This window comes from Pseudophryne corroboree, chromosome 4 (assembly GCF_028390025.1).
Source record: "Pseudophryne corroboree isolate aPseCor3 chromosome 4, aPseCor3.hap2, whole genome shotgun sequence".
Classification (NCBI taxonomy): Eukaryota; Metazoa; Chordata; class Amphibia; order Anura; family Myobatrachidae; genus Pseudophryne; species Pseudophryne corroboree.
In genome coordinates this window covers 907,627,663-907,699,751 of record NC_086447.1, presented here as the reverse complement: position 1 = coordinate 907,699,751, position 72,089 = coordinate 907,627,663, and the positions used below count along the sequence as shown (strand labels likewise).

At 46.8% G+C, this 72,089-nt stretch overlaps 1 protein-coding gene across 1 annotated transcript; it reads left to right on the top strand.

Moving 5' to 3' along the window:
- Positions 1 to 21,530: 21,530 nt before the first annotated feature.
- Positions 21,531 to 65,092, top strand: LOC134911881 (calpain-14-like). Its single transcript, XM_063919847.1, has 22 exons — positions 21,531 to 21,586; positions 34,642 to 35,075; positions 36,675 to 36,744; positions 38,609 to 38,727; positions 40,479 to 40,615; positions 42,289 to 42,463; positions 43,582 to 43,647; positions 43,759 to 43,844; positions 45,504 to 45,578; positions 47,073 to 47,233; positions 47,724 to 47,887; positions 48,400 to 48,411; positions 49,480 to 49,685; positions 51,212 to 51,248; positions 53,799 to 53,849; positions 54,929 to 54,986; positions 55,927 to 55,991; positions 57,836 to 57,904; positions 59,138 to 59,216; positions 59,630 to 59,746; positions 61,553 to 61,608; positions 62,916 to 65,092. Exons 2-22 carry the CDS (start codon positions 34,842 to 34,844, stop codon positions 62,940 to 62,942), a joined length of 2,064 nt encoding a protein of 687 aa, XP_063775917.1. The 5' UTR covers positions 21,531 to 21,586; positions 34,642 to 34,841; the 3' UTR covers positions 62,943 to 65,092.
- The last annotated feature ends 6,997 nt before the right edge of the window (positions 65,093 to 72,089 follow it).

Below are 72,089 nucleotides of genomic sequence, written 5' to 3'. Positions count from 1 at the left end.
TGTCCCCGTGGAGGAAGATTCCCCTTGGTGGCCCACGTCGAGCAACCGTGAGGAGATGCCACTTCCCCAGAGGATCCGCCGATGGAGGTCAGGAGGTAAGAAGAGGAACCCGGAGCTGAAGGTGGAAGGATGTGGGGTCACGGTCTGTCCGGGCTGGACCCTCGAACACAACCTCGCCGAAGGGACCTCGGAATTCCCTGACCCGTGGACGATGGACATCGTGGAGACCTTTGTAGGGACTACAAAGAAAAAAGGGGGGGGAAATGTGGAGATGTGCCCTGTGTCCCAGGGCACATCACTACAACAGTGTGCAGGGGATCTGTGTCCCCTGCAGAGCGTGAGGGTGGACAGCGCTGGGGCAGCTTGTCTGTCCCCAGCGCTGGGTGTGCGGCGGCGGGTGTCTGGTGCAGGGATCGGATGTTTCCCTGCACCAGGCTGTCGGCGGCGCCGTTCTGGCCGGCAATCAGAAGCGCCGCCCGTGGCTTTTCGAATCCGGCGCCATCCGCGAGCCAATCGCGGCTCGCGGGGCGCCGGCCAATCAGAAGCGGGCGCGGCGAGCCAATCGGCGCTCGCCGCGTCACAGGCCCCGCCCCCGATGTCTGACGTCAGACGCCGGGCGGGAGCCGAAGAGGATCAGAAGCGCGCGGAAGAGCGCGGGAGAAAAAGCGGCCGGGACCCAGAGGAGGAAGTCGGCGCGGGAGAGAAGACGACGGCCGCGGAAAGAAGAGCTCCGGTGGCCGCAAAAGAGGCCGGAAGACTCCAGGCCCGGGAAAGAAGATGTCCAGCGGTGGCTGGACGCGGCGAGGCGACGGCGGCGCCGCTGGCCAGGACGGGCCAGCGGCCGAAGATTGAAAAAGAGCGCCGGAGAGGTCACCAGGGGTTGAAAGTAAGAGAGCTGACGAAGCTCCCCCCTGGTGCCTCTCCCAGCGGGTCAGGTAGGCCCTTCTCAGGTGCCCCTGTACCCGCTCCTCCCTAGACCACCGGGTGTTCGGGCATTAGGCCCGTGGGCACAATCAGGCCCTTCCGGCCTGTGGGCACGTAGTTGGGCCCTCCCGGCCCGTGGGCACATTGTCGGGCTCGTGGCCCTGTTAGCCGGGCGCTAGGCCCGTGGCCACATTTAGTCGCCCCCGGCCCGTGGCGCAAGATAGGCGGGCATTAGGCCCGAGCGGCAATCCAGGCAATAGGCCTGTGGGGACATTAGAGGGCATTAGGCCCTAGTGTATTTTGGCCAATTAGGGTAACATAAGTTGACCCTGGGCACCAGGCCCAGGTCACCCAACGAGGGACGAGTTAGGCGGGCACTAGGCCCGTGGGTAAGGTCGGGCCTCGGGTCCGTGCGCAAATAGGGGGCGCTAGGCCCAATAAATAAGCGGTTCCCCCAAAGTGAATAAAGGTGGCACTAGGCCCAGGCCACCCTGAGGTGTTAGGTAGGCAGGTCCGCTTGACCTGAGCCCCTGAGAAGAGAGTACGGGAGGTGGGTGAGCTGTGCGGCCCCCACTACCGGGTGTTCTGAGTCGGGTACCTAAAGGGACAGCACCGTGGTAGTTGCTTGCACTGTGTATCGTGATGTATGCTGTTACCGTGCAGGGCAAAGTGTGAGCTTGTTAAGTGTGTTTAGTTTTGTTGCACCACACCCACAGAGCTAGTTTGAGGGCTCTGCCGTTGTAGTTAGTATAGGGGTGTTACACTAGGTTAGAGTTAGGCCCTGCACGGCTGTTTGCTTGTCTGTTTGCCTCCTTACAGGGACCTGTAAGAGAAGAAGACGTTCGCAGTGCGGAACTGACGGTGAGTAGCATCTGTGTGCGTTTGTCCCTTGTCTGTCCCCGAGCGCCGGAATAGGGGTTTGCTCACGGACGTGAGAATCCCCTTCATCACACTACGCGCGAGAGTGCGAGTGTGTGAAATCTGGGTGGCTGAGGCTTTGTGCCAGTGATGACCTTTCACCCAACCGGTGAAGGTCGCCGTCACCCCTGGGGTATCCCCTTTTCCGGTGGAAGAAGGGTTGATACCCCCCTTAAGGTAACCTATTTTCTCCTCAGCTCGGTCGTCGGTCAGCTCCGAGAGGGAATCGCCGTGTCCGGATCTGACTGAAGATTGCCAGGTCCGTTGAAGGTTCCGGTACCTGAAGGTGAGAGAGAGCGGCGCCTGATGAATACCGAAACTACACCTGCACGGCAGCAGGCACCACCACACGCACCTCCGCACTTCTTACACAGGTAAGACATTAAACATACACCGCACACGCAACACCCATTATAGATATGCCAATAAGTCAAGTTCAGACGGAGCAGAAGACTGACAGTTTTCTCACTACTCTCCAAACCGCATAACTGGAGCCTTATTACATTTAATGATGAAGACTTATTTAATTTAAGGCACAATGCCACAATCGGAGACAGGACATTTTTTTTTTGTGTGTATTCGTGTACACCCCCAACATTTTTTATTTATCGATTGCATAATTATCTTGCAATTGGGTGATTTAACTATTCTCGCCAATCTGTATTATTATTATACCTCCCAACATGCTACACCTTGGAATCATGGCCACACCTCCTCAGAAATGGGGGTGTGACTGCACCAAGTTGGGGGGGAGGGGCTTCTTGCAGTACACTGCCATCCCCCCACCCCCATCACTCCTACATTAAGCGCTGCTACCTCATTTTCTCTCCCAAAATAATGGCACTTGGAGCCTATAACGCATTTTAATAAACTAGTAAGCGGCAAACTGGTGCAATCATTCAAAAATCAATTTGTGAGATCACCAATGACAAAAACAGCATTTGTCCGTCAGATCTGCTATTCTCCGCTATTCTCCGCTGTGGCCCTGCATGGGGCCACGCTGCAGTTACCTCCGTGGTTGGTCATGGTAGTTCTGCAAACATCTTTAGAATGTGTTTAATACAGGTCAGGTATTTACTTTTCCTTATCTGTAAATGAAATCTGATGTAAACCAGCCACTTCTCCGTCTTTCTATGTATAGGAAGTTTTAGAATTGTGGGTAAAATATTTGCAGCTCAATTAGAACTTATTAAAGGTTGTACAGTATGTGATGGACCTGTCTCTCCTCAGCATTACTAGCTGCACAAATATGTAACTATGTGAGTTCAGGATCAAGTTTTGACTCATCCAAAGCTACAAAATAAAGGTTATAAAACTGATAGGCATATATAATGAGTTATTTATGGGCAATCTCCCATGTTCCACCGATCTGATGTCCCCCCTCACCCAAAGTGACAGCTGGCATCTTCTCTAAAGCACTAAGAATTGACCCTGATTTGGTTTGATCTTTTTCACGAAGCCTTTGTGATTTTCTGAGCATGCGCCATCTTTTTGAAAATACCTGCGGAAAGATGGTTGCCTGCAGAAGGTATAGGAATGGGGGGGAGGGGGGACCGTGCAGAGTTTGCGTGAGGGAAGGGTTGTGACACATACGGATCCCCCGACCAGTGACGCACCGCTGCACAGCTGTCTGTGAATTCAGTATTGTATTGGTAAAATGACAGAAGACAGACACAGGTAGAGGGTGTAGATGAGGGAATGAGATGAGAGAGACGTGGGGGGACAGAAATGAGAAGATGGGGAAAAACACCTGTCAGCCCCTGTACGCAGGGACACCCCCTCCCTATGCAGACCTCCCACGACTGGTGACATATCCCTAAGCTTGAGCCCCATGTCCGGAAAGGGGGGATCAGGATGGACTGAGATGAGAGAAAGGGAGACGGGGTGGGAGAGGGAGAGAAATTAGTGAGAGTGAGAGAGGGATGGTATGACAAAGATGAGAGCGAGAGAGTCAAAGGAGAGACAGAGATGAGAGAGAGACAGATGTGGTGAGGGCGACCGAGATTAAAGAGAGACACTGACGGAGGGGGGTGGAGGAGGGGCTGTGATGGGAAGGAGGGGGAAGACAGAGAACTAGCTAGTGACCGGCGAATCCAAAATACTAGTAATATTAGTAATAGTAATTGTTGATATGTGTGTACTGTTTTGTGATGTACACAGTAAATTGTAGAAAGTGTTGTAGACACACCAGCCGGATAGACGTAACCAAAAGCTTGGATTATTGTAATAATAATAATAATAATAATTTTATTTATATAGCGCTCTTTCTCCCATAGGACTCAAGGCGCTTAACAGATACATAGCATAATATAGTACAGAAAATAATGAAGTACATTTTCATAAAATACAGAAGCATGAAGATACTAAAAGGGACAATTATGGGAATGCTTGAGTAAACAGAAAAGTCTTGAGTCTACTTTTGAAGGATTCTATAGTTGGGGCCTCTCGCACTGTGCGGGGAAGTGAGTTCCATAGAGTCGGAGCCGCATGACTAAAAGCTCGACCCCCAGATGAATTACGGTAGATTCTAGGTACTGCTAAAAGTCCTTCATCTACAGATCGCAGTAATCGAGTGGGGCAGTATGGGGTCAGAAGCTGTTTGAGGTACCTTGGGCCTTGGTCATGTAATGCTTTGAAACTCAGTAAGCCAATCTTGAAGATGATTCGCCATCGTACAGGCAGCCAGTGAAGGGAGTAGAGGATGGGTGTTATGTGGCTAGAACGGGGCTGGTTGGTTAATAGCCTGGCAGCTGTGTTTTGCACCAGCTGTAAGCGCTGCAATTCTTTTGCTGGGAGACCAAGGTAGAGGGCATTACAGTAGTCTAAACGAGATGATACAAATGCATGTATGACTTTTGGCATATCATCTGAGGGAATTAAGTGCTTGATTCTGGCTATGTTCCTCAGGTGAAAGAATGAGGATTTGATTGTGGCTGATATCTGATGTTTAAGTGTCAAGCCACCATCCAGGACAACGCCAAGATTCCGCACACGATCACTGGTCTGTAATTCTGAATCCCCGAGTGTAAGTCCAGTTGGTTGGCTATGCTGCAGTCTTGTCCTTTGATGTTGCGGTCGTATCATAAGGACCTCTGTTTTATCCGGGTTCAGTCGCAGCCAGCTGGCGCTCATCCACTCCTGTAGTTCAGCTAGACAGCCATTAAGGGTTGCTATTGGGTTATCAGTGCCCGGAGCAAAGGACAAGTACAGTTGTGTATCATCTGCATAGCAGTGGTAGACCAGGCCATGGCCATGTACTGCACAGGTTTTGTACAGCCGTACTCACAGTTACACAGACAGGTAGCGGAGATGGAGATGAGCACTAGAGACTATGGCACAGTGCCAGAGTCTACAGCGCATGTGCCGGTCTCCAAAAAAATGTCCGCTGCGCCAGTTTTTCGGGGACCTGCGCATGCGCTGTAGACTCTGGCACTGTGCTAGAGTCTCTAGTGGTCAGAGCGCTAACGGCTACGGGACGGAGAGGAGGGGGCCCACACACGGAGACTGCAAACGGGTCCCCTCCTCTCCTGATACGCTGCTGATGCACAGACTAGTAAAAGGCGGCCATCTTGGTAAAGGAGCAGATGCTTCAGTTATGGAGGATCATGGAGGCAGTACAGTAGCACACTCCGTATAAAAACAGTAATAATATATCACACTGCAAGTATAAATGCTAAGGTTTCCTTCATCTCCTGGAACAACATCATATTTTATTTATACATTATGGGGTCTATTCAATGCCTGTCGGATCCTCTCCGACGGAGAGGATCCGTCAGTTCAGTATTCAATGCCGGCATTTCCGACAGGATTTGCCCGCTTTCGACAATGCCGATCCAACTTTTTTTTAAGTCGAATCAGCATTGTCAAAAATGAGCCAAAGACCTGGCTGCAAATTCGACAAAATACGTGGATCCGCGGCTAATCTGCCAATCCACGTGTTTTCCGACAAGTCGGAAAAATAACTCAGTTGAATAGGTCGAATCCTGATTCAACCTAAAAAGTCGGAAACTGCCGTCTTTCCAACTTGATGGCAATTCCGACTTCAATTGAATAGACCCCAATAACACGATTCGCACACTTTGGATGCCTGCTGTGCGTTGCTTACACATATACTGTACGCTTCTCAGGGACAGATGGCTCCTACGTTCCCGGTCTCGGTACAGATATACAGTACTAGGGGGCCTTATCACCCAGCGATAAAACTCATTGTGATAAATGGACCCTCTAGATATCACTGTGAGGATTTATCCAACTTTATTTTGATTTGTTTTTACTAGTGATGAGCACCGGAAATTTTTCGGGTTTTGTGTTTTGGTTTTGGGTTCGGTTCCGCGGCCGTGTTTTGGGTTCGAACGCGTTTTGGCAAAACCTCACCGATTTTTTTTTGTCGGATTCGGGTGTGTTTTGGATTCGGGTGTTTTTTTCAAAAAACCCTAAAAAACAGCTTAAATCATAGAATTTGGGGGTCATTTTGATCCCAAAGTATTATTAACCTCAATAACCATAATTTCCACTCATTTTCAGTCTATTCTGAACACCTCACACCTCACAATATTATTTTTAGTCCTAAAATTTGCACCGAGGTCGCTGGATGGCTAAGCTAAGCGACCCAAGTGGCCGACACAAACACCTGGCCCATCTAGGAGTGGCACTGCAGTGTCACGCAGGATGGCCCTTCCAAAAAACACTCCCCAAACAGCACATGACGCAAAGAAAAAAAGAGGCGCAATGAGGTAGCTGTGTGAGTAAGCTAAGCGACCCTAGTGGCCGACACAAACACCTGGCCCATCTAGGAGTGGCACTGCAGTGTCACGCAGGATGGCCCTTCCAAAAAACACCCCCCAAACAGCACATGACGCAAAGAAAAATGAAAGAAAAAAGAGGTGCAAGATGGAATTGTCCTTGGGCCCTCCCACCCACCCTTATGTTGTATAAACAGGACATGCACACTTTAACCAACCCATCATTTCAGTGACAGGGTCTGCCACACGACTGTGACTGAAATGACGGGTTGGTTTGGACCCCCACCAAAAAAGAAGCAATTAATCTCTCCTTGCACAAACTGGCTCTACAGAGGCAAGATGTCCACCTCATCATCATCCTCCGATATATCACCGTGTACATCCTCCTCCTCACAGATTATCAATTCGTCCCCACTGGAATCCACCATCTCGGCTCCCTGTGTACTACTTTGTGGAGGCAATTGCTGCTGGTCAATGTCTCCACGGAGGAATTGATTATAATTAATTTTAATGAACATCATCTTCTCCACATTTTCTGGATGTAACCTCGTACGCCGATTGCTGACAAGGTGAGCGGCGGCACTAAACACTCTTTCGGAGTACACACTTGTGGGAGGGCAACTTAGGTAGAATAAAGCCAGTTTGTGCAAGGGCCTCCAAATTGCCTCTTTTTCCTGCCAGTATAAGTACGGACTGTCTGACGTGCCTACTTGGATGCGGTCACTCATATAATCCTCCACCATTCTTTCAATGGGGAGAGAATCATATGCAGTGACAGTAGACGACATGTCCGTAATCGTTGTCAGGTCCTTCAGTCCGGACCAGATGTCAGCATCAGCAGTCGCTCCAGACTGCCCTGCATCACCGCCAGCGGGTGGGCTCGGAATTCTGAGCCTTTTCCTCGCACCCCCAGTTGCGGGAGAATGTGAAGGAGGAGATGTTGACAGGTCGCGTTCCGCTTGACTTGACAATTTTCTCACCAGCAGTTCTTTGAACCCCAGCAGACTTGTGTCTGCCGGAAAGAGAGATCCAAGGTAGGTTTTAAATCTAGGATCGAGCACGGTGGCCAAAATGTAGTGCTCTGATTTCAACAGATTGACCACCCGTGAATCCTTGTTAAGCGAATTAAGGGCTCCATCCACAAGTCCCACATGCCTAGCGGAATCGCTCTGTGTTAGCTCCTCCTTCAATGTCTCCAGCTTCTTCTGCAAAAGCCTGATGAGGGGAATGACCTGACTCAGGCTGGCAGTGTCTGAACTGACTTCACGTGTGGCAAGTTCAAAAGGTTGCAGAACCTTGCACAACGTTGAAATCATTCTCCACTGCGCTTGAGACAGGTGCATTCCACCTCCTATATCGTGCTCAGTTGTATAGGCTTGAATGGCCTTTTGCTGCTCCTCCAACCTCTGAAGCATATAGAGGGTTGAATTCCACCTCGTTACCACTTCTTGCTTCAGATGATGGCAGGGCAGGTTCAGGCGTTTTTGGTGGTGCTCCAGTCTTCTGTACGTGGTGCCTGTAGGCCGAAAGTGTCCCGCAATTCTTCTGGCCACCGACAGCATCTCTTGCACGCCCCTCTCGTCTTTTAAATAATTCTGCACCACCAAATTCAAGGTATGTGCAAAACATGGGACGTGCTGGAATTTGCCCATATTTAATGCACACACAATGGCCCTCATTCCGAGTTGTTCGCTCGGTATTTTTCATCGCATCGCAATGAAAATCCGCTTAGTACGCATGCGCAATGTTCGCACTGCGACTGCGCCAAGTAACTTTGCTATGTAGAAAGTAATTTTACTCACGGCTTTTTCATCGCTCCGGCGATCGTAATGTGATTGACAGGAAATGGGTGTTACTGGGCGGAAACACGGCGTTTCAGGGGCGTGTGGCTGAAAACGCTACCGTTTCCGGAAAAACGCAGGAGTGGCCGGAGAAACGGTGGGAGTGCCTGGGCGAACGCTGGGTGTGTTTGTGACGTCAACCAGGAACGACAAGCACTGAACTGATCGCACAGGCAGAGTAAGTCTGAAGCTACTCCAAAACTGCTACGAGGTTTGTGATCGCAATATTGCGATTACTTCGGTCGCACTTTTAAGAAGCTAAGATACACTCCCAGTAGGCGGCGGCTTAGCGTGTGTAACTCTGCTACATTCGCATTGCGACCGATCAACTCGGAATGAGGGCCAATATTGCTGGCGTTGTCCGATGCCACAAATCCACAGGAGAGTCCAATTGGGGTAAGCCATTCCGCGATGATCTTCCTCAGTTGCCGTAAGAGGTTTTTAGCTGTGTGCGTATTCTGGAAAGCGGTGATACAAAGCGTAGCCTGCCTAGGAAAGAGTTGGCGTTTGCGAGATGCTGCTACTGGTGCCGCCGCTGCTGTTCTTGCGGCGGGAGTCCATACATCTACCCAGTGGGCTGTCACAGTCATATAGTCCTGAGCCTTCCCTGCTCCACTTGTCCACATGTCCGTGGTTAAGTGGACATTGGGTACAACTGCATTTTTTAGGACACTGGTGAGTCTTTTTCTGAGGTCTGTGTACATTTTCGGTATCGCCTGCCTAGAGAAATGGAACCTAGATGGTATTTGGTACCGGGGACACAGTACCTCCAACAAGTCTCTAGTTGCCTCTGCAGTAATGATGGATACCGGAACCACGTTTCTCACCGCCCAGGATGCCAAGGCCTCAGTTATCCGCTTTGCAGCAGGATGACTGCTGTGATATTTCATCTTCCTCGCAAAGGACTGTTGGACAGTCAATTGCTTGGTGGAAGTAGTAAAAGTGGTCTTACGAGTACGACTTCCCCTCTGGGATGACCATCGACTCCCAGCAGCAACAACAGCAGCGCCAGCAGCAGTAGGCGTTACACGCAAGGATGCATCGGAGGAATCCCAGGCAGGAGAGGACTCGTCATAATTGCCAGTGACATGGCCTGCAGGACTATTGGCATTCCTGGGGAAGGAGGAAATTGACACTGAGGGAGTTGTTGGGGTGGTTTGCGTGAGCTTGGTTACAAGAGGAAGGGATTTACTGGTCAGTGGACTGCTTCCGCTGTCGCCCAAAGTTTTTGAACTTGTCACTGACTTATGATGAATGCGCTGCAGGTGACGTATAAGGGAGGATGTTCCGAGGTGGTTAACGTCCTTACCCCTACTTATTACAGCTTGACAAAGGCAACACACGGCTTGACAAATGTTGTCTGCATTTCTGTTGAAATACTTCCACACCGAAGAGCTGATTTTTTTGGTATTTTCACCAGGCATGTCAGTGGCCCTATTCCTCCCACGGACAACAGGTGTCTCCCCGGGTGCCTGACTTAAACAAACCACCTCACCATCAGAATCCTCCTGGTCAATTTCCTCCCCAGCGCCAGCAACACCCATATCCTCCTCATCCTGGTGTACTTCAACACTGACATCTTCAATCTGACTATCAGGAACTGGACTGCGGGTGCTCCTTCCAGCACTTGCAGGGGGCGTGCAAATGGTGGAAGGCGCATGCTCTTCACGTCCAGTGTTGGGAAGGTCAGGCATCGCAAACGACACAATTGGACTCTCCTTGTGGATTTGTGATTTCGAAGAACGCACAGTTCTTTGCTGTGCTTTTGCCAGCTTGAGTCTTTTCATTTTTCTAGCGAGAGGCTGAGTGCTTCCATCCTCATGTGAAGCTGAACCACTAGCCATGAACATAGGCCAGGGCCTCAGCCGTTCCTTGCCACTCCGTGTGGTAAATGGCATATTGGCAAGTTTACGCTTCTCCTCCGACAATTTTATTTTAGATTTTTGAGTCCTTTTTTTACTGATATTTGGTGTTTTGGATTTGACATGCTCTGTACTATGACATTGGGCATCGGCCTTGGCAGACGACGTTGCTGGCATTTCATCGTCTCGGCCATGACTAGTGGCAGCAGCTTCAGCACGAGGTGGAAGTCGATCTTGATCTTTCCCTATTTTTGGAACCTCAACATTTTTGTTCTCCATATTTTAATAGGCACAACTAAAAGGCACCTCAGGTAAACAATGGAGATGGATGGATACTAGTATACTTATGGATGACGAGCGACTGCCGACACAGAGGTAGCTACAGCCGTGGACTACCATACTGTGTCTGCTGCTAATATAGACTGGATGATAATGAGATAAAATTAAAATATATATATATATCACACTAGTACTGCAGCCGGACAGGTATATATTATGTAATGACGGACCTGCTGGACACTGTCAGCACTGCAGACTCCTAAAGTAAGCTACTAGTATCAAGAAGATAGAAAAAAAAAAAAAAACACGGGTAGGTGGTATACAATTATGGATGGACGAGTGACTGCAGACACAGAGGTAGCTACAGCCATGGACTACCGTACTGTGTCTGCTGCTAATATAGACTGGATGATAATGAGATAAAATTAAAATATATATATATATCACACTAGTACTGCAGCCGGACAGGTATATATTATGTAATGACGGACCTGCTGGACACTGTCTGTCAGCACTGCAGACTCCTAAAGTAAGCTACTAGTATCAAGAAGATAGAAAAAAAAAACCACGGGTAGGTGGTATACAATTATGGATGGACGAGCGACTGCCGACACGGAGGTAGCTACAGCCGTGGACTACCGTACTGTGTCTGCTGCTAATATAGACTGGATGATAATGAGATAAAATTAAAATATATATATATATATCACACTAGTACTGCAGCCGGACAGCTATATATTATGTAATGACGGACCTGCTGGACACTGTCTGTCAGCACTGCAGACTCCTAAAGTAAGCTACTAGTATCAAGAAGATAGAAAAAAAAAAAACCACGGGTAGGTGGTATACAATTATGGATGGACGAGCGACTGCCGACACAGAGGTAGCTACAGCCGTGGACTACCGTACTGTGTCTGCTGCTAATATAGACTGGATGATAATGAGATAAAATTAAAATATATATATATATATATATCACACTAGTACTGCAGCCGGACAGGTATATATTATGTAATGACGGACCTGCTGGACACTGTCTGTCAGCACTGCAGACTCCTAAAGTAAGCTACTAGTATCAAGAAGATAGAAAAAAAAATAAACCACGGGTAGGTGGTATACAATTATGGATGGACCAGCGACTGCCGACACAGAGGTAGCTACAGCCGTGGACTACCGTACTGTGTCTGCTGCTAATATAGACTGGATGATAATGAGATAAAATTAAAATATATATATATATCACACTAGTACTGCAGCCGGACAGCTATATATTATGTAATGACGGACCTGCTGGACACTGTCTGTCAGCACTGCAGACTCCTAAAGTAAGCTACTAGTATCAAGAAGATAGAAAGAAAAAAAAACCACGGGTAGGTGGTATACAATTATGGATGGACGAGCGACTGCCGACACAGAGGTAGCTACAGCCGTGGACTACCGTACTGTGTCTGCTGCTAATATAGACTGGATGATAATGAGATAAAATTAAAATATATATATATATCACACTAGTACTGCAGCCGGACAGGTATATATTATGTAATGACGGACCTGCTGGACACTGTCTGCAGAATGCGTTTATAAAAACACCACACGACGAGTGTTTAACTTTTTCAGGCAGACAATCACAATATACTGGTGGTCAGCAGACAATCACAATATACTGGTGGTCAGTGGTCACTGGTCAGTCACACTGGCAGTGGCACTCTAGCAGCAAAAGTGTGCACTGTACTTAAAATATGTACTCCTGCTATAACTGCTCCCCAGTCTCCCCCACAATTAAGCTGTGTGAGCAGTGAGCACTCAGCACAGTCAGATAATGATATACAGTATTACATATGATGCAGCACACTGGGCTGAGCACAGATATGGTATGTGACTGTGTCACACTGTGTATCGTTTTTTTTCAGGCAGAGAACGGATTAATTAAACTGGTGGTGGTCACTGGTCACTGGTCACACTATCAGCAAGTAGTACTCCGTCCTAAGCAGACAATCACAATATACTGGTGGTCAGTGTGGTCACTGGTCAGTCACACTGGCAGTGTGGCACTCTGGCAGCAAAAGTGTGCACTGTACTTAAAATATATTATTTATGTACTCCTGCTCTAACTGCTCCCCAGTCTCCCCCACAATAAAGCTGTGTGAGCAGTGAGCACTCAGCACAGTCATATATACAGTATTACATATGATGATGCAGCACACTGAGGCTGAGCACAGATATGGTATGTGACTGTGTCACACTGTGTATCGTTTTTTTTCAGGCAGAGAACGGATTAATTAAACTGGTGGTCAATGGTCACTGGTCACACTATCAGCAAGTAGTAGTACTCCAGTCCTAATATGCTCCCCAAAATTAGTAAATAGTGTCTCTAACTCTCTTCTCTATAAACGGAGAGGACGCCAGCCACGTCCTCTCCCTATCAATCTCAATGCACGTGTGAAAATGGCGGCGACGCGCGGCTCCTTATATAGAATCCGAGTCTCGCGATAGAATACGAGCCTCGCGAGAATCCGACAGCGGGATGATGACGTTCGGGCGCGCTCGGGTTAGCCGAGCAAGACGGGAAGATCCGAGTCTGCCTCGGATCCGTGTAAAAAGGCTGAAGTTCGGGGGGGTTCGGATTCCGAGGAACCGAACCCGCTCATCACTAGTTTTTACATTAGACAATTTATACAGTTACTATTCGTTTTTTCTTTTCCCTAATCTGGTCTGGTCAGGAGGGAGTCTGACAACCTATGAGGTGAGAATGATAACTGTCGCGCTCAGGACGTTTACCGCCGCCCTCTGGGTCAGCACGCTTAGAACCGATGAGAGGTGGAAGTGGACCGTTGTCTCTTGTCAGCTACCTAGGGGGGTCATTCAGATCTGGTCGCTGCTGTGAGTTTTTTCACACAGCGGGCGATCATATCCGAACTGCGCATGCGTATGCACCGCACTGCGCCGGCGCATCACGCGGCTGCAACTGGCATCAGCGCTCTGCGAGGGGATTGTGCGAAGGATCCATTCGCATGGGGATTCGCAAAGAGATTGACAGGAAGAGGCCGTTTGTGGGTGGCAACTGACCATTTTCAGGGAGTGTCCGGAAAAACGCAGGCGGACTCAGGCGTTTTCAGGTAGGGTGTCTGACGTCAGCTCCGGCCCCGATCAGCAGGATTCTATTGCACTGTGGTGGTCATTCCGAGTTGTTCGCTAGCTGCATTCGATGAGGCAAAAAACCGGCACGTCTGCGCAGGCGTACGTGGTGCAATGCGCACGCGCGATGTACTATTACAATGGACGATGCAGTTTCACACAGGGTCTAGCAATGCTTTCCAGTCGCACTGCTGGCTGCAGAGTGATTGACAGGAAGTGGGCGTTTCTGGGTGTCAACTGACCGTTTTCAGGGAGTGTTCGGAAAAACGCAGGCGTGGCAGGAAAAATGTAGGCGTGGCTGGGCGAACGCAGGGCGGGTTTGTGACGTCAAATCAGAAACTGAATGGTCTAAAGTGATCGCAAGCGCTGAGTAGGTCTGAAGCTACTCTAAAACTGCACAAAATGATTTTGTAGCCGCTCTGCGATCCTTTCGTTCGCACTTCTGCTAAGCTAAGATACACTCCCAGTGGGCGGCGGCATAGCGTTTGCACGGCTGCTAAAAACTGCTAGCGAGCGATCAACTCGGAATGATCACCTGTAAGAGTAAGTCCTGAGCTGCGCAGAGACTGCACAAACAGCTCAGCTACACATGCGATCGCACACTTGCACGGTGAAAATACACTCCCCCTGTAGGCGGCGACTATCCGATCGCAGGACTGAAAACCCCCTATGTTCCTTCGTGCGGTCAGAATCATGTTTTAACTCACCGTAGGCTCCGTTCTGAAAATTCTAAATATAACTTTATGGTTGTTTCTCAATTTCCAGAGAACTGATGCACCCTTCCGCCCCAGGCTGCACAAAACACCTGGCGCCCCCCCTGCAGCGCTTCCTCAGAATTACACTTTAAATGCCCTTGTTGGCTGGGTCGCTGGGGGCCAAGGCACGAAATATTTCAGTGTATCAGCTTTTCAACCATTGTTCAGCCTGTCAACATCCGTAATATAGGATTAAATGATTTACTGCGGAGTCCTGACAATGGTTCAAGTATTGCATTCCTTACATAACGCACATGATGGGAAAGTTGTGCGTAAAGCAATAAAGAGCAAGTAACTTTGCAGCCTGGTAAAGCTGCGCTGCCTGTGGGGCAGATGTAACATGGGAGTGCGACCTCGCTACGGTGGGCCGGAGGCTGCCCCAAGTCCCTCTCTCAACGGAATAGTACATTGGCACAGCAGCTATTCAACGCTTTCTCAGTGTGTGACAGGGGACCTCCTAAACTCCCCCTTACTGTGGGACAATGCAGCCTGCAGGTGCGACAGTGCCTGGAAAGCGGGACTGTGCTGCTAAAATCGGGACAGGTGGGAGGGGCAGTGGCATAACTACCGAGAATGCAGGGGGTGCAGCTGCTATGGGGCTCAAGCTGCTTCCAGGGCCCGCTGCTTCCTCTGCATCCAGACATGGGCTGCCCCCATGACCCGCTGCTTCCCCCTTCACCCCCACTCATGGTGATAACAGCCGCTGCAGCCTTCCTGGCCAGCTCCAAGTCCCGGCTGACGGTCATTTAGGGGGCGGGGCCAAATTCTGTGAAGTGTCAGCACCCATCAGTGACCTCTGCTGTGGTCAGGAGGGACAGGTAATGTATCTCCTGCTTGTTCCCCCTCTCTCTTTCTCTCTCTCTCTCTCTCTGAGACTGTCTCTTCCTGATACTGTCCCTCTCTCTCTCTTTGACACTGTCGCTCTCTCCCTGATAGTCTCTCTCTCTCTCTCTGTGACACTATCTCTCCCTCTCTCTATCCCTGATACTGCCCCCCCTCTCTCTCTCTCTCCCTCTCTTCCCCCTCTCTCCCTGATACTCTCTCCCTTGCTCCTCTCTCTCTCTCTCTCTCTTTCTCTCTCTGAGACTGTCTCTCCCTGACACTGTCGCTCTCTCCCTGATAGTCTCTCTCTCTCTCTCTCTCTTTCTCTCTCTGAGACTGTCTCTCCCTGACACTGTCGCTCTCTCCCTGATAGTCTCTCTCTCTCTCTGACACTATCTCTCCCTCTCTCTATCCCTGATACTGCCCCCTCTCTCTCTCTCCCTGACACTGTCTCTCTCTCTCTCTATGACACTCTCACTCTCTCTCTCCCTGATACTGCCCCCTCCTCTCTCTCCTGGACACTGTCTCTCTCTCTCTCTCTCTCTCTCTCTGACACTCCCCCCTCTCTCCCTGATACTGCCCCCTCCTCTCTCTCCCGGACACTGTCTCTCTCTCTCTCTCTCTCTCTCTCTCTCTCTCTCTGACACTCCCCCCTCTCTCCCTGATACTGCCCCCTCTGTCTCCCTGACACTGCCTCTCTCTCTCTCCGTGACACTTTATCTCTCTCTGACACTGTCTCTCTCTCTCCTGACACTGGGGGTCCTACAGACCCGATCGCTGCTGTGCGTTTTCGCTCAGCAGCGATCGGGTATGAACTGCGCATGTGTATGCCCTGCAATGCACAGGTGCGAGGTTTCCCCAGCGACGGGGAGCGCAGGACAGTGACGGGATGGCCGAAGAAAGGCGATCACAAGAAGATTGACAGGAAGAGGGCGTTTGTGATTGTCAACTGTCCGTTTCCTAGGAGTGTCCGGAGAAACGCAGGCATGTCCGCCCGTTTGAGGGGAGGGTTCCTGACGTCAGCTCCTGGCCGGATCATCGCACTGGAAGAGTAAGTCCTGAGCTGTGCAGAGACTGCACTAACCTTTGTTTGTGCAGCTCTCTGCACATGCATTCGCACCCCCGCACAGTGATTATCCCCTCCCCCTGTAGGCGGCGACTACCTGGTCGCAGCAGTGCAAAAAACGCCTGCATGCGATCAGGTCTGAATTAGGCCCACTGTCTCTCTCCCCCCTCTCTCCCTGACACTATCTCTCTCTCTCTCTGACACTCTCTCTCTCCCTCCGTGACACCCTCTCTCTCATTTTCTCTCTTCCTCTCTTTTTCTCTCCCTCCCTCTCTCCCTGACATTCTTGCTCACTCCCTTGAGTCCCCTCCCTCTCTCTCTTCCTCCTTCCCGTTCTCTTTCTCTCTCTCTCTCTCTCTCTCTCTCTCTCTCCCTCTAACACCCTCTTTCTCTCCCTGATGTCCTCTCCCCACCCCCTCATCCCTTTCTATCTCTCCCTGACACCCTCTTTCTTGTTCCTGTCTCTCTTTTTCTCGTTCCCTCTTTTTCCATGAAACTCACTCCCCCCTCCCACTCTTTCTTGCTCCTCTCTCTTTTTCTCTCTCTCTCCCCTAACACTCCCTGACACTCTCTCTCTCTCTCCTGCTCCCAAAAGGGGCATTGTAGTAACAATGGCAGGGGGTGGGGAAGGGGTCTTTCAAGATTTTGCTATGGGCCCCCCAAAGTTCTAGTTACACCCCTGCCCCTGTAACGCTACTCTGCAGGTGAACGGAATAGATGTAGTGCATATGCACACAGCATTTATTCATAGTCCAGGGAGAGCCTGCCGGCAGGCCCCCTAGTATGCCGCAAAGCCACGTCCCCTTTGGGCTTAGGTTTCCTTTCAGTTCAAACTAAGGATTAATAATAACTGCATTATACTCAATATGCTAATAAATGCCTTACCCTGCACCCCCTCACCGGTGCTACAGGTGCTGTAGATCCCAGGTTTCTACAGTACAGATCATCAGCTCAGGCAGAAATATGGGTCACTTCTGTGCTCCTGTAAGTATTGCTGCCCTCTAGTGGCGTTACTTTATAAACCATCAGAAAAGTTTGTGTTTGTGTTTTCCACTTTTCCCATGAGTTTGTTGTGTTACTTTCACTGCAATTGTAGCGAACCATAAAAATTAAACTAATAAATAAACATTTTATTCCTGGACAATTTATACTTATAATGAAAAAACAAGGGGAAGTAAAAAAGATGCATAGTAACAATGATGGTCATTCCGAGTTGTTCGCTCGTTGCCGTTTTTCGCAACGGAGCGATTAGGTGGAAAATGCGCATGCTCGAGCGATGTTTTTTCAACACTCGAGTGATCGTAGTGTGATTGACAGGAAGTGGGTATTTCTGGGCGGAAACTGGCCGTTTTCAGTGAGTGTGTTAAAAAACGCAGGCGTGCCAGGTAGAAACGTAGGAGTCGCTGGAGAAACGGGGAAGTGGCTGGCCGAACGCAGGGCGTGTTTGTGACGCCAAAGCAGGAACTAAACGGACTGAGGTGATCGCAGTCTAGGAGTAGGTCTGGAGCTACTCAGAAACTGCAAGGAATTATTTAGTAGCAGATCTGATAATCTTTCGTTCGCTATTCTGCTAAGCTAAGATACACTCCCAGAGGGCGGCGGCCTAGCGTGTGCAATGCTGCTAAAAGCAGTTAGCGAGCGAACAACTCGGAATGACCCCCTATATTGGGCAGGGACGGGGTTGGGGGCGGGTAGAAATACTTGTAGTTCCAATCAGAAAAAAAGAAAAAGCAGATGCACACTCTATAGTACTAAGCACTGCTAATCAGAATATAAAAGCTTGAAATAACAGAGCAAAATTGAGGTGTTTACCATCATTTGTGGGAAAATATATGGGCCCACTATCTGGTGGCTTCAAGATATAAAAATGTACTGTACTAATACAGACAGTATATAAATTCACATAGATACATAATTACAGTGAGCATTTAGTATAATTATGTAGAGAAGACAAAGGGGAGAGGCTCCTGCCCATATGATCTTACCGTCTATAGATGCTTCTTGGCAATGGCTAGAGCAGAGTGACCATCACTGAATGTTTGGTGTGTTGAAGTGATGGTCTATGTACAGCCTGGGACTACCGGGCTCACATGCAATAGTATTAAGAAGGCAAACAAGCAGCTTCCACTGAAAACAACCATCAATGGAGTGGGACAGATATCATTTATTTTATTTATTAACATTTATTTCATAGCATTACTATAATCAGCAGAGTTTTGTAATTAGGAGGAAATACAGTAGTAAAACAAAACTGGTCATTAACAGACAGACAATGAGGTCAGAGGGCCCTGCTCGCAAGCTTACAATCTCATAGGACAAAAGGGGTGGGATACAAGTACCACATCTTCAGGGGCGTAGACCTTGTGGAACCCATAACAACATTTTAAAGAGGCCACTGATCCAATGCTTCTAGAGAGACACTTCTCCGCAGCAGTTAATTATGCCCCATAGTACTGCCCTTCACATTATGTCACATTGTAGGGCTGTCAGTACACACTATACAACACAGTGCCCCCAATTCACATTATGCCATACAGTGTCCCCAATTGATATTATGCCACATTACAGTGCCCCAGTTCATATTATGTATCATTATTATGCCTTCCAGTTCATTTTATACCAGAAAACAGTGAGCAGGCCTAGGGGCATAACTACTTATATTGTAGACCCCAAGGCAAAAGTCTATAAGGGCCCCTATGTATCTACCAATGGTGAAACATGTATACAACACATGTAACTGTGACTGGGAAGGTGGCCCCTCTCAGCTCTGGGTCCCCTAGCAGCTGCACTCCCTGCACCTATGGTAGCTACACCCTGTATATAAGACATGTAACTGTGACAGGGAAGGTGGTTCCTCTCAGCTCCGGGCCCCCTAGCAGCTGCACTCCCTGCACCTATGGTAGCTATGTCCTGTATATAAGACATGTAACTGTGACAGGGAAGGTGGCCCCTCTCAGCTCTGGGCCCCATAGCAGCTGCACTCCCTGCACATATGGTAGCTACACCCTGTATATAACACCTGTAACTGTGACAGGGAATGTGGCCCCTCTCAGCTCTGGGCACTATAGCAGCTGCACTCCCTGCACCTATGGTAGCTACACCCTGTATATAACACATGTAACTGTAACAGGTAAGCTGGACCCTCTCAGCTCTGGGCCCCATAGCAGCTGCACTCCCTGCACCTATGGTAGCTACACCCTGTATATAATGTAACACATGTAACTGTAACAGGTAAGGTGGCCCCTCTCAGCTCTGGGCCCCATAGCAGCTGCACTCCCTGCACCTATGGTAGCTACACCCTGTATATAACACATATAACTGTGACAGGGAAGGTGGCCCCTCTCAGCTCTGTGCCCCATAGCAGCTGCACTCCCTGCACTTATGGTAGCTACACCCTTGCACATATTGCATGATGGTCCAGCCAGATTGCATTGTGAGATTGCAATGTTTAGTGGGATTACAGAAATTTAAGTGAGTGAATGTATATGAACTGCATGAGACAGGTTGTAATCAGATAAAATAGTGCAGAGGCGACATAATAGTGCATAGGGGATATGATTGGCTGTCTATAGTGGTGACTCCAGGAAATGATGAAGGCCAAGGTGATGTATGAGCGAGGAAGAGAGTCGGTGCAGAATGATTACAATCATACACCCTGGGACTGGGAGCAGGCGCTATTTAGGTGCCGACCTTCGTCATAGAGGGGGAGATGGCAGATATTTGGTCACAAGGGAAGAGACGTATGTTGCTCCAGTTTTGGATGTAAGTAGACGTATTTTATATTTGATTGAGGAAGGGACAGACGGACAGAGCATGGGTGACCTGAGACAATTGGTAGAGTCTGGATGAGTGGGTGACCTGAGACCACCGGTGGAGTCTGGAGGCATGGGTGACCTGATACAACTGGTAGAGTCTGGGTGAGTGGGTCACCTGAGACCACCGGTGGAGTCTCGAGGCGTGGGTGACCAGAGACCACTGGTGGAGTCTGGAGGCATGGGTGACTTGAGACAACCGGTAGAGTCTGGAAGAGCAGGTGACCTGAGACCACCGGTAGAGTCTGGAGGCGTGAGTGACCTGAGAACACTGGTGGAGTCTGGAGGCGTGGGTGACCTGAGACTACTGGTGGAGTCTGGAGCTGTGGGTGTCTGGAGACCACCGGTGGAGTCTAAAGGCGTGGGTGACCTGAGACAACCGGTAGAGTCTGGAGCCTTGGGTGACCTGAGACTACCTATGGAGTGTAAAGGAGTAGATGTTTTGAGATCACTGGTGGAGTCTGGAGGCATCGGTGACCTGAGACCACTGCTGGAGTATAGAAGCGTGGGTTACCTGAGACCACCAGAGGAGTATATAAGCGTGGGTTTTCTGAGACCACCGATGGAGTCTGGAGGTGCGGGTGACCTGAGACCACTGGTAGAGTTTGGAGCCATGGGAGACCTGAGACTACCATTGGAGTCTAAAGGAGTAGATGACCTGTATTGAGTTATGGATTATGTATTAATAATACCTGAGACCACAGGTGGAGTCTGGAACCGTTGGTGACCTGAGACCACTGGTGGAATATGGAGGCATGGATGACCTAAGACCACCGGAGGAGTATGGAGGCATGGGTGACTTGAGACCACCGGTGGAGTATAGATGCGTGGGTAAAAGGAGACCACCGGTGGAATCTGGACGCGTGGGTGACCTGAGATCACCGGTGGAGTAGGGAGGCATAGGTGACTTGAGACCACCGGTGGTCTCTGGAGGCATGGGTGACCTGAGACCACCACATGATGATGCTACAGGTCAGGCAATGTCTGAGTGTCCGAGTCATGCATGCATTACGGCCGTGATGGATGGAAGCAAGTTGTTACAGTACAGACAGAACATTATTGTAGTAAGACATGTTGGTCACTTTCCCTTAGGAATTGTTAGTACAGCAGAATACTGGTACATTGTAAGCTGCTGAGTCTGTAACCTGGTCTCTCACACAAGTCGTGTCATGAACCAGGAGAGAATTTTAGCATGTAAAGGAGGCGGTGACATGTGCCTCTCACTAACATAATGTATCAAGGAGAAATATTAAGAAACAAATTAATGAACAGACAGAAGGGGCGGGGCCAGGAATGGTTACATCACACCCCTGGTTCACTTATATACTGTAGCCAGTCACACAGGTTCCTCAAGAATAAAGTAACTGACTGATACACAAGGAACTACCTGATCATAACAAGGAACCGACTCTGCCTGGTTCATCTAAAAGGTTTGTCTCGGCCTCTGTTTATCTATCGGATGTTTCAGCTTCCCTACCCTATACAGGGGGAATATTACTGTATAGTGCCTTTAATCTAATATGAAGCACTGTGTAGCGCAGTGGGTAGTACTGCATGTTGTCAGTAGGTGTTTTGCTGCAGTGTACATGTTGTGTGCTGGAAGATGCTGTTATGTCCATCAGGTGGACCATAGTGGGATGATGCTTTATGGTGACCCTACATCAAAGGGATTTACGTCTACTGTATGGTGTTGTACAAAGAATAGCTTATGTTAATGAGCATTAGATTCTGAACATAGTAAGTGCAGCTCTTAGCCTGGGACAATGTGAATGGATAAAAGCTTTTAGTGTAAGAACAAGTAGAAGAACATGCGCTAAACAATACTGGAGTAACACAGGGAACAGACAGCTGTCATCTGCACTATCTACTTCTATACAGTGTTCCCATAGATTTATTATGGTGATGTATCATTTACTGTGCATGCCATCTGATTAGCATCCAAAGTTTTGCCGGTCACACGATACCAACCCTATATATATATATATATGGAACAATTTGATTGTTGGTCCGTTCATGTGCGCACAGCTGCCGGCACTGATATTACTGTTATGTTGTTCCGTCTATCTATCTATCTATCTATCTATCTATCTATCTATCTATCTATCTATCTATCTATCTATCTATCTATCTAACTATCTAGATAGCGGTAAGGTTCGGCACTCAATTGGGTATGGAATGATACTTGCTGCGGTGCCCTCTGCGATCAAAGGCAAGATCCAATAAGATGAAGCAGGAATCAGCGGCACTCTGCAGACTGAGTATTAGGCTAAATTGTCTTTAATTCGGTCCTATGCTGTTTCGGGGACAAAGCCCCGTCTTCAGGGACAACTCATACACCATCATCTATCTATCTATCTATCTATCTATCTATCTATCTATCTATCTATCTATCTATCTATCTATCTATCTATCTACAGTATACACTGTGCATAAGGTATGGGTAGTGAGGCTCTGATGTACTAAAGTACCCAGCTGTTGAGGAAATCAATGACAGTAAGTGCAACCGGCATAGCATGCTGGGACATGTAGTCCCACAGCTTTGTGGAGAGCCATGGGCATAGGCAGTCTTTTTGGGGGTTATTCCGAGTTAATCGCTTGCTAGCTAGATTTTGCAGCCGTGCGAACGCAAAGTCACCGCCCACGGGAGAGTGTATTTTAGCTGTGCAAGTGTGCGATCGCCTGTGCAGCTGAGCGGTACAAAAATAGTTTGTGCAGTTTCTTAGTAGCTCAGAACTTACTCAGCCGCTGCGATCACTTCAGCCTGTCCGGTCCCGGAATTGACGTCAGACACCCGCCCTGCAAACGCCTGGACACGCCTGCGTTTTTCCAACCACTCCCAGAAAACGGTCAGTTGACACCCACAAACGCCTTCTTCCTGTCAGTCTCCTTGCGATCGGCTGTGCGAACGGATTCTTCATTAAATCCATCGCCCAGCAATGATCCGCTTTGTACTCGTACGACGCGCCTGTGCATTGCGGTGCATACGCATGCGCAGTAGTGACCCGGTCGCTGCACTGCGAAAAACGTCAGCTTATGATCAGGTCGGAATGACCCCCTTTGTGGACTCATCATGGAGCACACATATACCATCTGGGTGTCCTGTGTAATAACATAGGAGCCCTAGGCCAATGTGATATACTGTAGGTCTTGATCAGAATATATAAAATGATTTATTGCAGTAGACTAGCTCTGTGTGTACTAGTACTGACCCTGTGTGACCCCATGTGACACCATAGGGCCCTAGGCCACATACCGCTGTGGGTCCACTTTCCTCCATCATAGATAATCCCGGCCCATGTGCCAACCAGGCGGTAGACTCCGGTGGTGGTGGAGACCTCTGCATAGGGCTGGCAGTGATAGAGGAGCGAATATACCAGGGGAAGAAAAGGACGTTATTAAAATAAAGTCTCTAGAAGAATGAAACGTTTCTCATCTCTCTAGTTGCTGGGGTGATGGATAATGTAGCACGGTGATACCTGCAGACCACTATTCCCCCTATACAGAATTTGGAAATCAGTGTTCTGCAGCGCCACCTGCTGGCCACAGGTGGTACTTCATTTGCTGTACATCTGTGGTTGTCTTTCATCTCATTAAGACTGAGGTTCATTTATTAATTATCAGGGTTTTGAACCGTACCACTAGGAATATCCTGCAAATAATAATTGATAAATAGGCCCCTAACTATACAAATACTTTTAGCTCAGGAAGTTTTGAGCACTGCAGCAGCTAGGCAGCTTGGCAGGACATGCTGGGACTTGCAGTTTTGCAATAGAGGTCTGGAATGATGAAACTAGCAGTGCCACCATAGGAGTTAAAGTTGGTAAGGCATGATGGGACTTCTAGTTTTACAGCAACTGAGGAGCGACAGGTTGCCTTGCCCACGCTTGGGCTAGGATAATTTACTGGCGTGAAGATGATGACCTGTGCAATTAGAATAATGGGAGCGGACTCAGGAACTCAGCCTCGCCTTTTATCTTATTATTTTTAAACATCTTCACCAGGCAGCAGGCCAAGCACCGCACACACGCGATCCTACGCTGGTAATCAGAAGGCTGGAATTTAGATTAAATACAGCAGGGCCGCTGCAATAAGGTCTACTCCACCGGTCTGGGCAGCACAAGACAGCAGCACCATTAGCAAATGAATGAGATTTATTTTCTGCTCCCTCTCTAGCAGTTCCAGAGAACAATAGATGGGACTGCTGTAACTTTGGGGAATCATAATGACAATACTTCCTTTCTTTTATAAGATGCGCGCCCAGAGAAATCCATTTTTCTATACAGTCTATTAAGCTCAGTGTTCTATGGGGATCATTCCGAGTTAATCGCTAGCTGCTTTCGTTCGCTGTGCAGCGATGAGGCAAAAAAACGGCACTTCTGCGCATGCGTATGCGACGCAATGCACACGCGCGATGTAATATTACAACGAACGATGTAGTTTCACACAGAGTCTAGCGAAGTGTTTCAGTCGCCCTGCTGGCCGCAGAGTGATTGACATGAAGTGGGCGTTTCTGGGTGGCAACTGACCGTTTTCAGAGAGTGTTCAAAAAAACGCAGGCGTGGCAGCAAAAACGCAGGCGTGGCTGGGTGAACGCAGGGCGTGTTCGTGAAGTCAAATCAGGAACTGAACAGTCTGAAGTCATCGCAAGCGCTGAGTAGGTATTGAGCTACTCTAAAACTGCACAATAAAATTATGCTGCCGCTCTGCGATCCTTTCGTTCGCACTTCTGCTAAGCTAAAATACACTCCCAGTGGGCGGCGGCATAGTGTTTGCACAGCTGCTAAAAACTAAGCAGCATTTGGGGTATTATCTGGAGACAATGGATATTAGTGGCTGCCACCACTTTGCCATCTAAAAGGTGATCCGCGTACTGTCAGGGGATTTTGCAAATAAAGGGCGACTGAGAATATCACAGATACGCCAGCATACTCTATGACCTAAGCAGATACCGGATACTTTAGCTCAAGGCACATTACTTTTTCTGTAGATTTCTAATCCGTGACAGCTCATGAAGAGTGAGGTCACGATGGACGAGAGCGCCCTAGGAGACAGCCGATATTGTGTACTGTTTGTTAAATTCAGCCGCCAGGGTACAATCAGGAAGTTTGGGGAGAATTTGAGAATGACGGGAGTGGAGGAAGTAACAGGCGAGGACAGCATGTGAGCACCTTCTAACACCGGAATACTGTACTTATTAGCAGTTATTTATATTATATCTATTATATAGTGCACACATATCACGCTGCGCTCTACAGAGAATATTTCATTCATTTGCATCAAGCTCGCTTGCTCTTCAGCGGTTGTGCAACTACTAGTCCCAGCATGCTGCATTTTTATGTAGGGAATTCAAAATCTAGGAAAGCAGCAACTTCTGGGGGAATTAGCAGTTATAGATTTTCTTGTAACTGCCCCATGCGGGAGGGGGTAACAGGTTGGTACAGCATGGGGGCCTGACCTCAGCATCAGTGGGCCTATGGGGCATGGACATCAGATCATGTCATCAGCCTCCCGAGGTCACCTACTTTAAAGGACGGCTATGGGGAGGCTGCAGGGGGTGCGAGAGGCTGAGGGGGGTGATGCCAGCCCCGGGAGACTTGTCTACCTTTCTGAAGAGCTGGGAGCGCCACCTGATATTCAGGAGCCTCCCGGCCAATCCTGGGGGACAGGCAAGTACAATTTATTACCCAGTGTGAGGCCTGCAGAACCAAACGGTTATTCTGAATAAAGGAGACGTCTACGCAGGAAATATGATGTAACTGTGCATACATAGAAGATGTCTGTGATATCCGGCACCATACTGTAGGCCGGATTCTGAGGTGGAAATAATGTAAGGAGGAGCAAGTAACTTTGCCCCTGGGTAGAATCATGTTGCGCTGTGGGGGGTGTCGGGGCAAATAACCACTTGTGTATTATTTTTATCTTTTTCAGTCATATTCAGGCATTTTTTTTACAATAAAGCCAGAAAATACATAGCAACAAAATACCAACTTCATTGTACAGGTCATTCATCTGCGCGTGCATTTTCTGTAGAATAATAACCACAAGGTGCAAGGACTTTGCCCCAGGGCGTCACAGATCAACGCATCTGGGGTTTTAAGTCCCTGCCTCATGATTTCAGGGCCCGTGTCACTCAGGTGGACAAAATTGACTGGAAATGACTGGAAATGAATGTTATTGATATTAATAATACTATAGGAACAAACACAGGTCCAGGTTTACATGATTTTAGCTGTTTTTATTGATTTTTATCAATTTTGAATGAAACCCAGATCCAAACCCAAACCCAAAACCCGACGGTGATTCAGAACTAAACCCCACAGCGAGCGATTGTTGATATCATACTGTACTAGGGCGGATCATTCCCGACGCGAGCACACGGTGTGACAGACAGACGCCTCCTGCACGTGAGCTGCCGTGTTTTGGAATATGTGGATGGGTGAGTAACATGTTCACGTTCTGCTGGAAGGTGCCGGATAGCTGACTCAGTGAGTATAGCAGCTGTCCCCACAATTCCTCTCTCCTGTGCAGAACAACCCGAGATTACTCAGCAGTCACAGGACAAACTCCTCTGTAAAGTCATTCTAGTTCAGCATAGTACTACTACAGTATGTACAGCTTCATGTAATGCTGCTCCATGTCATTGCTTTATATACTGCCGCACAGTACCACTGCTGTATGTACTGCTGCACCATGTCATTGCTTTATATACTGCCGCACAGTACCACTGCTGGATGTACTGCTGCTCCATGTCATTGCTTTATATACTGCCGCACAGTATCACTGCTGTATGTACTGCTGCTCCATGTCATTGCTTTATATACTGCCGCACAGTATCACTGCTGTATGTACTGCTGCTCCATGTCATTGCTTTATATACTGCCGCACAGTATCACTGCTGTATGTACTGCTGCTCCATGTCATTGCTTTATATACTGCCGCACAGTATCACTGCTGTATGTACTGCTGCTCCATGTCATTGCTTTATATACTGCTGCACAGTACCACTGCTTTATGTACTGCTGCTCCATGTCATTGCTTTATATACTGCCGCACAGTACCACTGCTGTATGTACTGCTGCACCATGCTATTGCTTTATATACTGCCGCACAGTACCACTGCTGGATGTACTGCTGCTCCATGTCATTGCTTTATATACTGCCGCACAGTACCACTGCTGTATGTACTGCTGCTCCATGTCAGTGCTTTATATACTGCCGCACAGTACCACTGCTGTATGTACTGCTGCTCCATGTCATTGCTTTATATACTGCCGCACAGTACCACTGCTGTATGTACTGCTGCACCATGTCATTGCTTTATATACTGCTGCACAGTACCACTGCTGTATGTACTGCTGCACCATGTCATTGCTTTATATACTGCCGCACAGTACCACTGCTGGATGTACTGCTGCACCATGTCATTGCTTTATATACTGCTGCACAGTACCACTGCTGTATGTACTGCTGCACCATGTCATTGCTTTATATACTGCCGCACAGTACCACTGCTTTATGTACTGCTGCTCCAAGTCATTGCTTTATATACTGCCGCACAGTACCACTGCTTTATGTACTGCTGCACCATGTCATTGCTTTATATACTGCCGCACAGTACCACTGCTGTATGTACTGCTGCTCCATGTCATTGCTTTATATACTGCCGCACAGTACCACTGCTGTATGTACTGCTGCTCCATGTCATTGCTTTATATACTGCCGCACAGTACCACTGCTGTATGTACTGCTGCTCCATGTCATTGCTTTATATACTGCCGCACAGTACCACTTCTGTATGTACTGCTGCCCCATGTCACTGCTTTATATACTGCCGCACAGTACCACTGCTGTATGTACTGCTGCCCCATGTCACTGCTTTATATACTGCTGCACAGTACCACTGCTGTATGTGCTGCTGCACCATGTCATTGCTTTATATACTGCCGCACAGTACCACTGCTGTATGTACTGCTGCTCCATGTCATTGCTTTATATACTGCCGCACAGTACCACTGCTGTATGTACTGCTGCCCCATGTCACTGCTTTATATACTGCCGCACAGTACCACTGCTGTATGTACAGCTTCATGTAATGCTTTATATACTGCCGCACAGTACCACTGCTGTATGTAATGCTGCTCCATGTCACTGCTTTATATACTGCTGCACAGTACCACTGCTGTATGTACTGCTGCTCCATGTCATTGCTTTATATACTGCCGCACAGTACCACTGCTGTATGTACTGCTGCCCCATGTCACTGCTTTATATACTGCCGCACAGTACCACTGCTGTATGTACAGCTTCATGTAATGCTTTATATACTGCCGCACAGTACCACTGCTGTATGTAATGCTGCTCCATGTCACTGCTTTATATACTGCCGCACAGTACCACTGCTGTATGTGCTGCTGCACCATGTCATTGCTTTATATACTGCCGCACAGTACCACTGCTGTATGTACTGCTGCTCCATGTCAGTGCTTTATATACTGCTGCACAGTACCACTGCTGTATGTACTGCTGCACCATGTCAGTGCTTTACATACTGCCGCACAGTACCACTGCTGTATGTACTGCTGCCCCATGTCATTGCTTTATATACTGCTGCACAGTACCACTGCTGTATGTACTGCTGCTCCATGTCAGTGCTTTATATACTGCTGCACAGTACCACTGCTGTATGTACTGCTGCACCATGTCAGTGCTTTATATACTGCCGCACAGTACCACTGCTTTATGTACTGCTGCACCATGTCAGTGCTTTATATACTGCTGCACAGTACCACTGCTGTATGTACTGCTGCACCATGTCAGTGCTTTATATACTGCCGCACAGTACCACTGCTGTATGTACTGCTGCCCCATGTCACTGCTTTATATACTGCTGCACAGTACCACTGCTGTATGTACTGCTGCACCATGTCAGTGCTTTATATACTGCCGCACAGTACCACTGCTGTATGTACTGCTGCTCCATGTCAGTGCTTTATATACTGCCGCACAGTACCACTGCTTTATGTACTGCTGCCCCATGTCAGTGCTTTATATACTGCCGCACAGTACTACTGCTGTATGTACTGCTGCACCATGTCAGTGCTTTATGTACTGCCGCACAGTACCACTGCTGTATGTACTGCTGCCCCATGTCATTGCTTTATATACTGCCGCACAGTACCACTGCTGTATGTACTGCTGCTCCATGTCATTGCTTTATATACTGCCGCACAGTACCACTGCTTTGTGTATAGATGCACAGTACCATTGTTTTATGCAGAGCTGCACCATATCACTGCTTTATATACAGCTGCACAGTACTATTGCTTTATACAGTATACATCTGTACAATACTATTGCTTTATACAGTTTACAGCTGCACAGTACTATTGCTTTATATACAGCTGCACACAGTATCACTGTTTTATACACAGCTGCACCATATCGCTGCTTTATGTACAGCTGCACAGTACTATTGCTTTCAGAGCTGGCCCTAGGCATAGTGCAATTGGAATGCCTAAGAACATTCAAGCCTGTCTAGGGCCTGCTGAGGTCCTGCTTTGGGCTGGCTACTGCGATCATAGCATCCTGAAGGTAAGTATGCCAGGCTGCTGAGGGTTAGGTCGGGTGGGGGAAGGGCGCTTGTTAGGGTTAGGCGGGGGGCGTGAGAATGTTAAGGTCAGGCTGTGGGAAGGGAGGTAACCTGTTAGACTTAGTATACCTACCTATTAGGTGTATTCTGACCGCTGGCATACCATGCGCTGGGATCCCAATACCATCCCGTGGGGCATATGTGTAAGGGGCATTACTGTGTGGCATTATGTGATTTAGGGCATTACTAATGTGGGTATATGTGTAAGGTGCATTACTTTGTGACATTATGTGTATTCGGGCATTACTAATGTGGGGCATATGTGAAAGGGACATTAATGTGTGCCATTATGTGCATAAGGAGCGCTATTACTGTGTGGCGTAACGTGTATAAAGGGAACTACTGACTGGTGTAATGTGAATAAGGAGTGATAGAGTGTGGTGTAATTTCAGCAAGGGGCGATTCTGTGGGGTGTAACGTCAACAAGAAGTGATACAGTGCGGTGTAACGTGAATAAGGGGCACTACTGTGAGGCATAATGTGAATAAGGGATGCAATCACGTGACGTAGCATGAATAAGGGACACTATTGTGTGATATAATGTGACTAACGTTGCAGTAGTGTGTAGCGTAATTTGAATTGGGGGTACTATTGTGTGGCCACGCCCCTTCCCAGCAAGAACACGCCCATTTTTGGGCTGCGTGCCTTAGGTGCGCATTGTCCCTATTCCAAATATGGTGGGTGGTGACACCAATGCTCTTGCTGGCATACGGCACCAAAATAAGGACTGCTATGGGTGAGGGGTGATGGGTGCTGTTCTGAAAGCAGCCCGTCCCTGCGATGTGTCCGGAGTGAAGAGACCGCCTCAACAGTCTCTTCACTTTTCTAACAGGACTCTAGCGCAGGCGCAGTCTACTGACCATGCATACGCGGTGGCCATTGCCGGAGGAACTCTCTCACGGTACATTTTGTAAAGTGTAGCTCATAGGCTACAGAGGCGCAACGCCATCTTCAGATGGCATTAGCTGTGGGGGCCAAACTCCTGGTAAATTTGTCAGCATCACATCCCCCATAGAAACCTATGGGGACTGCGGCTACTAGGGTTACCACCAGTGGTGCCGAGAGAGGGGGGGAGCGGGTACAAATGACCCGGGCCCAGGTCTGATGGAGGGACCCAGTGAGGATCCAGTAGGGGCCCAGGCCCCCTCCCCCTTTCCTGGGAGCATCAGCCGCAGCTCTTCTCCTCTGCCCAGCACACGCTGCTGTGTACTGGGCTGCACTGTGGCCATGGAGGTACTTAAAATACAATTTGTTTCAGTTTTTTTCCTAAGGGTACATGACCACGCCTCCTGTGATTAGGCCACGCCCCTTGAAAACTACCTGGGCCCATCCCGGCTCTCGACTGCCCTGGTTACCACCTCATCCCTTTAATTCTGGACACATACGGTATTAATTACACAGGTTCTGTGGCTGATTAAAATCAGGTGAAATGGAGTCTTGAAGTCAGCCAGCCCCAGAACCTGTGTAATTAATGTGTGTCCGGGATTAAAGGGATGAGGTGGTAACCCTAGCGGCTACTGTCAGAAATGGAGTTATCGCAGCAGGTGTCAGAGATTATCATTAGGGTGATGTTTGTGGGTATGCCCTGATAATGGGTGTTTTTATTCTGAGAATTTGCTGCAAATATTTAATAATAAACAGGCCCCACAGAGATTCAATAAGACCCAGTATTCTAACTATTAGGCTGACCATACTATCCCTATAAACAGGGACACTAATGAATTACACAGGTTCTGTGGCTGGCTGACCTCACGCCTGCATGTCACCTGGCTTTCATCAGCCACAGATCTGTGTAATCCATGAGCGTCCCAGTTTAAAGGGATGGCATGGCAACCTTCATTTTTACTACTATTATTATTATTATTTATGTATATGGGGCCACAAGGGTTCCGCAGCGCCCAACACGGTACATAAACAAAGGAGCAAAACAAGAGAACAAGGACTTACAGCACAAGACAATGGCGGATAGGTACGTCATGGTATATACACATTGCTGCATCCGGACAGGACACTGAAATAAGCATCAGGGTGCAGTGGCTTATGTTTGTCCCAGGCAGGGGTGTAGCGAGGGGGGCTCTGGCTCCAGTGGAGCACGAGCTCCGGGCGCCAGAAAAGTTAGAGGGCGCAGATGGGGCGCACATTGACTCGGACTCAGAGAGTAGGTGGGGAACAGGGCAGGCCAGTGGTGACAGCAGGTGACACTGACCTCCAGCACGTCATAGCTCTGCCCGCCCTCTTTACATGTCTCACTGTCTGCTTGTAGCTGTGCAGCCGGGTTACTTCTGTCCTGCAGCCTTCACTGCTGCAGCACCTCTCTCTGCCCAGGCTGCTGCAGCACCTCACTCTGCCCCAGATGCTGCAGCACCTCTTTCTGCCTAGGCTGCTGTAGCACCTCTCTCTGCCTCGGCTGCTGCAGCACCTCACTGCCCCGGCTGCTGCAGCACCTCTTTCTGCCTAGGCTGCTGCAGCACCTCTCTCTGCCTCGGCTGCTGCAGCACCTCACTGCCCCGGCTGCTGCAGCACCTCTTTCTGCCTTGGCTGCTGCAGACCTCTCTCTGCCCCGGCTGCTGCAGCACCTCTTTCTGCCTTGGCTGCTGCAGACCTCTCTCTGCCCCGGCTGCTACAGCACCTCTTTCTGCCTTGGCTGCTGCAGACCTCACTATGCCCCAGCTGCTGCTGCAGCACCTTTAGCTGCATTATCTATGTATTTGTTGCGTGTCTGGGGACGCACTCTCTGTTTTATACTTTTTATACTTAATGGGGGGGGGGGGGGGGTACTTGCCCAGGGAAAACTTTCACCCTGAGCTCTACGCGGTCTAGAACCGGCCCTGTGACCAATTTAGAATTTGTTAATATTTTTTCCTTTTCAAATATAACATGCCACCACATGTTGGGCAGGCCCCCAATTCAGTACAGGGGAGGGGGTGCCAAAACATACCCTTGCTCCGGGCACCATGGCACCTAGCTACACCTCTGGTCCCAGGTGCCCGGAGGCATGATAAAAATTAGCCCGCCCATACAGATAAACATATGGCAGACACCTTACTGATAGAGCAATTTGCTCCTGCATAGCAAGCCTGCAGATTCTAACTATATGAAGCTATCAGTTTAAAACCATTGCAACTAGGTAGATCTATGTAGTATCCAGCCACACACTACATAGATCTGCTCAGTCACTCACAATACTGATTATTTCTCTGACAATGGGGGTAATTCCAAGTTGATTGCAGCAGGAATTTTTTTAGCAGTTGGGCAAAACCATGGAGGTCATTCCGAGTTGTTCGCTCGCAAGGCGATTTTAGCAGAGTTACACACGCTAAGCCTCCGCCTACTGGGAGTGAATCTTAGCTTCTTAAAATTGCGAACGATGTATTTGCAATATTGCGATTACACACCTCTTAGCAGTTTCTGAGTAGCTCCAGACTTACTCGGTATCTGCGATCAGTTCAGTGCTTGTCGTTCCTGGTTTGACGTCACAAACACACCCAGCGTTCGCCCAGACACTCCCCCGTTTCTCCAGCCATTCCCGCGTTTTTCCCGGAAACGGTAGCGTTTTTATCCACACGCCCATAAAACGCCGTGTTTCCGCCCAGTAACACCCATTTCCTGTCAATCACATTACGATCGCCGGAGCGAAGAAAAAGCCGTGAGTAAAAAAACTATCTTCATAGCAAAAATACTTGGCGCAGTCGCAGTGCGAACATTGCGCATGCGTACTAAGCAGAAAAATGCTGCGATGCGAAGAAAATTACCGAGCGAACGACTCGGAATGACCCCCCATGTGCACTGTAGGGGGGCAGATATAACATTTGCAGGGAGAGTTAAGGCCAGTACTCACGGCCCGATGCTGGAGAGATGTGTGCTGAGCGAACCGCTCAGCACACATCTCTCCCGGCGCTCAGCACAGCGCGATCTGTGCTGAGCGTGCGGGGGGAGACGGGGGGGCCGCTCACTTCACCCAGCGGGTGAAGTGAGCGACCCGCCCTGCATGCAGGCCAATCTAGCAGCAGCGATAGCGATGTGCGGGGCCGCGCATCGCTATCGCTGAGGGGGCTACACACAGAGCGATCATGCCGATATTCTAAGCAATCTAGTCAGATTTCTTAGAAAGTCGCTCCGTGAGTACCCCCCTTAACTCTCTCTGCACATGTTATATCTCCCCCCCCCCCCCCCCCCCCTGCAGTGCACATGGTTTTGCCCAACTGCTAAAAAAATTCCTGCTGCGATCAACTTGGAATTACCCCCAATATTTTTAAGTGTCATACCAAGGTTTAGAACCCACAACCTATTACACTGGAAACAGGCACCTTACTGATGGAGTTATTTGCCCCTTTATAAGAAGCATGAGAATTCTAACTACATGAAGTTACTCTTATTTGTCAGTGAAGTAACTTCATACAGTTAGAATTCTCATGCTTTCTATGCTGGAGCAAATATCTTCATCAGTAAGGTGTCTGCTTCTAGTGTAATAGGTGGTGGGTTCTAATCCTGGGTATGACACTTGTAAAATAAATGTGTATCTATAATAAACAGGGTGTGGCATGTAAGGTGTGAAAGAGATAGCGGCAGCTATCAATTAACTTAATTCAATGATGTCCCTGAACACACAGAACGGGAGGAGATGTGCCCCCTACAGAGCAGGAGCCCGACGGCAGCCGCCTCCGTTGCCTCCCCCAGTTACGCCTCTGTCAGGGTGGCAGAATGTTACATTTGCATTTTGTTTATTTACTAATTGCAACTGCCATGAGTTTTACAAGCCTCATATTTGCTCATCTTCAGGCCGTGGTTCTGTATAATGCAAAGTGTAATGTGCTTCAATTACATCTGTACTTACAGGAGAGGGCTGAGAATATACATCAGCGGAATTCTGCGGAGGCCCTTCCCGTGACTGCGATATTTGGGGAATCTGCTTGGAGTCGGCCGGAAGATTTTGCATACAATTGGAATCCTGCATTGATTGGCGCTGCCAGGTGGAGCTACCCGTTTAGTGGCTCACACTCCGCCACCTGTGTCAACGCCTCACCCTCCAACCCAAAATGCCTCGACTTTCCTTCATCACTGGAGCGAGGAAGCCATCGCGGATCCTGCGTACAGGGACGTTTAGAAAGCCTCGGAGGCTGGAGAGTCAGGATTATCAGACCTTGCTGGACAGGTGCCTGAAGAGCAAGCAGTTGTTTGTGGATAGCGCCTTCCCAGCCGAACTCAGCTCCATCGGCTGCGGAAACCTCTTGCGGAAACTGCCGCCTTACGTTGAGTGGAAGAGGCCACAGGTAAATTCCTAACGAGCTTGGAATAACATTATTGCCCTTATTTATCAATGAGTGATACATTTCACCGTGAGTGATAAATTGCACCATCCAATCAGCTCCTAACTGACATTTTTCAAACCCAGCCTGTGACACGGAAGTCAGGAGCTGATTGGCTGGTGCAATTTATCACTCACAGTGAAATTTATCACTCATTGATAAATAAGGGCATATATTTTATATATTGTACCTTCGGTAGGAAGAAGTATATTTGCTGATATCAGGCTTCCCTCCTGCACAAAATAAACTGCCAGATAAATACAGATTAAGGTTCGTGGGGGCCACAGGCAACTATCATGTGGGGACCCCTACCTATAAAATTGTCAAAATGATATGGTAGAGATGGTAATAAAAAGTATACGGTGTAAATTCTCTCCGCACCATAAATGTGGTGAACACACTGCCGTGCCCCCAGTTCACATGAAGGAGGCGTATCAAGCCCTGTAGAGAGATACATTGGGGAGGGATAAAGTACCAAACAATCAGCTCCTGTCATTTTCCAAACACAGCCTGTGACATGACACTTAGGAGCTGGTTGCTTGGAACTTTATCTTTCTCCAAGCCTTGATAAATCTCCCCCTATTCCACAAAGAACCCCCTGTTCACATTAGGCCCCAGAGCCCCCATAAACATGTGATGTAGCTATATGGCAGGGGGAAGGGGGGCTCCTGTGTGTTGGGGGGCCTGGGCTGTTGCAATGGCTGCTCTGTTGTTAATCCAGTACTGGATACAGTAAGTTAATTACTGTCCGTAACTTAATATATACATAGCCTTAGAAATTGTTTTGCGCATTCTACTAGTACAGTATGAATTTGTGTTGTTGATCTCGTGTTTTTTGGCCAGATAGAATGGATACAGTATGTTTTAATTATTATGCTTCTCTTGTGAAGTCTTATAGAGAAGTATAGACCACTTTAAAAGTCCACGAGGTTCTGTAAATCAAATATTCACTGACCGTACAGGAGAAAAGGTCACCTACTGTACAATCGCTACAGAAAAAAAGTTTTTTTTTATTTTCATAATCTCTTTTTAAAATTCCCATTCTGTACTGTATACTAAAATATATAACAGAAATTCCCCAAAAAATTAAAAGTGACGTTCCCTTTAAGCTTATGGCAGCAGCGCAGCAAGCAATTACATCCAACAAAGTTACAGTACCGTAGCTGTAAGCGCTGAGTTATAAACTTAGCTCACAGCTGATTAAAACTCTGCAATTTGATTATTTTTTTCCCCCTCTCTATATTTAGATATTGCATAAAGCTAAATGTTCTTGCAAGATTCGGCTTTAGTGCTCCACGGGGAATAACTAAACAGGGATGACTGTGCTGTATTTAATATTTACCGCTCTCATTTCTCCTTCTCTATACCTCTCTCTACTTAATTAAGGCACAGGGCTCGCTGTAATTATTGCAGCAAGGATGGAACAAACATTTTTAAAGTCAGACTGTAAAACTCAGTTTATATCTTCATGTCCCTGGGACAAAAGCAACAAAGGAACGTGGCGTGAAGATAATTAAAGAAAAATGAAATATTGCATTGTATAATATTGTGTCATCCTCACAGGAGCTGGTGAAGAATCCCCAGTTTTTTGCGGAAGATGCCAGCCGCTTTGATTTGCATCAGGGACTAACAGGTACTGAGGGCGACTTTATGGGAATAAGCCCCCCCCAAAAAAAAATCTTTAAGATGAGTTTGCGGGAATGGCCCCAGTATAATAAGGCACAACTTTATAAATTCTATGTCCATTATCAACATTATTTTATACCGTCAATATTATGTAGCATTTACCAACCCTGGGAAAACATTTCCAGTGCAGGTGCTTTATCTGGGTCTGGGACTCAGGGTCGACAACAAAAAGGTCGACACACCTTAGGTCGACACCAATTTGTCGACACACCTTAGGTCGACATGGACAAAATGTCGACAAGGACAAAAGGTCGACAGGAACAAGGTCGACATGGAAAAAGGTCGACATGAGTTTTTTATGTTTTTTTGGTGTCGTTTTCTTCGTAGAGTGACCGGGAACCCCAATTAGTGCACCGCGTCCCCTCGCATGGCTCGCCATGCTTCGGGCATGGTGCCTTCGCTCCGCTTCGCTCGGCACAGATTACCGTTCCAATCGTAGTCCACGTGGATTGTTAAGTATGAAAAGGTTCCAAAAAACATAAAAAACTCATGTCGACCTTTTTCCATGTCGACCTTGTTCCCGTCGACCTTTTGTCCCTGTCGACATTTTGTCCATGTTGACCTAAGGTGTGTCGACCAATTGGTGTCGACCTAAGGTGTGTCGACCTTTTTGTTGTCGACCTGGAGTCTTGATACCGCTTTATCTGCACCAGGAACAGCTGTCTGCGTCCTGTTCCCTGCAGGTTCCAACTACATTCTAAAAGATTTCTTGGGTCTCTGTCATTTTTGTCCGCACAGAGGAATAGATTTATAGTTAGGTACATGTTAGTACATTTTATTGAACCTCTTTGTGCTCCATGGCCCTCCCCAGTGGTAAACGCAGGATTTGTAGACGGGGAGTTTCCCAATGCAATCCAAAATCTCCCACTCTGCGGAACACTGGAGAAAGTGGGGGAGGCTGGGGGAGACCCTGGAATTTAATATAAACGTCAGTCTTTTTATACACTGGATACTGTATGGAATACAGTATTAATATTTAACACTATAGATGGTCTATAGTATAGCCTGTATCAATCATTGAAATAATATAAATAAGATAAGTGGCCAGGAAAAGGTTAAACATACAATCGTATATACACAAACATTCTCCCGCCTCATGGTAAGGCTCCTGTCTCTTCTTCCTGGAAGCTGCTCTCTAGTCCAGTGCACTGATTGAGGACTCAGATCCACACACACAGCAAACTTGGTAGAAGAAGCTGCTTCCACTGGGCATGTGCAGCAGCTCTACTCTGTCCCTTACACTGCATGATGTGGCGGCAGCTCTAGTAATCGTACATATTATACACCACAGGTTCTCAAACTCAGTCCTCAGGACCCCACACAGTGCATGTTTTCCAGGTGCACAGGTGTATTAATTACACACTGACACATTTTAAAAGGTCCACAGACGGAGCTAATTATTTCACTTGTGAGGAGACCTGCAAAGCATGCACTGTGTGGGGTCCAGAGGACCGAGTTTGAGAACCTGTGTTATAGACCATTGCTATTGTTGTCATACTTTGAGCCACTTGCCAAGATAAGGAGGGTTTCCAGGCAACAGGAAACCCACCTGTGTTTGCCTATGCTTCCCTGTTTGAGTCAACCTATGGTTTACATTTTTTATTGTAATAAACATGTGCAAACTTCTTTACTAAGGAGCCTATTAGGGGAGAGTTGGCAGCTATTAGATCTAGGGACATTCCTAGTAATAGCCCATAGTGATGCAGCCAAAGACTTCGCCTCCCTGTGATCCAGGCTTTGGGGGTTTGTGCAACAGTCAGATACAATTAATGAATGAATAGATAAATTAACACCCTTCGTCCCTCTACTAGAGAATTGCTGGTTCCTGGCTGCTCTTGCCTCGGTCACATTTCACAAGGATTTGCTCACCAACATTGTCCCGTGTAACCAGAGCTTCGACATGAACTACGCCGGAATCTTCCATTTCCGAGTGAGTATTAATGATATGACCACTTGTTTCCCATTGTTATGGCTAATTTATACAGTGCCACCAGTTTATGAAGCGCTGTACAAAGAATATATGTCATGCATTTCAGTGAACCCGTTAGAGCTTGCAGTCTAAATTGCCTAACATACCAACACGTAAACACGGGGAGAACATGCAAACTCCTAACAGATAAACCCATGCCCTCAGTGCCGTAAGACAGTAATGCTAACCACTACGCAACCGTGTTGCCCATCTCTCCTTTGCGTTACACATGTGTAATCATTTTGTTACACTGTGTGGCTTATTACCTGGGCCGATGGCATTATGGTTCCCTAATGTTGACTTTACATGTTGTTTTTCGGTCTCATTTGTAGCGTGTTTTACTGCGAGTGCTTTACGTGTCCCCACAGAATCCAGTGACCGTGGGAGATCGTTATAATTTCATTGTAAAATGCTGGTTTGTGAAACAAACCATTCCCTCTCGCGGCTTACAGTGCCGGTCCCTTGTCGCACAGTAATGTTAATATTTATTTACTGCTAGTCATTAGAAAGCTGATTGCTTAACTCCAGCCTGTACCTGCTAATGGAAAGGACCAGCCTGGCTGTAAATTGTAATCACTGTTCATTATCAGGGCTCTGCATCCCTCTAATAGCGTGCTATGGAGAAGTGATGCTCTTTAGAGTCTCAGCTGCAGGTATTCCCAGGTCTCGTTACAGAATATCACATTAAAATAAAAAATACTGATTACATCTCATAGGCAGGGAAGGCGTTGGTAGCAGCAGATTAATAGAACTCATGATGGTCTGCATAATCATATGTGTTGGAGAATCATGAGCTTTGAAGTGGGATATAACTCTAACATATATGTGTGTGTGTGTGTGTGTGTGTGTGTGTGTGTGTGTGTGTGTGTGTGTGTGTGTTAAAGGGGTTGCCTCTCACATGAATAACCCTGTTAGATTAGCTTCCTCCAAGGGAGACTATTATTTATTAGTATTACCAGTTATTTATATAGCACACACATATTCCACAGCACTTTACAGAGAATGTTTGCCCATTCACATCAGTCTCTGCCCCAGTGGAGCTTACAATCTATATTCCCTATCACATGTACACACAGATACATTCATACTAGGGTTAATTTTGTTGGGAGCCAATTAACCTACCAGTATATTCTTGAATTGTGGGAGGAAACTGGAGGAAACCCACACAAGTACAGGGAGAATATACAAACGCCACACAGTTAGGGCACTGGTGGGAATCGAACCCATGACCTTAGTGCTGCAAGGCAGTTATGCTAACCATTACACCATCCATACTGTCAAACAGATTAAAGCAAAGCCTGTGCAGTCTGCAGTAGCAGTGGAGGTTTGGAACTCCAGGTTTTCTGGGTTGCACAGATCCAGCTGCAACCCATCACTGAAGGACAGGAAGGGTTTAAAACTCTCATACACCCGTTGCTCTGGGCACTGACGCTGAATAACAGCCAGCGAGTAGGCCAGAGTCTCCCTTGTTCCAAGGGCTTATTATATTAAACTGTGCCAGAGAAGCATATCAGATTGTGGCTGCATGCTATTGCAGCAGACTGAACATAAGCACTTTAGTGCTGGGACATTTACTTTCACCTGTCTGTCTAATTAATGTGCCTGTTTGTCCAGGCGAATGTGTGTGCATGTTAAAGTGCAGTGTCTGTTAAAATTAAAAAGGACTGAACTTGTTATATTTATATAACAACACCTACATGATTCCCACGCAGTTCTGGCGCTTTGGTGAGTGGGTTGACGTGGTGGTAGATGACCGTCTGCCAGTGGATAAAGATGGAAAGCTGCTATTTGTATCGTCTACGAGGAAGAATTTGTTTTGGGGCGCGCTCTTGGAGAAAGCCTACGCCAAGTAAGTCTATCTGGCAATATATTATTTCAGATTGATCAATATTGATAAATTTCGGCTAGAATTTTATGAAGCAGTAGACAAGCGCAATACAGTGATACTTAGAGCGTGATTTACCATATCAAACCTTGCTAAAGAAGACAAGTGGAGGTGTTAATCCAAAGAATTTTGCTTCATGTGTGTGTCCGCAGTGTGTAGTTGAGGGGCGCACTTTAAATATAACATTCTTGCATGTACAGATAGGACACAATAAATGGTTAAAGCAAAGTTTTCCAAAATGAGTCCTATTAGCAGAATGTAACAATTCGTAAATAAGGCGAGGGAAGTGAAAGCTACTGTATCACTAACGGAAAATGTTTTACTGTGAAATTTCCCTGTGTGAAGTGTAGACATCAAAAGTATGCATAAAAGTTATTAAACTATGGCTTTATTCCTTACTTGTCCACAAGAGGGCGGTGGTGTGCTGTCTTATTCCACTTCTGTTGTGGATGTAGAACATTTAACCTGTAAGAGAAGAGTTAAGTCTTCGTTCTACAGCCAAGGATTTTCCAGCCACTCCCAGGTGGTGCTGCATAATACAGCTGGGACATGTCTTCCTGGCATCTAGTCCCAGTTTCTTTACTAAGAAAACATTTGGCGTTGCCCAGTATTTATACCTCAATACATTACTGCCGGCATCAATACTATGGTATATTTTAATCAGGCGTCTGCCTCGACTATATGGAATTATAACATGTAAACTTAAGAGCAATTAATAATTTAACATCTGCGGAGAATGAAAGACTTTAATATTGATTACGTTTACGTTATGTCAATCGTCACAATAACTAATGGAAAGAGTTTTAAAAGCCAACTACAAAATTATAATATAATAATGATGATAATATTTATAAAGCACGTTTCTCCCAGTAGCTCAAAGTGCTTTACATTTGCATTAGACACTAAAGAAAACCCAAGATACAAAATAAGCTTAATAGAAAAGAGTGCTTTAAGCATTTGGCTTGTGTTTAAGGAACGAAAAGGGACATTAGTGAAACGCGTGAGTAACAGGAAAGTCTTGAGTCTGGTTTTGAAGGATTCTAGAGTGGGGGTCTCTGGAACTGTGCAGGGCAGCGAGTTCCATAGAGTCGGAGCCGCTAAGCGTGAAGCTCGACCCCCAGATGAATTCAGGGAGTTTCTAGGTACTGTTAATAGTCCTTCATCTACAGAGTAGAGAAGCAGTAAGCAAGCGGGACAGTAAGGGACCTTGGGCCCAGGTCATGTAGGGCTTTGAAAGTCAGTAAGCCAGTCTTGGAATAGATTCACCATCTTACAGGCTGCCAGTGGAGGGAATAGAGAATGGGTGTTATGGGTGGTTGGTTAATAGCCTGGCAATTGCATTTTGTACCAGTTGCAAGCGGTGCAATTCTTTTGCTGGGAGACCCAGGCTGAGGGCATTGCCGTAGACTAATATGACAATTTGAAAATTAGTGTCATTATATTCCTGCTGCCTTCTGGTTAAAAAACACCATATATTCGCTTTGTTTCCCGAGTTTCGTCTGCGCTGGAGAGTTCAGCCGTCACGTATCGGTTGAGTTTGAAAAGATGAAAGTCTAATCTCTCACATAACATCCCTGTGCACAGTGACCCCTAGTGGCTGGATGTATCTATAACATTTTCCTCTGGTGTCTTGACAGGCTCTGTGGATCCTATGAAGACCTACAGATTGGTCAAGTTTCTGAGGCTTTGGTGGATTTCACCGGCGGGGTCAACATGACCATCAAGCTGGATCGTCCTCACCCTGACCTGTGGCAGACCATGTTGCGAGCAGCCTACAGCGGGTCTTTAATGGGCTGTCAGACTAACTCAGGAGTAAGAACCATTCATTCTTTCCAATGCTTTTTATTCCCTGTTCTTTCCAACGCTTCTTCTTTACTGTTGTGTGTGTTGATATTAGAGGTGACATGGCTTTAGTATGATGGAGGTTCCACCATGCTCCCAGGGCTTCTCAGATCCACTGCCGGTAGTTGCAGCATCTGGAAAATGTTGCGACCATCACTTGGAGCATCTGAGATCTGAGTAACCCTAAGATGGCCAGAATGCCCACCACAGCTAAGCTGCCGACGCCAGTGAATTTGCGTCCGAGGATGCAGTGGTTGGCTTCAGCACGCCCCGGCGCGGACATGCCTCTGTTTTTACAACTGCACCCCATTACCACCCCCAACCACCTGCAGCCTCTCAATCAGTCAGCAGCTAACACTGCACTGTTACCAGAGCTGCAGCACCAACGCCGCACACTGCGGCTCTGGCGCATACACAGAAAGGAAACCACTTCGCCTACCAGTATATTTTTTGGAGTGTGGGATGAAAGCCAAGCACCCGGAGGAAATCCACACAAACTTGGAGATACATACAAACTCCACACAAAAACATGGAGATACATACAAACTCCACACAAATATGGCCTTTGCCAGGAATGTAACTCATAGGGGCCTGTGTACTAAGCCTTGGAGAGTGATAAAGTGAAGAGAGATGAAAGGGCAGATTTATTAAGCCTTGTGAAGTGATAAAGTGGAAGGTGATAAAGCACCGGCCAATCAGCTGCTAACTGTCAAGTTCCAGGCTGGGTTTGAAAAATGACAGGAGCTGACTGGCTGGTGCGTTATTTCTCTCCAGGGCTTAGTACATCTCCCCCATATAATTATGTGAACTCAATCAGTATACGATGAGCATTTTCTGACGTTCCGCATTTTTGATAGAACTAGTTCTCACATTGTTTAATTCAGCTCAAGTGCCATGTGTGGGAATGCTGGTATTTGTAGTTCAAAACAATCTGCAGACTGACGTATTGTTTACCTCAAGAGGTTGAGGCTTGCAATTGATTTAATATTGAGGATGGCAATGTCACACAGCCGGAGAGAGCGCGCCATTGTATATTTACAACATCTTTTATCCCTGACCTATTTTGTGACTCCATTTTCTCTGTTTAGCCTGAAAGGGTTTTGCAGAATGGATTAGTGGCAGGACACGCGTACACCGTGACGGGAATCAGACAGGTAAAATCCACAATTATAAACCCCCTCGGGGAATTCTTTTCTCTTCTATAAAGTAGCTTTTCGCTGTTTGCATTCAATAAATGAGTAACTGCTCCCACCCCTTCCCTCCAGGTGACCTGCAAATCTGGCACAGAGAATTTAGTCAGGCTGAGAAACCCATGGGGAAAGATTGAATGGAAAGGAAATTGGAGTGACAGGTAAGTCAAACTGAAATGGTGATTTACTGCCCTCTAGTGACAAGGTGTGTTATTACAGAATGACAATACAGTACAAGCTTTGCTTTAAAAAAAATTTTTAATTACCATTATTACTACAGGGCTTATCTAGCAAAAAAAAAAATGTTTTGTTGAACCAGTGAAACCTTATATATAACTAAATAAAGTAGTCAATTCTTTGCGCTCTATGCGATGTAAAAAGGGACTGAGTGAAGCTAATATTGTCTAAAATATTAGGCAGAATTTCAGTGGCAATCATGAAGGTTAAACCACACAAAAGATACAATTGCTGAAACAGCTGCAGCGATTAATTTATTTTTATTCATTAACATTTACTTATTTATCGCCAGCATGTTCCGTGCGCTTATTCTGCGTAGGCCAGGTGGTCACTGAGCAGCAGTTGGTGTATTCGTTAGACTGTATTAAGTTTCAGTTACATTTAGGGGTTAGATGTAATTAGTTTGCGGCGCTTGCCGCGTGGCTGTAACACTGGGTTTTAACGCCAAAAACTGTTCAAGTTCAAGCCAATTTCTCGGCACGGTAAGTCCGCGGCTACCATGCGTTAACCCATAGATTCCAAGTTAAGTATCCAGAGCTGTGGAGTTATTCTGCGTAATAAGCCCCAGAGGGTGCACTTGTCGCAAAATTGCCCCCCAGCTTTTGTTAGACCTGCAGCCAATTCAATCTGCCCCTTAAAGGGGTTGGGTATGGTAGTGGCATCCCAACAGATGAAATCCCAACAAAGGGTTGGTAAGTGGTGTAACCCTCCCCTTACCCTACCTTACCCATCCCTTTCAGGTGCCTCGCCCTAAAATCCACCCCCCCCCTACCCCCCGACAACCCCTACTCTACCCCTTCCTTTTTAGGTGCCTAATCCTAACCCTGCCCCCCTGCAGCCTAAACCTAACCCCCTGGGTGGTGTCTAAAGCTGACCCCCTTTCCCCACACCCTAAACTAATAGTCCTCCCCACGTCCCCCGCAGGCTAACGCTAACCCTCCCTCCCCACACCCTAAACCAAACCCTCCCGCACCCTAACCCTAAGTCCCCCGGGGGGAGGTGCCTATACCTAACCCCCATCCCCGCTCCCTACTTACCCGGTCCGCTGTATATACAATCGGAATTCGGGATTCCAGCGTCTGCCTTCCGTTGTGTGTCGGGATTCTGGCGCTGGTATCTAGTGCGCCGGGATCCCGAATGTCAGGATTGTAACCGCATCCCCCTTAAAATAGTCCTGCAACAATTCAGAGATATTCTGTGACCTGTTAAAACTTTTATTGTTACCGTTTTACAGGATCCCAAATGACTTTGCTGGTAGTTGGAATAATTCTGTCTGCACGATTTTATTCCATAGTTCCCTGCGTGTATTATCTGATGCTCTACTAGATAACCATTTATAACCAGACGTACGTGGCGTCAGATTGGAATTAGCGACTGCACGCAGTATGTCTGTCGGCGATTGCTACTTCCATTCTGAAAGGAGTCTGCATCAGCGTTTCTGGTCCTGGAAACAGAAAAAGTCGAGAGAGTCATTCGATAGAAGCGATGCACAGGCTCCATCCCTTACACCGGCCGGCGCTGTAATTTATATATGTATCTAGGTGTCCGCGGCCGTCCCTTCACTCATTTACTTCTTTTGCCAGCTCCTCGAAATGGGACCAGCTCGGCCTGAAAGAGCGACTATTGCTGCGGAAGACTCGAGAAGACGGAGAATTCTGGTAATAATAATGATGTAGCTACGGACATAATATATAGCGTTTTTTTAAGCGCGTTTCGCAGCGGATGGAGCAAGCAAGAGGCAAGTAACGCAGCAATTGTATTGCATGTCCTCCCACTAAAGTGTATGGAGGCTTCAGAACGCAGAGCTGCACTTCTCTGTGTAATGATAGTGAGGGTATCAGCGTCTTCAGAGGTTCAACGCAGCAGTGCGCTATGACCAATACTATTTATTGTTACAACCATTTTCCTGGTGACTTATGCAGCGCTGCTGCTACGACGCGGGATTCCAGAGTGTAAGTATTGAAAACAAAAGGGTTTGCAGTGGGGCTTTCCCTGGTCCCCGGCGGCCCATTGTGGTCATTCCGAGTTGATCGCTAGCTGCATTCGTTTGCGCTGTACAGTGATGAGGCAAAAAACGTCACTTCTGCACATGCGTATGCAGAGCAATGCGCACGCGCGAAGTACTATTGCAATGAACGATGTAGTTTCACACAGGGTCTAGCGAAGCTTTTCAGTCGCACTGCTGGCCGCAGAGTGATTGACATGAAGTGGGCGTTTCTGGGTGTCAACTGACCGTTTTCAGGGAGTGTTCGAAAAAACGCAGGTGTGCCAGGAAAAACGCAGGCGTGGCTGGCCGAACACAGGGCGTGTTTGTGACGTCAAAACAGGAACTGAACAGTCTGAAGTGATCGCAAGCGCTGAGTAGGTATTGAGCTACTCTAAAACTGCACAAAAATTTTTTGCCGCCCCTCTGCGATTCTTTAGTTCGCACTTCTGCTAAGCTAAAATACGCTCCCAGTGGGAGGCGGCATAGCGTTTGCACGGCTGCTAAAAACTGCTAGCGAGCGGACAACTCGGAATGACCACCCATGTGCGCAGAACACATTGCAATTTATCCACTTTTCCACACACTGCCACCTAGTGACCAGAAATAGTACTGCAACAGTTAAGATTTGTTTTTTGTTTTTTTATCTCACTATATCCAGGTCAGTATTTATTGACAACAGGGGGTGCCAATCTTGGGTGTCTATAGCTATGGTGGTACTACAACACCCAGCATGCTGCCACAGCCAAATGCCTGTTTAGCTCTTGCCAGCAATGTGCTAGGCTTGGGCTATACTGAAATGCACCAAACAATCCAGGACATAATTTGGAATTAGGCTACATCTACTGTACAACATAAATTAATTATCCATCGTCAGCTTTTTTGGTATCTGTGTTTTTCGGTGCATATGTGCAGGTATGATACTTAATTTACCATGGTGTGTCAACAAGCAAAACAAATGTTTTCACTCATGGATACGATTATAGCAACTGTTTGCCAGCACCAAAACAGCTCTCCATATCATCTACCGCACCTCCTCTGAGGTCTGCTGTCAAACAAAATGGCCGCCTTCTGTCACTGATGTGTCATAAAAACAAGTGCAGAAATACAGATGACGATTTGGCCAGAATGATGTGTGGAATGACTTCTTTATCTGACATTGGTGCAGGATGTCTGTTGAAGACTTTGAGGCCCATTTTGTGGAGCTGGTGATCTGTAAGCTGACCCCTGATCTCCTGAGCCACGAGAAGGGCAAGAAGTGGACACTATCCATGCAGACAGGGAAATGGGTGGCTGGGGATACCGCTGGTGGAAGATTGACTTTCACAGGTAAGGTGCTCTCCCTATATATAGGCATACCTTATCTTTCAGACTTAGGGGTCTATTCATGAAGCAGTGAAAAGAGTAGAGAAGTGAGCCTGTGGAGAAGTTGCCCATGGCAACCAATCAGCTGCTCCATACAATTGTATAGTATGCAAATTATAAATGTTACTTCAATACTGATTGGTTGCCATGGTCAACTTCTCCACAGGCTCACTTCTCCACACTTTTCACTGCTTCATGAATAGACCCCTTAAAACCTGTCCTCCCACATTTCGAATTGGGGGTCGGGGAGGTGTGTCTTCTGCCTGTTTTGGAGAGTTGGTACATCCAGAGCACTCTGCCATCTATCCATAGCGCCATCATATACTGTAAAGCCCAGGACTGATTAGGAAATGGATGACCAAATGGACAACTTATGTGACACCTGAATAATTAGCAGTCTCACCTGGTGAGTGATACATGACATAATTCTAATTTAATGTATTATTATTTGTAGAGACCTACTGGAAAAATCCCCAGTACCGGCTGAAGATCTTAAAAGTAGAAAACATAGACAAACGCACTAATTCCTGCAACGTCCTGGTGTCGCTGCTACAAAAGCAGAACCACAAGCACAGGAACCAGTCTCCACCACTGTATATCGGGATGTCCGTCTTTAAGGTATGCAGCATTTTCTTCCATAAGGTGTCTTCCTTATCTATAGGTAGATGGCTCAGTGATGGGCTTTAAGGAAAGTATGGTGATAAATAAAAATATCCTTATCTATAGGTAGATGGCTCAGTGATGGGCTTTAAGGAAAGTATGGTGATAAATAAAAATATATCAACCAGCAAGGTCAGGGAGGGAGTGGGGGGGTTCCAGTTGCCTGGAAACCCCCATCCCCACAGCCTGTCCAGAGGCCACTACATGCAGTGTAATGCTGAATACACACTAGACGATAATTTATACGTTGTGCCCGATTCCGATGGATCGGTACGACACATCATTCAAATCGAATGCAGCATGGCCCCCCACCGGCGCTGCCGGCTATTGGCCAATAGTCTATGCCGTGAATTTTGTGCAGAATCCCAGCTAAAGAATGAGGTTGTTTTTTTGTTTATTTAAGAATACAAATGACGTATTATTCATAATATTTACTAATACCCCCTTTTCTTTTCTGTTTTGTCTTGCAGGTGCCTCTTGAGGTGAGTACCGTCAGTGCCTCATTTTGTGTCTTATATGATGTAAAGTAACGTGAGGATCTGTATGAGCTCAGTTCGCCGGCCGCCATAGAGCCTGCAAATTCTACCTCTTATTCTTTGTGCGCTGAGCCCATATTAAACATAGCTGTGTTCGCCGAGCACTCGCAATAATGTCAGAATCAATAGCGCAATGAATTTGTAATGCCAAAGAAGAAAAAATATTCCTACCTTTCAGCAGATGTTATAAAGAAAATATTAGTCTGAACTGGGTGGGAAAGTTCACATAAAACAGCTCTTTGCCGAGCAGATTTTTAAAGCCTTGCCGTAATTTAATAATAATTATTATTATCCATAATTGCATGCTTGGCCAAAGCTAGGGCTGATGAATGCCGCTGGAACGGCACAATAGAAATCACTGGATACCGGGAGGTCAAATGCAGGTTTTATTGAACGGAAGATTAATGCTGAAGGTTGTACAACCTCAGCCCGCGTGGAAGGCTTTGAAGGATCATAAATCCAGGTATTGACTGAAACATGCAGCGCTGTGTTCATTTATTTTACAAGCCAGAGGCAAAGATACTTTAGAGGAGGATAAAAAAACAAAACTAAATATAGACCCATAAATTGGTGGCTTTTTACAGTCACAATATGTTGGTGTTTTTCCAAACTTTTTTTTTTTTTAAATTTTAATTGGCCGAGCTGCAGTGTGAAGTCAGGCGGCTGCCTCGTAAGCATTAGGGTGCATCTATCACTGAAGCAGAGTGAAGGCAGCCATTTTGTTTGCAACTATTGCTCCACCAGGAAGTAGTGACATCACTGAGGCAGCCATTTTTTTTGGGTGCCTAAGGTGTTTTTCCACTGATACCACTGGTACACCAAATAAGATGTATCCATGATAATAATAATTCAAGGTCAATACACTCATATCACAGTGGCATGGATCCAACGCCTATCTAGAGCTATATATTATAATATGCATGTATTGTTAATACATGACAAGGTACTTCACCATTTACATGCCACCATTGAATGGCGTAACGTAAGATTTATATATATTTCTCCTCCGCACAGTACCAGGGAGTTGGAAGTAAGTTACCTCAGGCCTTCTTCATCAACAACCGCCCAGTCAACAACAAGTGTGTTTTCATCAACGAGCGTGAGGTGACGCAAGATTACCACCTGCTCCCTGGGTCCTACGTCATTGTCCCTTCCACCGCAGAGCCAGACGAAGAGTGCGAGTTCATACTTCGGGTCTTCTCCAGAAAGCATCTTCTAGAGTAAGTACCATGGTTACGCCACCAAAATATGACTTCTACCAATTGCTAGCCTTCGAGACACAGGAGATAAATATACACCAGCAAATGAAATATATTAGACACTGGATGCTCAAATGTTCCGTTGTCCAATGACTCTTACAGTATATAACGAAACAGTGAGTTCTGCAGACATACTTCCACCTGAGGTCCTCCTAATGCAGTGTTTCCCAAACTCACTAACAGTACAGGAGTTAAGGATATCCATGCTTGTGCACAGATGGTATAATCAAACTGACTGTGGTACTAAGAAGTCACCTGTGCTTAAGCATGGATATCCTTAAAGCCTGGATTGTTATGGTAACTTAAGGGCCGAGTTTGTGAACCACTGTCCTTACTGATTGATATCCATGTGTTACCATGAGCAGGCCACATTACTGCTTTAAATGTTCTCATCTGGTAAATAGGTTACAGACACTGGGGGTAATTCCAAGTTGATCGCAGCAGGAAATTTTTTAGCAGTTGGGCAAAACCATGTGCACTGCAGGGGAGGCAGATATAGCATGTGCAGAGAGAGATAGATTTGGGTGGGTTATTTTGTTTCTGTGCAGGGTAAATACTGGCTGCTTTAATTTTACACTGCAATTTAGATTGCAGATTAAACTCACCACACCCAAATCTAACTCTCTCTGCACATGTTATATCTGCCTCCCCTGCAGTGCACATGGTTTTGCCCAACTGCTAAAAAATGTCCTGCTGCGATCAACTTGGAATTACCCCCAATGGGCAAACTGGTGCACACAACGTCAATGCATTTTGGGATGTTGGTGTATATTTCAGTACTTAGGGGTCTATTTACTAAGCGTTGGATGGAGATAAAGTACCAGAGACAAACACAACCTGTGACATGGCAGTTAGGAGCTGATTGGCTGGTACTTTATCTCCGTCCACTATATCTCCATCCAAAGCTTAGTAAATAGACCCCTAAGGGCCTATTTCAGACCTGAGCACTGTTGTGTGAATTCGCAAAGCGGCCGATTATCGAATGGCTGCGCATGCATACAGATTCACTAGGCGAACGCAGGCTGATTGACAGGAAGAGGGCGTTTGGGGGTGGTAACTGGCCATTTTCTGGGAGTGTCAGGAAAAACACAGGCGTTCTCAAGCGTTTTCAGGGAGGGTGTGTGACGTCAGCTCCGGCCCGATCAGACTGTGTGTATCGCATTGTAGGAGTAAGTCCTGGGCTACGCACAGACTGCACAAATCATTCGATGGTGAGTGAGTTGCGGACGGATTTGCAGCTGTCCGCTGTCTGGCGTAGTTTTCGCACGGCGTACACATGCATTCGCACACTTGCACGGGGCGGGTTTTCACTCTGTATGGGCGGCGGATATCTGATCGCAGACCTCTGCAAAAGCGCACAGCAACGATCAGGTCTGAATTAGGCCCTGGGAACACAAGACGTTGTGCTGTCAGTGGGAGTATACGCTGATAATGATCCTTTATGTGTTTTACATCCAGTAAAGTAACACGCCATTGTTTCATTGCAGGGAACAAGGGAAGAACCCAAATATCCTGTGCTGCAAGGTAAGGACAGCATGTTCAGGGGGACTCATGGTATAACTCATTTGATGGACCTATTCTGTGATAGGGGTCTGGACACAGCTCCATCAGAACCCTTAGATCCTTTGTGACATTGGCACCTGACAAGATTTCATTCTCCCCGCCGGCCAGATTCATTTTTACAAAAACAAAATGTGTTTACATGACAAGCCGGGCTCCCTCATTACCCCGTGTCCAGACTACCAGTGTAATTACCATTTTAATGAGGTTCTTCCATGTCAGAGATAACAGATGTTGTGTAGGGAGCGCTGTGCACTTATCACTTGTCATAACTGAGGGAGGGAGACAGCTCTGTCACCGGGAAACAGAGTCTCAAACCCCGTCCCTTAATCCTGTCAGATAGGGATTCACAGCGACTTCATAACAGTAGCACTATCAGCTGCGTCCACATAGAGGAAAGGTATTGCCGGAAACATAACTTACTGACCTTACCGCAAAACACGTCAATGCTTTTCAGTCAGGTCATTATATCATCAGGTGAATTTCTTGATTATTTTTTAAAAAATTGACCTTGGTAATGACAAAGCTGCGAGCTGGATACAGCCGTACGCAGGGATCAGCTTTGCATCGTATTCCAAGGATACAGAAAGATACCATTCTGCTTGGTATTATAAAGAGGTGGCTGAAAAGCACCCCTATGTGTATATAAAGTATGTACCTATTGATCTAGCCAGTGTCTATACAATACTTTAGTACATAGAATAAAGGTGAGCTTTTGAAAATGAGCAGCTACGAAGGTATGTATTATACAAGTTATTCATAGTTCATTATATAAACCTCATACGTCAGATGCATCCACGCGCCACTCACGCAACTTATCCTATAAAATAAAGACACCACAACTGTAATTGGCGTGAAAGGGGTCATCAGCTTTTATTTTCTGACTGAGAGGAAGCCTATTAAATACTAACACTAAAATGCAGACTTCCCTCTCTAACTAAGGTGGCGGGGCGAAGAACGGTTAAACATAATAAACGTAACATGGGTGAAAAAACATTGTAATACAGAAAAAAGCAAGCGATAAAAAACATATGTGTGAGGGAGCCTTCTGCCCCCGATGTTCCGGGATCGGCCTCCTGCCTCCATCCCGAACATTGAAAATCGAAAATCCAAGGACAGGGGTCGACCTTCTGCCACTACCCCTGCCCGCCAACAGTTGTAGGAACGGGGTAAAAAATTGGGCCACCGGGCCCGCCATCCACATATGTTTATACCAATTATATGGACCCCACTTGGTAAAGTGATGCCTGTAAACTAATTCCACGACTATGAAATTTTCCTAAAAGTACACCCCAACTTCTAACCTTGGACTCATAATTTAAAAATTAAGTAACCGTTCCGAAACCGGCCACCAAAAGCCGACACAATTAACACAACTGCAGAACAAAGCCAAGTCCCCAGGGCGGGAGGGCGGGTCACGAAAAAGATCTGGAAGAGAGGCAGGAAGTATCCGGTCAGCTGCCTATACATGACCGGCCAGCCCCCTCTCCATGATCCAGCCAATAGGCACCCAGGCCTCTCTATACGTTCCTCCCACCACAAAAACATTAACCCCCTCCAGGCCGAGGTGATGCATCGAGCGGCGATGCGGAAGCCCAGACGGTGCGTTTATGCTGCTATGGTCACATTATGTTCCCGACGCGGTCTTTCCATTCACTGTAACGCATTATAATACATTGTGAAGATTATGGTTGGTGAAGAAGCACAGGTAGGTGAGCGGGCACTCGGGTAGGTGAGGTGAGGGGCATTAGGATAGTCTAACCTACTGACTATTTACTTATACACAGAAAAGGAGAGAGAATTGACAGCATAGGAAAGGAATGAGTTAAACATCTTGGGAGGGGTGGACCTAGCTGGAAGGAAAGTACAGCCCTTTGGAAAAAGGGGAGGGTTAGTATATATAGGGAAGGATAGGCATTTTGTCTCTCTCTTGTTGGTGAAATTGCCTTCCCGCCCTGTTGGTAGAGGTTCTGGCACGGAGTGCCTTGGCATTGAATTGTTGGCTGGTTTTATCGTTGGCTATTTATTGGCGGAAAAGAACGGCAGTTTGTAGTTGTATGGTAAGCTGTAGTGATTTACAGTTTGATTTGGTTTGGGTGCACTCACCTCCATCGACTTATTGGCCGCTCGACCACCCGACCGGGAGGCAGCGGAATGGGCACCCATCAGGGTGGGAAGTCACTGTGGGGGTTGAGCTAGCACCTATTACCGTTTTGATAGTTTGTAGTTAAATTTGGATGGTTTTGATTTTTGCATTTTAAGGTTAGCGTCAGTTTAATAGAGCCGTTCTTTTTTCTGCCACCATATGCCGGCTGATTCGGCATCTTAACAAAGTTTTCATTTACAGGTTTGCTATGGTTAGGGTCAAATAAATAGCTAGCAATTTTTCTGCCAAATTCAAGTCTCCGTGTCCTTATTTATTGGTATTAGAGGTAACGAATGCTTTACTTAGAATGAAGGGGTCCACCAAATGTCACTAGGATGTTTATAATAATGATTTGTTATTTCCAACAGAAAATTGCTGACAAACAAGATGACCTGGAAATCTGGAGATATTTTGAAAAGGTGAGAGAATAGCCAGTGATATCAGGCACTGTAAGGAACCCGGGGCCTGATGATGCCCCTTTCACAACAGATGACTAAGAATTTTGCTGGCCAGGTGGGGCTCATTACCGCAGTGTCACTGAAACATCACTGTGCCGTATGCCCCAGATGTGTCCTGTGTAATGCCAGCGGGGGGAACATGACCGGACAAGTAGAGGAAGAGACCTGTGGGGGCAGACAAAATGAAGTGCAAGGTTCCATCAGAACCTTGCGGGCGAAGTGAGGCTGCGCATAGATTGCGTCATTACGGGAGGAAAATCTCCCCCTTGGTTTTTGCTTGCACATCTATGGGATGTAATATAAAAAAAAGAAGAAGCCAGGTTTTTCCATCCCGGATAACCTTCAGGGCTAGAGGCGTCATCGCTTGGTGAGTGATAAATTGGAGGGAGATGAAGCACCAGCCAATCAGCTCCTAACTGCCATGTTACAGGCTGGGTTTGAAAAATGACAGCTAGGAGCTGATTAGTACTTTATCTCTCTCCACTTTATTACTCCGCAAGGCTTAGTAAATCTGCCCCACGTGTTATTTGGTGTGGCTATAAACCATACTTGCCTACAGGAGATGCTGCAGGGGACTTTGGGGGGGCGGATCATGACATCATCAAGCCCCGCCCCCACATCGGGGAAAACGGCACGATTTGCAGGTCCGCAGGAAGAGGCGGGGCTAAAATGACGCAATATGCATCATTTTAGCCCATCCATCACCACGCGGAACTGCGAAGCGCATATATACCAGTGTGAGGCACTGTGAGTATCTCTTCATCCTGCGAGCATCATTAGGGTGTGGGCAGGATGCGAGAGAACTGCTTGCTTTTCCGGGGGTGCGGGGGGCTACCCCAAAAATTGGCAGCCTTCCGCAACTTCCGGCAGAGTAGGCAAGTATGATATAAACATATAGCGTGCGTATGTCAGGCACATCAGCGCATGATCTGACCGCAGGTATTCTCAGCCCCATCATGTCTGCTGGCGAAACGCGCTGAGTTACCAGGCAATGACCAAGAAGAACACCAGTATTAATTCTGTTTATTTCCCACCCACAGCACCCGGAAATCAGTGTCTCCCAGTTGCAGATGCTGCTCAATAAAGGAATGTGGACAAGTAAGTGATTAGACAAATAATACAGAATAATACATCAGTCTTACAAGTCAGCATTTAGGGGTCTGTCTATTCATGAAACAGTGAAAAGAGCGGAGAAGTGAGCCAGTGGTGAAGTTGCCCATGGCAACCAATCAGTGTTGAGGTAACATTTATAATATGGATTCTATAAAATTAGACGTAGCAGCTGATTGGTTGACGTGGGCAAATCAGCGTATAGTCCCCTTGAACTGATCCCCACCTGATATTACAACAAAGTACTGCAGAGATTGGGCGCCATTCTTTGATGTCAGTTCTTGTTAACCAATCGCCCCTTTACTGACCCTTGCTGCAGATTCCCCTTCTCTCTATGGGGAACGTTTACTAAGCAGTGATAAGAGCGGAGAAGTGAGCCAGTGAAGAAATTTCCCCATCAACCAATCAGCAGCTCTGTATCAATTTTATAGTATGCAAATTATAGATGTTACTTCAGTGCTGATTGGTTGCCATGGGCAACATCTCCACTAGCTCACTTTTCCGCTCTTATCACTGCTTAGTAAATGTACCCCTATATCAGCTTAAGTCTCTATAACACCTTATAGCCAGTCGCCGGTATACTATAAAAGCGTCCCTGTATTCCCATGCGGCGAGTAGACTTGAATCACAAATACATTTATCATCACACTTTATTAAGTTGTAGTTACTTTAATTGATCTCACTTTGTTACAATTCAATAATTGCTAATTACCTTGATTTATTAACAAACGCTAGCCCTGGCGTGCCTGCGTCTCACGGCTGGTGCAGCTGTTAATCATTGCATAACACGCTGAGTGAAATCCCTCGCTGGCGCGTCGCTGAATGTTTCCTTGCGTTGGCTGCCGTCTGATTTGTTTCATGTCTTGATGCTTTGCTTCTGCACTGTGTAGAACCTCACCATTTACATGCTGCTTGTGTTTTATTCTAGGTATGAGAGTTACTCCAGTCAAGTTCAGCCTAGACGCCTGCAAAGTCATTATGGCTCAGCTGGATGTATCCTTTCCGTTTTTTCGCAGAAAACACTTTGATTTGTGAACTTCTTAGAAAGCCCCGAGGGCCCTCTGCAGCCATTACACTGAATCACCAACACTTTTATTTTCCGTGAATTACGCGCAGCATTTCATTAAGAGTGTGCGATCGCTGAGTCTGTATTTTACAGTATATCCCTCTCTTGCTGAAAGGCATTTAGCTCTGTATTTTTTGGGTTCTTTACGGGATGCGGTCAAGATCCTGCCGGACGGAATCCCGGCTGTCAAAATACCGACACCGGGATCCCGACCAGCACAATCTCGACATATTCTCCCTCTGTGGGTGTCCACGACACCCATAGAGGGAGAATAAATTAGTGTGGCGAGCGTAGCGAGGCACCGTGCCCGCAAGGGGCTGCGTTGCGCTCGCTCCCCTGTCGGGATTGTGCCAGTCGGGATCCCGATGTCGGTATTCCGACCGCCGGGATCCCGTCCGGCGGGATTTTGTACTGATCCCTTCTTTACGCCAATGCAGAGGATGCAGAGATTACAGAAGGGTGTGGATCATTAGATCGATAGTGTCTAGGTCGACAATGTTTAGGTCGACCACTATAGGTCGACAGTCACTAACTAGGTCGACAGGGTTTGAAGGTCGACAGGGTTTCTAGGTCGACAGGTCAAAAGGTTAACATGAGTTTTTCATGTTTTTTTGGTGGTGTTTTCTCCGTACAGTGACCGGGAACCCCAATTAGTGCACCGTGTCCCCTCACATGGCTCGCTTCGCTCGCCATGCTTCGGGCAAGGTGCCTCGCCCCGCTACCGCTGCGATCTTCTGCGATTTTGACGTCTGTTTTCTAAAACAGAGATGTTATTAATGACAAAATTTGGCTTTTACTTTTAATAACATTGGCCCGTGTGTACTAAGCCATGTCACTAAAAAGTGATAAAATGGAGAATGATAAAGTCCCAGCCAATCAGCTTCCTAGCTGTCATGTTACAGGATGCGTTTGAAAAATGACAAGTAGGAGCTGGTACTTTATCTCTCTTTATCCGTCTCCACTTTATTACTTTTTAAGGCTTAAAACATTTGGGCGTTATTTAAAAAACAGCAATTATGAAAAACTGTGTTCTATTACAATTTCCCCAAAAACGTTTAAACGAAAGTGGTCGATCTACTAATCGCAGAAACACCATTCTGGCATCCTGTTGTTAACAGGGGGACATGTACTAAGCAGTGATAAAAGTGGAGAAGTGAGACAGTGGAGAAATTGCCCATGGCAACCAATCAGCATTGACGTAACATTTATGATTTGCATACTATAAAAGTATACAGAGCAGCTGATTGGTTACCAGGGGCATCTTCTCCACTGGCTCACTTCTCCACTTTTATCACTGCTTAGTACATTTCCCCCTAAACTGTTAGAGGTAAAGGTCCCACTGATTATTAGGACTGGGAGGGGGCACTGATTCGTGCCCATCACAGCCCCCAAATGCCACAACTTGTGTAATCTTACAGTAAGAGATGGAGACACAATGTTCACAATTCACAGCGAAACGCGTTAGTCAACACTACATGATTCACTGCAGCAGGGGATGGGAATTCTGAGCGTCTCTCAGGCAATTGATGACAGCAGGCATGTGTGTGACTGCCCTCTGTGGCCCGGGTGGGGTACTGCGCGCCAGTGGAGGTAATGAATTATTATATAGTGATGTATCTGGGAACAACAGTGTAAGATCAGTCTGAGTTATATCATGAAAAATGTTTATATAATTCATCTTGTACCCAGTGGAATACTCCCCCCATGTACGTATGTGGTGAATGAATGAGAGCAATCACTGTATAGTTCTATGCCTTAACTTACATTATAGGTAAATGCTTCCGGGACTCTGAACATGATCGAGTTTAATGGTCTCTGGCAGCGAGTAATTTCTTACCAGGTAAGTGGTAGTGATGTGTCCTAGTAAAGGCGCTCTAGGCGGGTTCCTTGCGGTACCGTGTGTAAAGTTACATGATGACGGCACCTACAATGCAACCAAACATTTAGATCATTATGAAGAATACAGAGGTCGTCGGCACAGCAGTGACAGAGCACGGGTCGGAACATGAAAACGTTTGCGCTGGCAGAGTTGTAATCGCCCTAAATATAAATAGGCATTCAGAATAAGGGAGCAGCATGAATTCTTTCCTGACTTTATCACTGCCGTGGGCCGTGTGGGCCTAGCCTCTGACGGGCCGCATAGTAGTAAGTTAAAACAAAGTGGCTGATTCTGAGCCGTACACCCAGAGTGATGTAATAGGATTACCTGTGAGACCACACCCCTTTATGTTAGACCACACCCTTTTGGGCACGAGAGGTGGGGACAGAGCGCGCACTGGGTATCACCAGACCCGGTGACGCCTCTGCTGAGACGCCCTGTGTAACACATGTGCTGTTCGGGTTTTGAGCAGTTGCAAATAACGCTGAACTGTGTGAACATCGGAACATATTGCCTGCGAATACATATCAGGCTCAATGAGGTAAATTTACTAAGATGGGAGTTCTATTTCAGATGGGATGTTGCCCATAGCAACCAATCAGAATCTACTTTTTATTTATCTAGCACTTTTAGAAGACAATACCTGGAATCTGATTGGTTGCTATGGGCAACATCCCATCTTAAATAGAACTTCCATCTTAGTAAATTTACCCCAGTGTGTTTAATCAGAGAAAGAGACGCTTATCTGTAATAATACATCAGTAGGTATTTTGAAAATAAAGCAGGAAGGAACTAGGGGCCCCTAGTGAAGGAGCAGAAGGCCACATTGAGGCCCTAATGCTGCCTGTTTCCCGTCACTGCCGTTAGATGATACATAGGTCTGACTCCTGACAGAGTAAAGCGTATACATAGACACATTGCACCCTTGTAATGTATATAATCGTTAATATTTGGCCTACACACTCGGAATAATAGAGAAAATCAGGGTTTGCCCTTGCACAACGCGGAGCCAGGGAAAGGTCAGCTCCCGCTAATCTTCCCAGATGCATTGAATAATGTTCTGTTTGCTCAGACCGAAATTGAGATTTATTGTGTGATTCGCCGGGCGCACGGACTAAAACATTTCTATTTTTGAGCCGTGAAAGGAAGAAAAATAAAGTGGAATATAACCTTGTAATCTCATTGTTTCCGTAGGAGATTTTCCAGAGGCGAGACATTGATAAATCTGGATATCTGAAACTGAATTACCTGCAGGCCGCAGTGCAGGAGAAAGGTAAAATATCTAACATTTCCCCTTCACAAGGGGGAAAGTCATTCAGGGACGTGGGTTGGTGCATTGTCTGCGCTTAATCGCACAAAGCAGAATGTTCCCCTCAGTGACGCCGCGGAGACTTATCTGCAAATTATACACAAAGTACTGTGGGCAGCATTTGGGATCAGCGTTCAGCATTTCAGGGGGCGCGTCCCCTATTTGGAAGGAAATACACGTTATATCCGCCGTGCCATTGATTCTGCTATCTGTCCAATAGGACGTGCACACGATCAATCAGCCTTGTCGTGTTTAGATGAGATAGGCACTCGCGGGGTCCAGAGATATTGTACAAAATGCTATTGTTATATTGCCGTATGTTTATTTTCTCTTTTTTTTCTTTTCTCTTTTTTTTTTTTTTTGTTGAACGCCTGAAGGAATCACGTTAAGCCCTCAGTTCTACAGCCTATTGGGGCTGCGGTACGGAAACTCCTCTCTGAAAATCAATTTTGAGAATTTCGTGTGCCTCATGCTGAGGATGGAAATCAATGGGGGTAGGTCACATTGCCAAAAATACATTATATTGGGCAGTTTCTCTACTCCCGGGATGTAATAACACATGAACAAATGCTCAGTGTAAGAACCCAGTCCTAGCGTCCATCTTTGAATGTGTCTGCAACGCCTACTACACGGTGCCTCATGCCTCAGTGGTGTCGCTAGGTCCGGATAAGTGAAAAGACGGCAGCATCATGAATACTGGTGTTGGCGTAGCTCGCCTGTGTCCCCAATTCCTAGTAAATTGATAGGCTTAAATTTCATGTCTATAAACTCCTCCCACAAGATGGCTGCCTCCATCCTTTATGAGGGAGAGTACTGCACAAACATCCCCATTTATTCTACACTTTCACATTAACCCAGAATAAGAGCCGTATAGAATATATAATAACATATTTCTGTTTATTTTCATGGACGGATGCTAATTTGGGCTAATTATGTATTTATTTGTACCATTTGGGGTCATTTATCGACCCGGTCAATTTTCAAGAAAACAATTGCCTAATGAATTCTATGAAATCCGGGTGGCGCTACACATCTATGCAGACACCCCGGTCACCATGGAAATTAGATGTGGCGTCACGTAGTATGGTGATGGTAACGCCTCAGAACAATGCAGGCCGGTGTTAGAGGCCTCATGGAGGGTGGAAAGGAGTCAGTTGGGAGCAGTGCGCTGCCCCCTGTTTGCAGTGCTGCATTGCCCACTAATGCAAGCTGTGCTCCTCCTCCCTCCAGCAGTGCCTCCTAGACTGCGCCGCACAAAGTCCCTGCCACCGGCTCCACCTTCATCTGGTCCTGGCGCGATTCGTTCCTTCCCCATGTTGTGCCATCGTCACCGCCGGCCTGCGGGACAGGTAGGACGTGGGGAAGGGACATTTATATGTGAATATGTGCATAAGAGAAATTCAGAGCTTTGTGCTCACTCACTGTGCCTGCGTGGCATGGATTGCGTATGCTTATTCCGTGTGGTTGACGTGTGTGCAAGCAACAGAACATGTGTAGGCGGTACATGTGACAGTGAAGACGATACGTTGTGTGAATGCAACCGAGCGTAAGGGACAACTTTGCTGATCAATAATGGAAGAATGGGGGTCAGAATCATTGCAGAGTACGGGAAAAATGGGGGGGGGGGGTTGGTTCACTTTGCACAAAGGCATCCTACTTCCCCGGAAAGCGGCCATCTTGACTTGTAAATCGATCCCCTAATATTGGGTGCACATGGAGGTCACTTCTCAAAGTACTTTAGTAAGTCATCTAGGGGATGAGGTTAAAATAAAGGGGCCCATTTATCAGCCGAGTTTTAGCCATTTAAAACTCGTTGCACATGATAAATGGTTCTCCAGCCAATCAGCTCCCAACTGTCATGGGTTTGAAAAATGAAAGGTGGGAGCTGATTAGCTGGAGCACCATGTATCATATGCAACGAGTTTCAGATAGCTAAAACGTGTTGATAAATGGGCCCCATAGTTTCTATATAGGGTGCTGACCCTATGTACAAAAATGGAAATAAAGCCAATTCAATTTAAGACAGGCAGTTGTGTCCATCTCTCCATGGGTTTCCAAAAACTCATGGGCCCGTATTCAATTGGGCACATGTCAACGCTTGTTAAGGTAACCCAGCATCACACTCTTTTCACCGCTATGGGGTTGCAAGGAAAAACCTATGATGTTGGTGGCCGGGAGGTGCTTAAGATGGGTGGGAACGTCAACACCTCGCGGCTTTCACAGCTAATTGAATTGAGCCCATAGAGTTATTTATCAATTTGTGTCATTTCATTCATTTTTATCTCTCTCTTTCCTTGCAGAAGTGTTTAAGAACTTAAGTCAAGATGGAAAAGGAATTTATCTGAACGAGGCTGAGGTAGGCGCCCCTTACACCGTGCTAAATGAAGGGGCTTATTCTCAGTCTGCTCTGGCGGCAAGGCACACTGCACAGGGTCCGATCCTGCCAGTCACAGGATCACCGTGTAACATGGTCACTCTGCAGGTGAGATGTACCAAGCCTCAGAGAGAGATAAAGTGTAGTTGCTCAAAGCAACCAATGAGCATCTAACTGTCATTTCAAACACTGTGCTAGATAACTGACAGTTATAAGCTGATTGGTTGCTCTGGGAAACTACCCCTCCCCCCCCTTTATCTCTCTCCATGGCTTGATACATCTCCCCCTGGACATTTAGCACCGAGACACCATAGCATAGTTCATGAATTACCGTACTTTTCTCCAGCAATGTTATGACTTCCACTGGTAGATCAGTCAATTGTAGCCATCCACACTATAATCAGGGGCTGGCTGGGCAGGTGGGCAGGGTGCCATCAGCCAAACCCCCCCCCCCCTTTCCCTCGGGCAAGTGCAATTTAAGTCTTCCAGGGCCATTTTTGCATTGCATTCCCTGTGAAAATCTGGGCCACTTGCAATCTGGGCCACTTGCTTGAGTCTTCCCCTCAGGGTGAAAGTTTCCAGCCAGCCCCTGACTATAATAATAAGGCACAACTCAGGCAAATATCACCTTTTAAATCATCTTAACGAGATACTGACATAATTAACACCGCAACAAATGCCAGCTATGTGCCCGGACCACCTGATTCCCAGGGACTGGCAGCATTTTACATTTGAAATCAAGTCTAAAGTGTAATGTATTCTGGTGATCAGCGTCCGTGGGATTCATATACTGCAATTAGCGAATGCAAATATACTATTAATCCTTGACTTTTAGAATTATTAAGTGGCGGGTCAACATGAATCGCTCTCTGTGGGGAAGGACGGAGCATGTAGGAAGGCATACTCGTATATACGCCAGTTGTACAAATACCATCTCACTAACATGATTCTGGTTTTGCCGTGTATAACTTTCAAAGGTTTCCAACCCCTAGCAACTCTTCCGTCCTATTTCTGCATCTATTCTGCATTATTTCCCCCCTTATACAGTGTACCGGTCACACGCACAGGGCGCAGCTATTTTGTAGACTGAAAAAAAAAAAACTTTCAGAGGGAAATGGGTTAAACTGAGATTTTTGGAGGGGTGGGGGTTGAAATCATTGCGCGTAGCCAGTATTTTGCCCTGTGCGCAGCTGGATTTGCTATCCGAAGAGTATGTAATTCTCAGTTGCTGAATGTGTTCTGTCTGCAAATTTATATCACCCTAATCACCCTGCCTTTGATCTTTACAGTGGATGATGATGACCCTATACTCCTGAGGACTGACTGACGGTGAACCTATACTCCTGAGGACTGACTGATGGTGACCCTATACTCCTGAGGACTGACTGACGGTGACCCTATACTCCCGAGGACTAAGAAACCATTTTTGCTCCTTTTCTGCTGATACAACAGCCACAATCTGTTCTCTTCACCACCGAGCTTTTTCATATGACTATTTTTATGACTCTACGTTGAAAATAATTCGGGCCTGATTCAGAGGGCGGACGCTGCCGAAGCGATACTATGCATATGCGAGTTTCATCCCCCCCCACCTGATGCCCCAGCGCGTGCCTGAACGTGCAAGCACTGACACACCCACTCTGAGCACCGCTTATTCTTGACACGCCCCCTTTGGCGCACCATCGAATCTTGCACCATCCCTAGAGGTGCAGCGTCTCCGTCTGAAGGGTCCTCTGAGGACACGGCCACTTTGACTGACATCCCCGTGACACCACCATAACACGCCCAGACAACAGACCTTTTACTTTCACCTCCCGGCCGCTGCCCAGGAACATTCAACGCTTTCCCGACCGATCTCCAATACCGTCAGAGCCGATGGCAATAGCACCGTTTGCGCGTGCGCCGTCAGGTTTTTTTCTGAACATTGGCATTGCGTGCAGTTTGAGTCCGACTCAGAATTAGGCCCCTTTGTGTTCCGGTCCGCAGACATTTCTGAAACCTTATTTATTTTTGTAGACATTTTTATGAATTTTTTTTTTTTTTTTTGCAACCTATTTATTTATTTATTTATTTATTTATTTATTTTTGTGGATTTGTGGACTTTTTTGGACTCCTCTGTGATCAAGCCGGCCTTGTTCTTCAGGTGAGGATATTTCTTTTCGTCAGTGAACCTTATCGCCCAGTTACGTACAATAGTGATATATCAATGTCTTGTAAATGTGTCTAGTTAGATTGTCAGTAGGTCGACCCATATGGCCGGCATGCAAAAGCTTGACATGGTCAAAAGGTCGACAGTTAAAAGGTCAACTGTGCTTATGGTCGACGGGTACAAAAGGTCAACAGGTTCAAAAATTCCAGATGACATTGGTCAACAACACACAAACGGTCATCACAAGTTTTTTTTATTTTGAAAAAAATTTTTTTGCTTCATTTACCATCCACGTGGACTACGATTAGGTATAGTAACTTGTGCCGCGTACAGCGTGCCACCTCGCCTGAAGCGCGGTGAGCGAAGCGCGCCCACGAGGGTCTACGTTTCCACTAATTGTGGTCGCAGACTGAAAATTTTGGTAAAAAAAGACCCAACAAAAACTGTTTTGCATCTACCATTTTCATGTCGACCTTTTAACCTTATTGACTTTTGTACCATTTTGATCCTGTCGACCTTTGGCACGTCGAGCATGTGGGGTCATTCTATTGACTGTCTGTTTTCTGAAGATCTATTATACCACACCGCGACGCAAATTGATATCTGCGGGCTAGGTGCAACATGTCATTAAAAATAAGGTAATGGCAAAAATAGAGACACAGTACGAGGGATTTGGGTGGGGGTAAGGGCATAATGGCAATGGATCTGTACTGGCAGTGTGTGGCTTGTTTAAAATACATAACATTTTTCTGGAAGCTCGATACAGTTGTTAATCTGCAGCGTCATACCAATTCTTTTGCAACAAAATGACTGACCTAGTAGTGTGCCTGGTATACTGTGAGCGACTTAGCATGTGGCTATGATGGGAATAGAGCGCAAACTTTAGGATAACGTACAAATTGCCGCCTACGCGGAGTTGCGCCAAGAGTCTTGCGACGTATGGTGCAAAGGCGCAAAGTGAATGAGGACACAGTACAGTTCGCTGTTTTCATTCATGAGAGTAATGGAATTATTCATTTTAATGTTATTAGAATATAAGTTGTGTATTAATAAAAAACGTCAGTGGTAACTGGTTGCTCCCCTTCTTCTAAACTTCACACGTCCAGATGCATCCGCACATCATTCAAGCCCACTTATCTAAATAAATAATGACACTGACAACCAAATGTGGCGTGAAAGGGGTCGGCTTTTATTGACTGAGAGGAAGGCCTATTAAAGCTAAACTTGGATGAAAACTCCCTCTCTAACTAAGGTGGCGGGGAGAAGAACGGTTAAAATATTTATCACACATAGCATAAAGCAGACAGCACATGAAAATAAAATATCTCAAAATTACAATTTGAAATAATATCCTAAATGTTGGAGGGCCTTCTGCCCAGATGTTCCGGGATCGGCCTTCTGCCACCATCCCTGAGGGCCTTCTGCCCAGATGTTCAGGGATCGGCCTTCTGCCACCATCCCTGACCATCCCGAATCCAACCTAACCATGGGCCATCTGCCTTTTCCTCCATGGCCAGGGGTCGACCTGCTGCCACTACCCCTGACCACAACACAACTCCTAAGGACAGAGCTAAACTCCGCCCCTACGGAATAAAAAATTGGGCCACCAGCCCCAAGATCCACGTATGCTGCTCATCACCTGGTACAGTGATGCCCATGGTAAAATTATAAAAGTAACCAAAACTCAATTCCAATAACTTAAGAAAATTAAACCTAATAAATCAAAATTAAATAACCGTTCTGAACCGGCCACCGAATAGCCGACACAAACACAAATAAATCTTCTTAACACTGTAAAAACATGTCTCCCACAGGGCGGGAGGGTGGGCAACGATAAAACTGCAAAGAGGCAGAAACTTCTAGGCTAAGTTCCTATATCCCTAGCAACACCACCCCTGACTTTATCACAACCAATCAAATCACAACAGCACCTACACAATGTTCCACCCCCCAAAAGCCTTAACCCCTGACAGGCCACAGTGATGCTTTGCCTGACATGCTAAGGTGCCCAGTCCGGTGAGTTTATGCTGTTCTGGCACACAAGGCGCCCTACACAGTCTTTCTGTTGGTATACTGCAGTTGTGCTAATAACAGATGACTTGCTTCTCCCTAATCAGCCCGGCAGTGTGGCCTGTTCTGTACTCAATACCTAATTCAGACCTGATCGCAAAAGCAAAATCTTTCTCTAATGGGCAAAACCATGTGCACTGCAGGGGGGGGGCAGATGTAACATGTGCAGAGAGAGTTAGATTCGGGTGGGTTATTTTGTTTCTGTGCAGGGTAAATACTAGCTGCTGTATTTTTACACTGCAATTTAGATTTCAGTTTGAACACACCCCACCCAACTCTAACTCTCTCTGCACATGTTACATCTGCCCCCCCCCCCCCCCCCCGTAGTGCGCATGGGGCCTAATTCAGACCTGATTGCTCGCTAGCCTCTTTTGCAGCGCTGCGATCAGGTCAGAACTGCACATGCATATGCACCACAATGCGCAGGCGTATCGCACGGGTACAAAGCGGATCTCGCCGCTCGGCAATGGATTTGTGCAAAGAATCCATTCGCACGGGCGTTCGCAAGGAGATTGACAGGACAAGGGCGTTTGCGTCCATGCGTTTACAGGGCGGGTGTCTGACGTCAATTCCAGTCCCGGACAGGCTGATGTGATCGCAGCGGCTGAGTAAGTCCTGGGCTGCGCAGAGACTGCACAAGATCTTTTCGTACATCTCTGCTACACATGCGATCGCACACTTGCAAAGCGAAAATACACTCCCCTATGGGCGGCGACTATCTGCTCGCAGCAGTGCAAAAAACCCTAGCGAGCGATCAGGTCTATATTAGGCCCACAGTCTCGCTACCTGCGCGGCGTTATCACATGAACACTGAACTGGTTGCATGCAGCGGCTGATCTCCGTGTCACGGTGATAAAATCTGAGTTACTGTAGAGTTGTATCAGTTTTATTGCAGGGGATGCAAAGCTCTTCCCTGTTCTGCAGAGATGAGCGCAGTATATCATTCCGTTACTGTCGGGGCGCTGCTCTGCGCCGAGAGGACTGAGGGATGCAATTACATTTAAATTGAAGCGTCATTAACTGTGTATTACTCCTTTCTGTACGGAATATCGTGTGCCAGAGAACATTCATTTAATGAGATATTTACATTTATTGCAGGGTACCGGTAGCCGAGACGCCGTAGCGTCTTTTCTTTATCCAGTGTAACAATTGCTCAGGTTCTAGACAGAGTAATAAGCTGAAGGTGTAATACAGGCTGTTTATATATATATATATATATATATATCCTGATTTTCTGTGCATGTTTATCTTTTAAAGGAAAGGCTTTTTTTCCCCTTCATTATTTCTACCACAGCAGACAGATTAGATTATTCCAGTGAGAGGAAACCTGATATATTTCGGGGGTTGCATTGGGTGACTCCTTATTATTTATTTATTAACAGTTATTTATATAGCGCACACATATTCCGCAGCGCTGTACAGAGAATATTTGTCCATTCACATCAGTCCCTGCCCCAGTGGAGTTTACAATCTATGGGGGTAATTCTGAGTTGATCGCAGCAGCAAGTTTGTTAGCAATTGGGTAAAACCATGGCCCTCATTCCGAGTCGTTCGCTCTGTATTTTTCTTCGCATCGCAGCGTTTTTCTGCTTAGTACGCATGCGCAATGTTCGCACTGCGACTGCGCCAAGTAATTTTGCTATGAAGATAGTATTTTTACTCACGGCTTTTTCTTCGCTCCGGCGATCGTAGTGTGATTGACAGGAAATGGGTGTTACTGGGCGGAAACACGGCGTTTTATGGGCGTGTGGATAAAAACGCTACCGTTTCCGGAAAAAACGCGGGAGTGGCTGGAGAAACGGAGGAGTGTCTGGCCGAACGCTGGGTGTGTTTGTGACGTCAAACCAGGAACGACAAGCACTGAACTGATCGCAGATGCCGAGTAAGGTTGAAGCTACTCAGAAACTGCTACGTAGTTTGTAATCGCAATATTGCGAATACATCGTTCGCAATTTTAAGAAGCTAAGATTCACTCCCAGTAGGCGGCGGCTTAGCGTGTGTAACTCTGCTAAAATCGCCTTGCGAGCGAACAACTCGGAATGAGGGCCCATGTGCACTGCAGGAGGGGGGGGGGGGGGGGGCAGATGTAACATGTGCAGAGAGAGTTAGATTTGGGTGGGTTATATTGTTTCTGTGCAGGGTAAATACTGGCTGCTTTATTTTTACACTGCATTTTAGATTTGCAAATACAATACATATAGAACACACCCCACCCAAATCTAACTCTCTGCACATGTTATATCTGCCCCCCCTGCACTGCACATGGTTTTGCCCAACTGCTAACAAATTTGCTGCTGCGATCAACTAAGAATTAGGCCCTATATTCCCTACCACATGTACACGCACACACATTCACACTAGGGTCAATTTTGTTGGAAGCCAATTAACCTAACAGTATATTTTTGGATTGTGATCCCTCAAAAAGGCTGGACAATACCCGGTGTTAAGTAATATTAATAAAGCTAGTCAATCAAATAGGCAACTCTCTGTAATAACATCTCAGCAGACATCTCACACAAGTGTTACAGGCTATAACACAGATATATGAGATGTCATGGGGTGGGGTGGGAGCTCACAATCGGCCCCAAGGCCACCTGTTTCCCCTCACCAGCCAATGCCATGCATAGTGTTACGTCACGTGATCCCCTTTCTTCTACAAGGCATAAGGAAATGTCAGGGGTTGTGTCCGCCTTCCCTTTGCCCGCAGCCAGCTGTGGTTTTGTATCTTGGCTATGCCCCCATGATGACCTTTATTCCCAAAATACTCTCCCTTGTGACTACCAGTATGCTGGGGGCTGTTGGTGGGCACAGGTGGGGGGATGGGCCTGTCATAGGCCCAGTCACGCTGCTAATTGCATCCCGATGGTCTGTATGCCGGCGGTCATGTGACCGTTGCCGGAATCCAGGCACCACACGGAATCCCAGCACTGCAACACCGACCGCCGACATCTTGAAAGTAAGTATTGGGGTGAGGGTTAGGGCCTGGGATGGGGGTGGGGGTTAGAGTTAGGCAGTAGAGTGGGAGAGTAGCCATAGCCGGCACCCCCGAGTCTTAGCCGAAGCCAACACCCCCTGTGATTTAGCCGTACCCGCCAACCCCACAATCTTAGCCATAGCCGCCACCCCAGGCTGGTTAGGGGCAGGGGAGGGGTAAATGAATTACCCCATCCCCTGTCTGCCCCTGTCTGCATTCTAAAAGTTAGGATGCTGCGGTCAGTCATGTAACCGTGGGCATCCCGACCACCGTCATTAAGTGTCACACCCCTATGTAGCATCTACACAAGGTCCCTTGTTCAGGGCAGATTTACTAAGCCTTGGAGAGTGCTAAATTGTAGAGAGATAAAGTAGCAGCCAATCAGCTCCTAGCTGCCATGTCACAGGCTGTGTTTGAAAAATGACAGGAGCTGGTTTGTTGGTACTTTATCTCTCTAAAATGTATCTCTCTCCACGGCTTAATACATCTGCCCCTTTTCAGTGAGAGCTCCCATGTGTTTAATGCTGACACAAACAGAATTATAAATCACTTCACACCATCCTGGCTTAGGGGGACATGAACTGTAACTAAGCAGTGATGCCAGTGGAGAATTTGCCCATGGCAACCAATCAGCTGCTCTGTATGTGTTTATAGTATGCAAATTATAAATGTTATGTCAATGCTGATTGGTTGCCATGGGCAACTTCTCCACTGGCTCACTTCTCCACTTTTATCACTGCTTAGTACATGTCCCCCATATCTGGTATATCCAGCAATATGTGTACAGATCATACCCCATGTTTGTCAGCTCTCGTGTTCTGTGTTGTAGTAAGCGGGATGGGTGTTTTTCTTATAATACAATTTTTAACCTTTGTCTTCTGCAGAAACAGACACAACTCTGTGTGTAGAAGAGCGGAACCGATGTTCTGTATCTGCCAAGCTGTTTAATAAGTGGAGAATCGCACAAGATGTACGTGTTCTGGGCCCTGTGAAATGCGTAGTGACTTCTGCTTTACATATATATATATATATAAATATAAACATATACGCTACCTCTATTCAGAAATATGTATGCAGTAATTGCATGCATAAAAAAAAAAAAAATATATATATATATATACTGTACTTGTTGACTTTGGAAGCAGAGGGAAGGAGTACAAAGGATGACCCAAAACGCGTCTTCATGGTCTGCCCACTGATTTTTGTTGATACAAGCCATTGCAGGCCACCACTACTCATAGAGGTGGATGGGCCGTGAGGGTGCATCTCAAGTCGGGGTGTCATTGAACCGCCATCCGGGAGAATTATAGACTTTTTCGTCCATCCCAGTGGACTGCCAGCAATCTGCTGAACTTCACCGAACTTCCAGGGCAACTTGATGTGTATGAGACATGCTACATACAGTTAATGCACACAGATAGAGTGACACTACTGAAGTGTGGAAGGGTTATAGAGGAATGTTGTGATTGAGTAGTGGAATGGGACAGACGCTTGAATACAAGGCACTGCGTACGTATAAGGAATAGTGTTTAGTGGTGCTGACCGGGTAATCAAATTGCTGTGGAACCTGGCTAAAATTCAGTCTAATAATGCACAAATCTCCCTATGTCTCGGCCAACAAGACTAGATTGTAAGCTCAACTGACCAAGGGTATTGTAACTGAAAAATTCTGTGGAAAGCCCTGTGCAAAATTGTACGCTATGTTAAAAAAAAAAAAAAGTACTGTACTGTATGTACTGAAAACTGTGAAATGTTTGCAAAGGGCAAATTATGTTTTATTTACAGTATATAATATGTAGAATATCAATATACAGAGAGAGTAAACAAAAAAGTATAAATAAAATGTACGTAAATAAGTTTCATAGTTTGAACATTTCACCGCTGCGCTCTCTGATCCGCAACCAGCCAATTAGGAGGGTTGTGCTGCTGACGCTGGACGTCCGTGGCTGTTCCGTGTCACTTTACTGTCGCTACTGCGGCAGCTTTTTTTTAAAATTTATTTAATTTTTTTTAATGTATTTTATTATGTTGTATTTTTAACATATCTATGGTTTATATTTTTATTAGATTGTAATATGTCACACTAATTACTGTGTTTTAATAAAACAATTCAGAATTGCACAATACGTTTCACCCCGCTCACATTTACTGTGTTTATGAAATTGGGTGAAAATTCTTTTTTGTTGAGGAATAAAAATCTTATTTTAATAAAACTGGATATCCTACAAGGTCAGATGACTACTAAAGTTTCATTTAACTGTGAAGCAATGGGGTGCAAGGGAGGGGTAACGTGTAGTTACAGACAAAAGTATGGGTGTTTGGTGGTGGTGATGGGGGGAGGGGGGGCAGAGGCGATCGATGGGTGGGAGGGAGCGAAACGGCCGCGTTTGGCAGCCGTTTCGTAGGTGCGGTCCGGCCAACGCAGGCATGGCCGGACCGAACGGGGGTGCGTACGCAGCGGCTGCGTGACGTCATACGCAGCCGCTGCGGGCCAGGGAGCGAGGGGTAGCTTCTGCAAGGGGGGGCCAGACTGACATGCGGGGCGGGCTAGCCCCGTGCTGGGCGTCCCCCCGCATGTCAGGAAAGTTGATCGTAGCTGTGATAAATTTTGCACAGCTACGATCAACTCGGAATGACCCCCATAGTCAGTACAGCAGTAGCCATTGCCGACAGAAAGAAAACAGACCGACACATACAAGCATCCAGTACACTCAAACTGGAGACATATCTTACATAGTTGTCGAAGGTTGAAGAAAGACAATTTGTACATCGACTTCAACCTATATTTTGATCTACTTCTATGCTCTGGATTTACTTTTACTGACCCATATACTACCATACATCATTATTATTAAAGGTTATAGCCTTGGATGCCTTTTTGAGCTAAAAAATCGCCTAAACCTTTCTTAAACACATCAATTGGGTCCGCCATCTGCAGACATAAAAAACAATATATTTGCACATTCTAATACTTGCTGGTAATTCAGACCTGATTGCTCGCTAGCGTTTTTTGCGGCGCTGCGATAAGGTCAGAACTGCGTATGCACCGCAATGCGCAGGCGCGTCGCACAGGTAGAAAGCAGATGGCCGCTAAGCGATGGGTTTGTGCAAAGAATCCATTCGCACTGGCGATCGCAAGGAGATTGACAGGAAGAAGGCGTTTGTGGGTGGCAACTGACCGTTTTCAGGGAGTGTCCAGAAAAACGCAGGTGTGTCCTAGCGTTTGCAGGGAGGATGTCTGACGTCAATTCCGGCCTCGGACAGGCTGAT

Excerpts from the sequence above, each read along its gene's own strand:
- LOC134911881 (XM_063919847.1), top strand. The coding sequence starts at position 34,842 with ATGCCTCGACTTTCCTTCATCACTGGAGCGAGGAAGCCATCGCGGATC. Across the intron at positions 42,464-43,581 it reads GCTGTCAGACTAACTCAGGA|CCTGAAAGGGTTTTGCAGAA; the intron begins GTAAGAACCATT and ends TTCTCTGTTTAG. Across the intron at positions 61,609-62,915 it reads TTTATCTGAACGAGGCTGAG|TGGATGATGATGACCCTATA; the intron begins GTAGGCGCCCCT and ends TGATCTTTACAG.